This window comes from Peromyscus eremicus, chromosome 8b, assembly GCF_949786415.1.
Source record: "Peromyscus eremicus chromosome 8b, PerEre_H2_v1, whole genome shotgun sequence".
Classification (NCBI taxonomy): domain Eukaryota; kingdom Metazoa; phylum Chordata; class Mammalia; order Rodentia; family Cricetidae; genus Peromyscus; species Peromyscus eremicus.
In genome coordinates, this window is record NC_081424.1 from 63,144,475 (window position 1) to 63,216,563 (window position 72,089).

The 72,089-nt window shown below is 38.9% G+C and overlaps 1 protein-coding gene across 1 annotated transcript; it reads left to right on the forward strand.

Moving 5' to 3' along the window:
• Positions 1–3,583: 3,583 nt before the first annotated feature.
• Positions 3,584–51,369, forward strand: Lix1 (limb and CNS expressed 1). The gene is made up of 6 exons (XM_059272415.1): positions 3,584–3,665; positions 21,095–21,258; positions 37,587–37,727; positions 39,881–39,976; positions 48,670–48,747; positions 50,900–51,369. The coding sequence occupies exons 1-6, from the start codon at positions 3,584–3,586 to the stop codon at positions 51,185–51,187; spliced, it is 849 nt and encodes a 282-aa protein (XP_059128398.1). The 3' UTR covers positions 51,188–51,369.
• Positions 51,370–72,089: the final 20,720 nt, after the last annotated feature.

Here is a 72,089-nt window from a genome sequence, read left to right on the forward strand (position 1 = left end):
CCAACTATAAGCATGCTATTAGGACGAGGAAAATGAGCTTTCCTTAACAGCAAAGTTGTTCCTCATGTTCTCTGTGTCCAGTCCCCTACCCCACCCCCTTCATTGTCATCTCCCCTCCACCTCAGAAGCCTGGAATGTTCATTGTTTCACTGAAGCACCCTCTTTTATCACTGGGGGCTGAGTTTCCATCACTGAGCATGTCAATTAAATACTGTTTCTCATCCTTTAAGTTAGTGCTTTCATAGAGCTTGTTAGAGCATCATTTTTATCTCGTTTCCATATTTTAATTGTGCCTTTGGCATAACCTTCGGGTAGGCAATGCTCACAGTGAAGGCTGTGAGTCCCTGTTAAAATAGACCTGCCACTCAATGTTTCTCTGCCCCTCCCATCTTCATCAGTTGCTTTTTACATCAAAGTAAAGTAAGAAACCGCATAGTAGACTGCTAATAACAGCAGTTTGACCTAAGAAATGCTATGGGCATTGAAAGAGAGATGTGTAATCAGAGGCGATAGGAAACTTTTATTGAAAGGTTGGACTTAATGAAGAAATGATGCTGTGATGTGTAATCTGCCTTTATTGAAATTACTGTTTTCATTGAATAAAATGTGAATCACTAAAGACCATAATGTTTCTTTGAACATGGAATTTTTGTTTTGATGCTCATAGTTTTCTTACAAATTTCTGTGTGGCACTGGCAAGTGAGCATCTTTTAATTCATCATATTGATTTGTGTGTCTCCTACAGATGAATGGTTAGGTTGACTAAGACTAGAGTGACTTTCTGAATATCAATCTAGCATTTGTGAAATGAATGTATGATTTTCTAGACATCTAGAAAATCTATGCAGATATTTGTGTTTATTTATAACCATAGAATCCTAAGTGTTAAGAACATAATGGAACATTTAGAATAACTCCCTGATTTTATGAATGAGAAATGTAAGTGGCTTTTCACAGTTAGATGACAAAAATATAATCCTAGGCCTTATTGAGCCCACATTTATTGTTCCTTCTACCATACTATTTTTAAGATTAGAATTTGAGTCTCAAGAGATCACTGGCCACTCGTTCAGAGCACTGCCTGCTTCTCCAGAGTATCCAGGGTTAGGTCTCAGCATCCATAGACACCAGATACACATGTGGTACAAAGACATGTATGCAGTAAAACACCCATACACATAAAATAAACAAATAAAATGTTTTAAAGAATTATTGCATTCAATTTAGATCTACAGCAAAAGCTTATTTACTAATCAAAATCCAGACATGAGTCATTTCTAACTTTTCTGTTTCCTATTATCCCTGTCACTCCTTTGGGAAACCCATATTATTTGTCTTGGTTCTATAATGAGAACATTAATTGTCTTGGTTTCCAATACTATGTTACTTTCAAAACACTTGCATTCACTCATACCATGTGTGTAATCTCAGGGTAGCAGGGTTATTTTTCAACCACCAATCACCCAGTTTATTTCTGAAATTAAGAATTTCTTTCCTCCAAATAAAAAATAAATTTTGGACTCTTGGACTACAGTAACTAATATTTTCCTAGCCTAAAGTTGTTGCTCAATGATAGATTGCTTGTTTAGCCTGTACACATCTCTGGGTTTGATCTTCAGCAACACACACACACACACACACACACACACACACACACACACACACACGTACACTCACATGCATGCACTTGCTCACAATTTAGTGCAGGCCATATAAAGTATACTTTGTGACCCAAAGTAAGTCTCTTCATGTTAAGTTCAAGCATACATATGAAGTATATAGAAATCTATGTGTCATTTCATTTAATCTTTTTGTCCATGGGACAACCTTGAATTTCTTCTTTGGGTGGCCTATATTTCCTGTAGGAACTTGCCAGGAAATAGTCATTATATAATTATAATAACAATTAGTTACTGCTATACTTTTCTTTTTTTCTTTTATTAAGCCCGCCCTTCTATAACTAGCTGAAAATATTATCACATGAAAGGCACTTTATACACAGTCTTTAAAGGACTAGTTTCATAATATTGGAATGTGAAAATTGGAAGGTACATTAGAAAACAATCTGTAGTGAGTGCTATGTAAAAGACTTACACAGGCAGTCAGGGAAAAGAAGTCTTAAAGCAAAGAAGTCTTCCACAGCTCCTCAACAACTAATCACTTACAGACATTAAAATCAGTCCTTTTATTTCTGGTATTATTATTACAATGTGATCACATGACATGTTTGTCTCTTGTCAAAATATTATTTTACACATAGTTATGGATGCTGTAGAGATCATAGAAAAAATCTGACTTATTGAGTTCTTTTATTGACTTTTTATATTCTTTTAAAGGTATTACTTTTTGCTCTTGCTCTCCAGAAATTCTTGTCACTTGTTGCTGTTGTTTTTGTTGGTGGTGGTGGTGGTGATATTGTTGTTGGTGTTGGTGGTAGTGCTATTATTGTTGTTGTTGTTGGTGGTGGTGGTGGTGATATTGTTGTTGTTGTTGTTGGTGGTGGTGGTGGTGGTATCTGTGATATATGCTCAGATGTACATGCAGGTACATGCCAGAGGATGATGCTATATGTCTTCTTCTGTCACTCTCCATCTCATTTTATTGAAACAGTGTGTTTCTGTAAATAGGAAACTCCCTATTTCTGCCAAATTGACTGGTAGACAGGTCCTGGGTTCCACCTGTCTCAGCTTCCCTACACTAGTGTTACCTGTACATGTAGCCATGCCTGGATTTTACATAGGTGCTGAGGGGTTGTACTCAAGTCCTCTTGCACTTACAACAAGGGTCATTACACACTGAGCCATTTTTCCAGACCCTCACCCTGAGATTTTTAACAGAATGAATTATTATGAGTGAATGATATCACGATTAATTAAAGTCAATCTTAGGAATGATTCGTCTTGGGGGCCAATAGAAAAAGAAGTGTGGTCATGCGAGCTATAAAATAGCTCACCAGGTTTTGCTTGGTACTGCTCACCAGAAGTGACTATCATTGGGGAGAGGATTCTGAATGCATACATAAGGCATCATCTAATTCCAATCATAATATTTATAATACCCCTTTTTGCAAAGAGGAATTTAGATTATGTTGGTTATAGTGGTTATACAATGATGGCAGTCTCAAGGAGCCTCTCCTTTGTATTTAGTAAATTGCTTTGAAAAACATGCTTCTTGAGTCTATATTCCTGGGGCAGCACATTTGAAGATGGAAGGGCAAAAGAAATGCCCAAATGGGCAGGCAGCACAGGATCCAGGCAAAATCTGGTTGGAGAGGAAATCTGTTCCCGTGATTAGTGAGCTTCCCCAGCCAGCCTGTAGGTGGGTGTGTTTAACAGGAGGAAGCAATGGGAACCAGCCTGTCAGCCAGCCTTTCAGGCTAATTAGCTCAGAATACAACAAAGATAAGTAAGCCTGAGAGGAGGGCCCTGAGGGTCTTTAGATTCTGGGAAATGTCTGATTGGCAGATGTTAAAAGGGATTCTTTGGTAATCCAGTGCATCAATGAACTGCACAAATTCAGTCCAGAGCTGCAAGAATTCAGGCATGAGGACACTGTGCAGGAGGCTTGCACAGGCAGACTCGAGATGGACAGAACCTTGGAATCTCTAAGGCACATCATTGCCCAAACCTTGCCTCACAGAGACCCGGCTTTGGTCTTCAAAGACTGTAAGTACTGAAGGAGAAAACCATATTTTTTCTGACTTTTTAGAAAATAGTTCTGAGTGTCTAGTCACATCCTATTTAACTATGATTTCTGCTAGATCTTTGTAGTCGTGTGCTGTGGGGCTAAGCGATATTTAAATTGTTCCCGACTTCAACCAGGAGAATGATTTCATTTTACCTACATCCATGAGGCTCTGGGTTATTTTGCCAAGACACTACTGTGTAGAAGACTCCGTTTCTAAACTCTAAAACCTGCCAAGTCTTAATGAACTTTTCCAGATGCTTTTTAAATAACACAAAGCTGACTGGAACGTGATGAAAACTAAAAATAACTTGGAAATGATAATAAAAAAAAGCATCTCTAGTTGTTAATCTATTTTATCTTCTATAACGTAACTAGTCACATTGAATCAAGTACTGTTTTATCTAAAAATACTTGTAGCTAACAAAATTCAATGATAAATCACTACTGAGCTCCTAAATTTTAATAACAAATTATAAAGCCAATAAAATGAGATGCCTTTAACTTCACTTACATCCCCACCCCCACCCCACATGGCATGGCAAAGTTATTTTTAAATCTTTTTCTAAAATGATTATGAAAAATAATTCAGTCAAGCTTTCCAATTCCAGCAATACTATTAAACCATTTGTCATATAACTGCACTTCTGGAACCAATTTGATTTCTTGCTGCTGCAAAACAGACTATCTTCACAGTGTATCTTATCTACAGTGGGTGTCGGATTACAAAGGGCTTCTGAAATAGAATTGCGCTTTGGAACTGCCCAAAAGGTGAAAATGCATATGGAATGTTTTTTAGCCTGCAATATGTTACAGCTTGTGACTCTAGTGATGTTTGTCTCCATCAAAGTATCAGTGGTTTGGATTTTGCCTTCTGATTAGTGAATAATGGTCCTCTCCAGATGTCCCTGTAGCTTATATTTCTCATATGTGTGATGAAGAAAGAGAAACATTGGGCCACGTTATTCTATAAAATTTCCCTCTTGGAAATTAAATTGTTACCAATCTATCCTCTAAGGCATAAAATGAAAGCTATTTTCTTTCTTATTTTTTTTTAATATTGCCTTCAAGTATTTGTCAATAGCTCTGTTAGAAATAATAAAAATCACTCCGTCCTCAAGCCTAGCCTGGAGTCTATTCTGGCTTGTTATGTTTTCCTCAGTGAAAGGGAGGGAAAGAATGTCTCCTACAATGCATTCAATTCTTAGTGAAGGGTAAAAGGCTTTGGCATGTCCAAAGTTTTGGATAAATTGCAAGGACTTACATCTAGAATTTGGAGCTTAGAGGCAGTAAAAAGAAATGGGGGAAAAGTGAGGCTGCATGGTCCAGGTTTTAAGCTGAACTAATTTCTTCCAATTGCATACTGTCTGTCACCAAAATTTTTGCAAGAATGCTGTTTGGTTTGTTTGTTTTCTCTTTTTTCTTTTTTTTTTTTTTTTGAGACCATTATAATCCACACAGAAATTCTTTCATATGGAAAAAATGTGTCACATTTCATATATTTCATTCACTAACAGCAACAACAACAACAAAAATTCCTAAAGTTGGCATTTTTCATTGTCGACTTACCCTGAAATGAACTGCCACTCGCAGCTGTTTGTCTCACTTAGTGAGTATGAAGAAAACAAAACAAAACAAAAAAAACCCTGCCCCCAGCCTAACTAGCAAGTTCTGAAAAGTCTCCCGTTCTCCTAACTCACTCCAGGCTCTTCCTCTGCCATGATCCATCCAGTCTCTGCCAGGGGGGAGGGCTGTGCGCTTGAACACATCACTGCTAATTATTTAAGTAGAATTACTTCCTTGCTCTCTTGGAAGATGAAAGGGGTCTTCAAAAAAATTATAAAACCCAACCCAACTGAACAAATGAGTGTATATATATTAAAAACAACAACAACAACATCAGGTTGTTTCTAAACTCCTGTTCTATGAATGCAAAGTGCTATTTTCTTCACTCTTTGGACACACAGTATGGAGAGCAAAAAATGGCCCCCCGAGTTATTCACCACCCTTGGTTGGCTTTTGATTTGCTTACAAACAAGCAACAGTTGGTAAATTTTCTCTTCAAGTTGATTAGGAAAAGCACTCAGAGCATTTTCTAGTCTGAGGCAGCTCCATGTGGGAATAGTTACATTCACTTAAGGAAATAAATGTTGAATGCATTGCTTAGCCATGAGGGCCCTTCAGATGGCATTTTACAATATGTTAAGTCTATTGTAGTTTAGATGTTGTTCATCTACGATAGCTGTATATTTTTAAAAGTATTATTTTCTTTCTTAAAAGGAAAGGAATCACACAGCATTTTTCTTTACTTCCTAGTTGACATTCAAATGAAAGAGGTTTGGGATAAGGTGGGCTCCCAATCTGAAATTTGCTTCTGAAGGCTGACATAAGACTGTTCTCCACAACAGGAGCATCTCTGTAATAGGCAGCACTGGATAGCAGCACTCAACCAGACAGAATCTGTTTTCAGAGAAATTATGGCATGTGTCCATGCTGACTTTCATTCTGAGCTTTGTGTCATCCAGTTTCATTCCATGGGTCATGAGTCACATGCAAAGATGAGCTATCTTAAGAGCAGCCCCTGCCCTCTCTTGAGGAGCATGTACTTTGTTTGCTACTGTTTGACCAGTCCTTGGCTTTTTCTCAAAAGAAACTAATGCATGATCTCAAGATGGCTATGTAGCAGATACTAACCTAGGTACTAATTCTTCACATTACAAAAGGTAAGATACTTGCATACCATTTCTAGGGTGTTACTTCATCAATTTTATAGACGCTAGGATATTAAATCCTCATTGTATGACAGATAATATGCCAGGAACATTTTTTCATAGCAAGCCAGTAAATGCAAATACTGCTGTAGTACTGTCGTGTTGTTATTATAAGTTAAGGAATGGAGGCAAATTGACCAAGCCCCACCACGGTACGAGATAGAGGCTAGATACAAATGTCTTCCAACTCCTTACTTTTAGTCATTCACTATATAACGCTGCTTTTTAGTGGTGCCAGTTACCATATTATCAGGGCTGTAATGGCAAAGTCTGTGGGGAAAACAGAGAGGGAAGAGAAGTGAACTTTCTGGGAGGTGAGGGAGCCTAGTAAGTAATCATATTTGAACAGAGTATGACAGGGATGCAGACATGGAAGCGTTTTTAGAGGAGGAGAAGCTACTTGGCGAAAGGCCATACAAGAGGCATGGATTGAATGAGACTGAATAGGAGAAGTAGGTTGAGTCTTGCTGACACATAGGCCATTAGGAGGTACTGGAGTTAGGTATGATCTTAAATTATTTGTGGAAGTTTATGGCTTTGTGTGACTCTGTTGGAAGCGTATTACTGATACCTTAGCTGGGAAGAACTGCAGCTTTTATCAGTAGGAAACCATTTCCCAAACCAAGTAAGATGTAAAGTTAGTAAATGATAAATGAGCCTCTAGGAATATGTTACTTTCAGTAGCTGAAGACCAAATCAAAATAACTTTCTCCAAGAGATTGTTTAATAATATCTTGATTATCATTTCAGCCACAAGAATTAGTAGATTACTGGGTTAACCTTATGAAGTTATATGTTAGATTTCAGTAGTATTTTCTCCATATTCTATGATGAAAAAGTAAGATGGAGTCTTTGTTAAATGTTGCTCAGTTAGATGCAAATTTCTCACATATTTGAGGTACATTAACTTTTTTATTTGAAAAACATTTCTCTGCATGGAAGGTTTTATATATATCAGATAGGTGAATACTTAACTTCAAAGAGCACATTTCTACCCTTTGGAAAACTCATACCAGACTACAAGGCTATTAAAAACATCTTAGTAATCATGAATCTGGCAGTATATGGCCTGGGAGAACAAAAATCCTCAAGAGTCAAGTATTTTTTCCGTCCCATTCTCTTTAGTGCAGTTACTTGAAATCTATAAATTTGATGATACATTTATAGTTTTCACATTTCACAGAGAGGGATGGATGTAAGGGAATAAAATTCCTTTGCATACTGCAGTGCATTCCACCATATAAACTGCCCTTGAAAGAACACCATTTCATTACAGAGCAATGATTCCATCTTAATTGCAATAGAGTAAATCTTGATACTTTTAGTATTAAACTAGAAATACATGTTTTATGGAAACCCGTTCAAATGCCAGTCTTACTTTATTTGTAACAGGATACAATGACTTTTATTTGAATTCATACTGAGAAAAAAATGAGAACTTCAGCTCAGCTATCAGTGGTATAAAAGATGTTCTTTTTATCTTTTATCAAAAAATGTTCATTTGACAGCTAATATTGAAAGACAGCCTGAGGAGAAACTATTTCAAAGTCTTTTAACTGGGGGGAGGTGACTTCTCAGTCACTTAAAGGCCAAATCTGCCCTAATACCTTTTTTCTCATATGCAAATACATTTAACAAATCAAAATAAAATATGATAGACAATCATCCCATGAGATCAGTCTGTGGCCTCTTCATAGGTTGCTGCCCCATCTCACCAGAGGTTTTTATTATTTTTTTTATTTTATTTTTTAACAGTTGAGATTTGTTAGCTTGAACTCAATTCTAACAACTTCTGAAACTCATGTGCTAAGTTACAGCCCATAATAGGATACAGCTGCCCGAGGGTGAGGTTCTAAGTTATGATCTTTCTGTTTAAATGATACGGTTTTACTGATTATGTGCTACAGATTGATTTAAGAAATGTTAGACAACTTTAGAAGCCTTTCATAAAAGAACTTTTATTTAATATATTTTATATTCAAGTTTTAACCCCAAAGGCTTTTATTTCTTTTCCTCGATGTTCAAATGCCCATGTAAGTTTAGTCTGTAGAGGCATTTAAAACAATTCTATTTTAAAAGAAAAAGAATCCTATTGAAAGTTTAAAGCTAACAGAAGGGACAGTTACTCCACCCTGTGGTTCTCTCCATTGTCTCTCTGGAGTCAATGGAATGTTACAGTTTTGAATTTTTGTTGGCTTTATTTTTTCTCCCTGATGCGATGATAATCAGTTGATCCCTAGTGCGATCTCATCTTGTTGAGCAGCTGTGAGAACCTATCACTTACCCACCACTCTGTTGGCACTTATGGCCTATGCTTTTTCATCTGAGTTTCTCTCCTATGTTTCTGAACTACCTGTTATAATTTCTCTGGGGTGGTTTTGTCTATAGCTTAGTTTTAAGTCCCAGGTCAGAGTCAGACCTTGTACTTTTGTCACATGCCAGATGCCTTCTACAAGTCCAGGTACCTGGGAAGTATATGACAGATATATTTAAACTACTGATTAATTTTTCTCCCCCATGGAAGGGGAAGAGGGGAAGAGTTTTCACACTGTTAGGGTATTCTCCTTTGTGATGAAGTAAACTTCCCAGCACTCTTCCAAGTCATTCTTCAGTTGACAGAATTATCAGAGAATAACTACATTTAGGAAGAAGTTGACATCAAAATAAGCAGGAGCAACCATGAAAAAAGAGGCCCTGAAGACAGAAAGCCACCTCAGGCGATTCAGCCAGGGAGCTGCCTCGAGCTCTCCTTATGACTAGCTCAGAATCACCCCATGAGCCACTTTGGCACAATGTCGGAATCTACCACACCTACATGTATCCTCAGAATGTGCCTCCAGCTATAAGTCACCAGGGCATTCTTCTTATGCCCAATTCTATTTGTGCTTTATACACTGACCCTGTGGCAAATACTAAGAACCATTCTATAAATCATTGTTTCTAGGGAAATACATTATATACCTAAAACCATATTTGTATAGATGTGACCATTTTAATAAACCTGAATTGTGTGCCTGATCCTCAGTTGGTTATCTCACATCAGTGTCATAAATACAGTGCAATGTCAGTGCCCAATAGAACATGGAGGAAGATATATATCCCATAATTGGAAAATAGGTTGCATCAGGTTTCTATTCTATACAGCCTTTAAAATTGGATGATATCATCTCACTCATGCTGCACATGTAAACCACACATGTGAATTCTATCATGCTGCTGCTGCTATTTAAGTGTGACACATACAATGACTTTTCATTTAATTTGCCTTTGCATCTTCCTTTTGTTCTTTCATATTCCCTTTTCTCTCCCTGTCCTTGCAAATATACATAAAATAAATGTTATTTAACTTTTCTCATAAAAAAGATTTACAATTCAGCCTTTTAAATTCTAAAGGTGAAAAGTACCCCCCCCAAAAAAAGAATGATATTACTTTTAAATTTTTATAGATCCTCCTGCAAAGTTAACTATGTAAAACAACTCAAAGGATTCAGAGAAATGTTTGGATTAGGGGGTGGAAGTGAAGGAAGGAAAGAAAAACCAAACAAAAGCCAGCCAGTTTTCCAGCAGCTTAAGGAGCTGGGGCACAACCCTTGAAGAGTGCCACTGCTAGGAACAAAGAGAACTCCAGCTGCCTGTCCCACTGTGCCAGTGCGGCTACCTTAAAAGAACTTTCACACAGAAGGAAAGGGGGTCAGGGCCCGCCCACTGCTGCTGGACACAAGAGTTCATTGGCCTGGCCAAAGCCAAAGCTAGGGATCATTGCAAATGCCTAGACAGCTGCATGGCTGGTCAGTTCCTGGGGCTAGGACAGACAAAACACAAGACCCAGAGGCACCCTATTTTTCAACCTATTGCGCATGCATGATAAATTAATATACCACAAGTTTGTCCTTTACATTATTTGAGGGTCTTTTTTCTGTTTTCCTCAATTAAATTAGGAAATCACACTGATAAGAACAAGCTCTACATGATTGAGTTGCTGGAATAGTTAATACTATTTAACATTATGTAAAATGTCACCTGTTAACAGATATTTTAATTAAAGGTGGTGTTAAAGTATTATAAACATAAATCCATCTGTTCAAAAGCAGAGAATCAATTTCAATATATGTTAATTATCTTGAAAGCCATTTAACGATCTATTTGTAAATGGCAGTCTTTCCAATTTGTCTTAATTATTTTTGGCAAGGGATATTTTACTCAGCTAGAAATTTTCCCGATATACGATTAAAGAAATTGGCTCTTTTTTTGTGGTAGTCTTATAACAGACTTTTACAATCCTTTGTGTGTATGTGTGTGAACAAATGGCCTCTTCTAGGACTGGTATTTTAAGTGATTGAACTGGGCTGTGAAATATATTATTTTTACTTTCCTGGGGCATATGAGTCACTAAGTATTAAGTTAAAATAAAAGTTAATTCCTCAGTAGTTCTTGCTAACAACAGATCCATTGCTTTTATTATCCATCAAAAAGTGAAAATTTGGGATACTAATAACTTGAGATATTGAGACATGAAACATTTTATCCACTTTTTCTTTTTTTGGCTATTCTAAATCTTTGATTTAACCAGTGAATGTTCTCAAAAGAGCTTGTTCTTTTCAATCTCTGAAATTCTCATGTATTGGGCAATAAATATCACAATGTATTTAATGAGAGAAGTCTCAGCCATGCATACTATTTTTAGAGCATTTAATGATAAGGTTTCCAGAACTCTATGAGCAATTAGTTTCAAAGATGCAATATGCAAACATATAATCATGTCTTCCTTCAACATCTCTGATCACAATAGTTAAGAAACTAGTGCTTAGCATGTGTGGAGCCCTCCTCTGAGCATTTTCTTTTTTTAAGACACACACTGCTTTTCCCAGACAAGGAACTTCAGTTTGGATCAGGTAGGTATCTACTCATTGTGGTACAAACAGGATTCAAACCCAGGCTATCTGATTCTGGAGCACAGACTTGAATTACTCAGCAACTGCCCACCTCCTAATGATAAATGGAGAGACAAAACACAGTGCACATTTTAATGTATATCAGTTAGTGCCTATCATTCAGGGTGCAAATAAAGCACACTTTATAATCTGTGGAGCACATAAAATCTCACAATTCCTATGTGAAAACATAGAACATATATCCCTATTGATGTCTCCATTGAAAAGTTGAAAACACAACTCTTTTGCTCCTCTCTCTTCTTCCTTCCCTCTGTCTCTCCACATATATGTGTATGTTTTATTATATGTTATAAATTATATGTAATATAGATTATTTCCATGTGTGTGTTTGTGTGTGTGTAATAAGCTCTGATTTTTGGTTTAAAACTCTGTCCTCAGAAAAGGCCCAGGTTCCTTTCAATCTACAGGGAAAAAAACCTCTTTTGCTGTTTCATTTTCTACCCACCTCTCATGGACTTTATTTTCTGTCCAACCTCTCCTGACTTAGAGAAGCATTCAGCTTTGAGATTCCTACATGCCCATTCCTACATACGTACATAAATACTACATACACACACATATAAGTAATGGTATTCTTTCTAACAATCTGGCTTCTTCTTCAAAGTTCTATCTCTTTCTTTTTTAAAAATGTAATTTATTTTAGTATGCGTATATGTGTGTGCCTGCTTGTCTGTATGTATGTGATGTATATGTAGATATACACAGAAGTCAGATGAGGGCATTGGATCTCCTGGAACTGGAGTTACAGGCAGTTGTAAGACACCAGTATGGGTTCTAGGACCCAAACCTAGGTCCTCTGCAAGAGCAGTGAGTGCTCTTAACCACTGAGCTGACTCTCCAGCTCTTCTTGGATACAGTCTCCAACAGGCAGTTCAGTGTCTTTAGCAAGGGCAATGGGTAAAGAACCTCATGTTCACTCCAGCTTTGTCCCCCAACTTGATTCAAACGGGACACCAGGCTGGTGGGTCATTTTGAATTATTATAAGAAGTTGAGTTCCTTCACCTCAGTCCTCACCAAATCATGTACCCTCTTGACAGCACCTTTCCTTCATAGGAGAGGGGGAAGATTTACTTCCACTGCCCTTTCAGGTTACTTAGCTGGGCTACAAACTAAGTGTAAGCATATATAAAACAGGAAGCAAGAGGAAAATTATATTTAATGATAAATTTATACAAAGGGTTCATAGTAAATATTCCATATGAAGAAATGTCAGATAAGTGAAATTTATATAGCATTCTGAGTTTCTGAAGTGATGGAGGAGGTGTACTGGGGGAGGGTGGGGATGCAGTAATAAAAGGGTGAGGGAGGGTATGTACTAAGAATAAAGTTTGCTTTATGCAATAACATGTCTTCTCAGATCTGGAAGGACATGGGGGAAGGGAAGAATATATTAAAAATATGTTTACATTTAGAATTATTTTAAATAATAAAAATATAATAAAAATAAAGTTATAAATTTTTGAATAATGAAATAATGAAGTTGAGGAAAACACAAATAAATGGAAAACTAACTCATGCTTATGGATTGGGGGAAAAAAGTCTCCTCAGTCATAAAAGTCATCCCAGAGAAGCTCTCATAGAATGAGAATCATGGATGTGGTATCAGACTCCACTTCCTTTCCTGTGCTCTTCTTTGGTTGGTGCAGTTACAACAGCTGATTTTCTTTTAGATAATGAATTTATTACTTTTTTCATTGCTGTGATAAAGTACCTGAGAAAAGCAACTGAAGCAGAGGAAGGGTTTATTTGGGATCACATTTTTAGGGTAGAGTCTACATCAAAGAGAAAGCATGATGGCAGGAGAGTGTGGTAGCTGGTCACATTGCATCATCAGTAAGCAGAGAAGGACACACGCTGGTGCTCAGCTCACTTTCTCCTTTTATTCAGTCCAGGATCCCAGCCCATGGGATGGTGACACCTGCATTCAGGTTGTCTTTCCTTTCAGTTAAACCTTTCTGGAAACAGCTTCACAGATGCACACACAGAAGTATAGGTACATAATGATTATAGTCTAGTTGAGTTAACAATGAAAAATAACAATCACAGAGGGAGGATAAAAGCATGTGGGATGAAGGTATGAAAAATAATACTAAGAGAAAAACACAATAAAACCAACGCAGAGCCAAATGATTAAAAAAACACTGAAAAGAAAAATGCTGATGTTCCTCTTTGGCTGAGGAATTAGAAGATGGAATTATTTGCCTCTTGCCCCCCCCCCAAGCTTCCAGTTTTTTATAGTTTACCTTGCATGGAGAAAATAAAGATATTGAGTCATATTTGCTCTAAAGCCCATACAGGTTAGACCAGGATGGACTTTTTGCTAGCTAAGCCTTCTTGTAGTACGTACCCGCTGTTACATGGCAGTGAAACCAAAGGCTTCTGTGTTGGGGTGGTGAGGCCTAGATACTGTGTGATCCTGTGTGCCTGGCCATGAAGTATCTGTCCTAGCTTATATTCACATAAGCCTGATCTTACTCCTCTTCCTAGAGGTATGGCAGCAGTTTCCAAATGTAACCTTCCTCTGTGCATCAGAGCCCTCATTTCACACCATGTAAACCTAGCTCCCTGCACCTACATCCAAATCACAGCCAGTTTCCTGGGATCAAACCAATTATCCCAGTCATCTGTTTATCCATGATGAGTAGAGACCTTCAGATCTTGAGATATAAAAGTGAAAGTGCCGGACCTTTTCCTGCTAGAAGGATTTTACTGTAAACTCACTGGTTTTTTTTTTGTTTGTTTGTTTTGTTTTGTTGTTTTTCAAGACAGGGTTTTTCTGTGTAGCCCTGCTATCCTGGAACTTGCTCTGCAGTCCAGGCTGGCCTCAAACTCAGAGATCGACCTGCCTCTGCCTCAAGTGCTAGGACTAAAGGCATGTGCCACCATGCCCCAGCTTGTAAATTCATTCTTCAGGTGGCTCCCAACCATGGCCCTAGAGAGTAAACTAGGACGTGCAGGGCCCTTTCTCCAGCATCTACTCACTGTGTAGATCATATATCTCCTATCTTAAACTACATTTCTGCAGAGTATCAGATTGTCTGTCTGAGGCCTTCCTTTGTTCTTGCTTAAAGCCCTGCAGGAGAGCATCCTCCCCTTTCCCACTATTTTATCTACTGCCCAATGTTAAGATTCATTATTTATTTTACAAATCTAAGGTTAAACCTTTCTGTATTTCATGTGGTCTTTGTCTGATGTTCACAGTTCCACTCCTGTGTCTTCCTACACCACTCATGTTCCCCTATGGTCAAGCACTTGACGATCATTTTAGACTTGTAAAGAACCCAGAAGCTCCCAGATGTCTCTAATCTACTGTCTTATCACCTTCTTATGCAATTCTTTTAAAAATGCATAAATTTCTTTTCATTTTTTCATTTAATGCTGCTGTTATTTCTCAGAGAGTACAATTTCTCTTCTTTCCCCCAGTGTCTGTCTATCTCATTTTCCTAAGGAGAACTCAGCTTAGGTACTCCTCCTTCATAGATTTTCCTTACAACTCTCAGCCCACATCCATTTTCTTTTCACCTTGCAATTATTTAATTACTATGCCATGTTTTTTTATGCTTTAAATATTATCATTCACTCTATCCTACAATTTGATGCTCTAATAAATTATTCACTAATATATAATGAATATATTATTTCTTCAGGCAGACTGTAAATCTCTGTGGGTTGAGAGACCTGTTTTAAACATTTTTTGTACTTCAGGGTTAAGGGTCACACATATACTATGGATGCATAATTGCTTGTTAATGGGATGTTCTGTTCCACTGATCCCTGAAGATATTTTCAGTAGAGCACTCCATGCTGGTTACATAAATCAATTAAATTCAAGACAAATGTATCCACCATCCCATTCACAATTTCTTTAAGCCGGTTAGTAAAGATACAGCCCAAGTGAGGCCACAGGTATCAGTCAGGTGCTAGTTCTGACTGGGTTTCCCTTTCTGCACTCATTGCACCATCTCTAGCTGGAACAGGTTACTACCACGATGGCCATGCTGTTTTAGTAACACTAGAGTTCACATATAAAACAAATTACAGAACTCTCCTATTCCTCCAATTCCTGTTCCTGTTCCTATTCCTATCCTGAACTCTCCAGGAATTAGTGAAATTCACTTACTTCCTATACATTCAGTCAATCACACAACTGTTCAGACCATGCAAAGTGTTGTTTAGATTTCAAATGAACATGATGACTGTTTGTAAGAGGATAATTCTATCCTCTTGGTTGTAAACCAAGGAGGGCACAGAATAGAATGAACCAGAGTTTGTTCCTTCCAGGATCCCAGAGTCTACTGTAAGTTAAATCCCAGAAAACTATAGTTTATTAGATGAATTGTTACCACAAGACATTTCATTCTTCTAGCCAGAATAAAGTCAAGCCAAGTCTGACTTGATAAATGTTGCTGGAGAATTTCTCTCCAGCTCCCGCCACCAAGTCCCGCCAGTTTCAGAGCCCACTTATAAAATAAACATACAAACTCTTACATTATTTAAACTGCTTGGCCATTAGCTCAGGCCTGTCACTGTCTAGCTCTTACTCTTATATTTAGCCCATTTCTATTAATCTTTACTTTGCCACATGGCTCATGGCTTACTGGTACCTTACATCTTCCTTCTCCTGGCGGCGGCTCCAGGCAGTCTCTCTCTCAGCCTTCCACTTCCCAGAATTCTTCTCCTTGTCCCGCCTATACTTCCTGCCTAGCCAATGGCCAATCAGTGATTTATTTACTGACCAATCAGCAACACACTTGACATACAGACCATCCCACAGCACTTCCCCTTTTCTTTTCTTAAAAAGGAAGGTTTTAACTTTAACATAGTAAAATTACATATAACAAAACAATTATCAAGCAAGAATTACAGTTACAATATTAAAGAAGAGATCCTATCTATCTTATATTTGTAAGTTTAAGGTTTTATATCTAACTTATCTTTTATTATAACTAAGGAAAATTGTAAGTATCTAGTCTTTAACCACATCAAAGATCTCAGAAGGATATACTACTACCTGAGAAATGGAGAAGGATATAAGCAACTTTTAGGAGTCTTGTAGGGTAGACAGAGACAGCTGGCCCACAGTCAGGACAAATCTCTGTCACCTGCCAGTCCCACAGCCGCTCAGACCCAACCAAGTAAACACAGAGACTTATATTGCTTACAAACTGTATGGCCATGCCAGGCTTCTTGCTAACTGTTCTTATATTTTAAATTAATCCATTTCTATAAATCTATACCTTGCCACGTGGCTTGTGGCTTACCAGCATCTTCACATGCTGCTTGTCATGGCAGCTGCTGACAGTGTCTCCCTCCGCCTTCCTGTTCTCTCAATTCTCCTCTCTGTTAGTCCCGCCTATACTTCCTGTCTGGCTACTGGCCAATCAGTGTTTTAATTATTGACCAATCAGCAACACATTTGACATACAGACCATCCCACAGTTATCACATTCATTTGGAATCTAAACAACACTTTGCGTGGTCTGAACAGTTGTGTGATTGGACTCATACTTCTCTATGGCAGCTCTATCCCTTTGCATCAGTTAAGTGCCACATCAGCCAAGCTGTCCCCGTGTGCTTTCTCTCTCTCTCTCTCTCTCTCTCTCTCTCTCTCTCTCTCTCTCTCTCTCCCTTCCTTCTTTTCTTCCTTTCAAAATTTTTCTTTTTTCATTTTACATCCCAGCCACAGTTCTCCCTCTCTCCCCTTCTCCCGCTCCACCCCCACTCTACCTTCCATCCTTTCTTCAGAGAAGGTAAGGCCTCCCTTGGAGAGTCAACAAAGTCTGGCATACCAAGTTGAGGCAGGACTAAACCCCTCCCCCCTGCATCAAGGCTGAGCAAAGTATCCCACCACAGGGAATGGGCTCCAAAAGGCCAGTTCATGTACCAGGGATAAATCCTGGTCTCACTGCCAGGGGCCCCACAAATAGATCAAGCCACATAATTGTCACCCACATTCGGAGGGCCTAGTTTGTAGTCACCCCTCCTCCCACCCTCCCCCGCCATATGCTTTCTCCAGGTGTCCAGCCAAGGGTCACTAGCACCCTCCTGTTTAGTGTCCAGATTCAACAGGTGACTGATTAACTTGTCCTGGCTGTTGATAAAACCATTTTTGTTCTAGTGTCCAGTGAGAGAAAGTAGAGACTGGAAAAGGAACCTTACTAAACTTTGAGAGAAATAATGCAGACCCTTAAACAATATGTCATAGACCACAGCTTCTCAAACTGCTGTGGTGACCCCATGAGAAGTTAACTGAATGTGGGGGTGGCAAAAACCATTGGCAACAGCAAAGGGGTTTTGAATATGCAATGACCAAAAGTTAATTTAAAATCAAATGCATACTGAATCCGGGGTGCTCAGAGCACTGCTTGTTTGTGTTGTATCACATGACTTCACTGCAACCTAGGTTCTGAATACAACATGCATAGTTCACACTATGTGTACTGTCCACCACTAGCCACAAGAGGAGATACAGATAGAAATATGTACTATTAGCTAAGAAGTCAAATAAACGAGGCCTGAAAATCATGAACTGGCAATATTTGTCAAAGTATTTCACTGGGCTAGTATAGAAGGAAGACAGGTTATGGTGACAAAAAACCAAAAGGAACATTAGGGAAGCAGAGACAATCATAGGATATTCTTACTAGCAGCCTGACTGTAACACAAAAATTTCAATAACCAGTAACCACAAATAGTTCCAAGGTTGGGTGATGTATTTAATTGATTATCTTATTATTCATTCATTGTCTCAAGCACATTTATGGCTGCTGAGAAGCAATAAGCAAAAGAGTAAGCATTTAAAAAATAGGTCAAGAGTATGACTAAGGAAACAACACCCAGGAGAAAGAGCATGAATTATTTCTTAGAGAGCTAGGCACACACAGAGATGAGTCCCTAGATGTAGAGATGAGTATCACATACTTGGTAGCTCAAGTTTATTTTGTAACATGAGGAGGGCAGGATTTGGGGCTGAGACATCTAGAGACTAAACTATGTAAAGAGTCCTCATCCTCTTCTCATATTTTCTTTGAAACAGTCTATAAACCTTACTGATGTTACCTAAAAAAAAGAGTGTGTGTTTTATAAATAGAACACCCTCTTATATAACTGACCTTTAGAGTTGCAAACAGCAAAACTGGACTTCTTTGTCTTGTACTCCATTTATCCTGATTTCCAGTCACAAGAGGAGATACAGATAGAAATATGCATTGTCTATGCTCATGCACATATGTTGCACTTTTCAGGGTGATGACATGTGGAGTACCATCAAAGGAATCTTTCATGGTTGCATAATGAAAAATTCAAAAGCTGTTCTTTTTATTCATGCAGAAATCTGAATTCATACTTTCAAACTCTTTAACTCAAATAATTTATGTGGGCCAAAATTCTTGGGTGTATCCTACCTAGATAATTATGAGTTTTCAGTTTCCTACTCCAATCAGAACAATCTCATTCAAAGATGAACTTAGAACTCGAAGGTAATGATCTTTGTTGACTAGTGCAGCAAAAGGCCACTGGTTTCCATTTCAGGCTTCAGGATTCAGAATCTCTCTTGATGAATCCAGAGGGTCAATTGCATATAGAAACATAAACTGGATTCTTAATCTATGTCTTCTCAGAACTGGAAGGGAGAAAAGGATGTGGGCCAGAAACAGTTAAACACACAAAAATATCTAATCTCTACTTTGAGCTTTATTAACTGGTATAAAACACTATTTTAAATTTGTAAACAAGTTAATAGCTCTATATTCACCAATTCTCAACTTAATCCCTTCCACACATGTTAATCCATTTTTTTCTGTGTTAAGATTATCTTTTCTCAAATATTTCCCAGGACACTTGAATATTAAACTAGTTTTTTAAGCTACAAAGGTATCCAATTCCTTAGGAGACTTGGGAACTTTCCTGACACATCATGAGCTTATCAGAGACATAAGGAGAAGGTGTAAGAGCCTTATCGTCTTGGAAACAGTGCTTTTGCTGTTAGTTCAAATTCTGTGACACTGCAGGAAAAAGTCAATGTTCAGCATTTTGAAACACACAAAACTGTATTGCAGTGCTGGAGAAAACCCAGGGCCTCATCTTGCTAGGCAAGCTCTCTGTCTCTGAGTTAATCCACAGTCCCTGCATCGCTGCACTTTAAGATGCAAGCAGGACGGAGCAGTTCAAAGGCGCTCAAGAGAAAAGTGGGTGAATTGTTGCAGATAATTCACTGTAAAGCAAGGAGCTGGGTTGTGCAAAGCTGGACTCAACTGTTGCACAACCGATGTCAGCAGCATTTAGTCTTTTCTTCTCCATCTCCTTTGCTGCCCTTCTCTGTGTCCACTTTCTTCTCAAGCCATCTTTCTTTCTTGACTGGGCAGTGCTGTACTTACTTCTCTTCCTCCAACCCACACATGACAAAAGAGAATTTCCAACAAAAATCTTGGACTGTTGCCTCTAAATCCATAAGCTTTGGTCAAATCTCCAGCCCCAACCGTAAAGACTATATGATACTTCAAGGGAACCTTTTGTCCTAGTCACACATCAAAGTTGAGCAAATGTCCCATAAGCAAAACTGACAGATATCTATCTAATGCTGCCTTCAAATACACTGAGCTCTCTAGAAAGGCGGGTAGATTCCTTGCAAAAATCTTAAAGGAAAGCAGACTTCAGCTCACCTTTCCACAGAAACATCAGCGATTGAAACTGGCTGTGTCAAATGTGGCAAATACAGGTACAGGCAAGACTGACAGCTGTCTGGAAGCAGTGCTGGCCAGGAATTCCTGCGTCAGGCAGAGCTGAGCCGACATGACTCATAAGGTCACTTTTGACTCCACAATTCTATTATCCTCGTTAATTTCCCCAATTCAATTTGCAGTACAAGATAAACAAACCAGCCTAATTTGATCTGGAACCTCTGCAGGCTATCACAGGTCATTTAATCTAAAACACATGGCCCTCACCATCCCTGCATTTTCCAAAATCATCTAACAGACCTTGTCTTCACAAGACTCCATGTTATTAGTTTCACTCGTGGCGTTTTCCAGCCTCTTGCTTATTTGACAATTGCCTTTGATTCTCCTTTAGATTGGGGTAGAGGGAACATAAAAGAGTTTCCTCCTTTCTAAATTTCATATGAATAGTGAGTCCAGATTAATATTACATTGCTTACATCTTTACTTCACAGTGTGGCTTTCTCTTTTCAGGTTTGAATCTGAGAAATTGGATACAGGCTATAGATAATCACAGGTCTGGAAAAGTCTACTAAGGCAAAATTTCAGAGATGAATAGTCAGATTTTAAATTTTGATATTAATATAATTTATAAAATAAATTTGATATACTGCAACCTTGTTAGAATTGAGGTACTAAAACCACTTGAGTCCTATTCATAAAGAAATGTACCCATAGGCCAGTCAGATGGCTCAGCCACTTGGCCTGACAACCTGAATTTGATTCCTGGGAACCACATAATAAAAAGAGAGAGCCAATTCCCCAAAGCTGACCTTTATACAGGTGCCAACACATGTACATGCCCCCCCCTCACTCACACACATACACAAAATAAATTAAAATGTAATTTACAAAGGAAATACGTGTTAAAGTTATATATCTTAACATTCTTTACATATGCTTAACTAAAGTGTCTTCGCAGTTGAAAGCAACCCCACATTTATAACTGATGCTATTTCTTGTCTTTTGCAGTGAATGTTGTGTCAATATTACAGGAATTTTGGGAAAGTAAGCAGCAGCAGAGAGCCACATTTTCCAGTGAAGGCCTGGTGGTCTATGAGTCAATGCCCTCCTCCGGGCCTCCCTTTGTGAGCTACGTGACTCTCCCTGGAGGGAGCTGCTTTGGCAACTTTCAGGTAAGAACAGCCAGCCCCTTGTTAGCAAAAGATAACTGGGCTAGAGCAGTTACCTTCTCACAAAATAGCTGTGAGTTTTCTTGGATATAGTAAATAAAGCTGAATAATAGCCTATCAAATATACTGGAAAAATCAGTCAAATGCACCAATTTAAAAAAGAAAGAAGTGGTTTATAATGGAATGTGCCCTGATACTTCTACAGAAAACAATTTTTTATAGTGTAGCCTTTCATTTCCAAAATAGCTGTTGCCTTTCCCTTCAAAAAAATTTTGGAATAAAATTGTATAGAACTAGAAATCAGTGGCAATGCCTTCCATCAGGGCCTTTCTATCAGTTGAAAGGCTGCAGTACCATGATTTTGTTGTAATTAAGTATTAATCAATTTGGTCATCCTTGTAGCATATGCCTTTAATCCAGCACTGAGGAGGCAGTGACAAGTGGATCTCTACGAGTTCAAGGTCAGCCCAGTTTGCATAGAGTTCTAGGCCAGCTAGGGCTACATAATAACTGTCTCAAAACTAGCTAAATAAACAAATAAATATGTATATAAAATACATAAATCAATGCCATTAGTCTACTCCACACCAAAGAATAGAGCAACAGCAAAAAGTTGAGAGCAGAGACCAAGTACTTGTCTTTATCCCAGATTCAGCCTCTGTCTACTTGTAATCCCCTGAAAAACGTATTTAACCTTTCAACTTTTCCCACCTTTGAGATAGGAAATATCCACAGGATTGGCCAGAAGTCATAGAAAGTACTCTCTCCATGTGTTTAGCATGATATATCTGCTAGACTATAGGCTTTCCAAATATCATTATTATAATACTCATCCATTTTGTTACACTTTTTTCTCTTTGTGTGTAAATGTAGACATTTCTGATTGTATATTGAAGCAAAGCATTGGCCTATATTACAATCAACATCTGGTTATCCAGCGAGTCACTAGAGAATATCAAGCACACTGAGGATATGGTCTATACCCTTAGGAAATCATTGTAAAAAAAAAGCTGTAGTAATTATGGAGTTATATTCAAGGGTCACTGCAAGCACAAGCAAGGGAACTTCTAAAGTTACCAGTCCTTTTGTAAGTTCTCCTTCAGTGCAATAAACCACCCCTCATTCAGGACCTAACAGTGGTGCTTCATTTCTAACATATGGAAATGCAGACAAAGCCAAGTTTCCTTTTGAGCCTTGGTAGCTAGAAGCCCAGATGAAAACTTTCAGTGTATGCATTTATCATGTCTGTGTACAGGTGTACAGAACTCAATTTTTTAAAACTATCTTCATACTTGGTGTTATTTTCATTTCTACCTATATTCTCCCTTTGAATTAATTATTTCACTCCATTTTATCTTATTGCCTGGTATATCTGCTTTGTATAGTGAGGGAAGTTTATAATGTTTTTAAGCTTTTAAAACTTTTAAATCATTACAATATTTGTGTGTGTGTGTGTGTGTGCGCGCGCACACGCGCGTGTATGCGTGCGTGTGTGAATACATGTGCTTATGTGAAGGTGAGAGAACAGCTTGTGGGAGTCAGTTTTCTCCTTTCATCATGTGAGTCCTGGGTCTCAAATTCAGGTCATCAGATTTAGTGGCAAGCACCTTTACCAGCTGAGCCATCTCACTGGCCCAAGAAATGCATAATTTAATAAGCAGGCTAGAAAAGCCATGCAGTGTAGATGTTAGGGGTTATTGAGGAATGTAAACTGAAGCTGAGGTGTACAGTTGAAGGTATCTTATCCAGATGGGAAAGATAAAATGTTCTCATTATAAGGAATAGCATGTGCAAAGGCACACCAAAAGAGGAAACCACAAGCATTTTTAGGATTATCAAAGTGTAAGTGTGGGAAGAACTTGTGGAAGATAGCATTTAGACACTTGGCCATCACACCTTGCAAAGGGGTACAGGTTCTATTCTAGGTAAATCAGAACCCTGAACGTGAACAGCACATTCAGATGTGTTTCTGAAAGACTTTTCTGGAGGCGGCATGGAGATGCTTTAGAACTAAATGAAGCTAAGACCAAGAGCTTCAAAAAGTGAGTGAGTCATGGACATCTATGGTGGTAGAGCCGCATAGGCAATGTCATCAACAGAGAACATAAAAGGACTTAAATGTGGCTGGGAGTTGGGAAGTTGGGATAAAAATCTCAATTTTAGCTTTAGCTACTAGCCAAGGAAGAGAGGCAGCAGCAGAGACTCCAGAAAATGTGGACAGAATGAGTGAGTAGGACATTCTGTTTAAAAGGTAGGTTGAAGGTTTTTTGTTTTTGTTTTTGATACTACATTTAAACATTGGTTTTTGTTTTTGATTTTAATATATTGAATATATCGAGTGTACAAGTAGCTTTTGGGAAAACTTTAAGGCCAGTGACATTGAAATGGGTCAAAACCCAGCAAATTTGATTAACAAAACCCAAACCTATGTCTTTGAAAAAAATAAATCCGGGCAGTGATAGCTCACACCTTTAATCAGCAGAGGCAGGCTGATCTCTGTGAGTTTGAGGCCAGTCTGGTCTACAGAGTGAGTTCCAGGACAGCCAGGTCTACAGAGAAACCCTGTCTAGAAAAACTAGAAAGAAGGAAAGAAAGAAAGAAAGAAAGAAAGAAAGAAAGAAAGAAAGAAAGAAAGAAAAGAAAGGTAAACAAGAAAGATGTCTTTGGAATTTCTGATTAATAAAAAATAAAATAGAAATTTTGAAAAGGTATGTGCCTCAATACTTATAAGACAAGTCATACAGTCATAGGAGTATAATACAAACATACTACAAAAAAAATCACTACGTTAAAAAAAAAACCCACAAGGGGTCTGTAGAAAGGGCTAGGTGATTAAGAGCAGGAACTGCTATTGCAATGGATATAAATTCAATTCCCGGCACCCTCATCAAGTGGCTCACAACCACCTATAACTCCATCTCCAGTGGGATCTGATATCTCTGGCCTCTGAGAGCACCTACACTCACATACACATAGACACACACACACACACACACACACACACACACACACACACACACACACGCTCGATTAAAAAAATAAAACTAAAACATTTAAAAACCTGCAGAAATATGAATCACTCACTTTCTGGCTAGTAGGAAACTATATTATCTTTATAACTTTTTTCCAAAAATCTTTCCAAAGAAAAAATTTGACTAGAAAAGAAAACTAGTGGTTGCCATTATCTTATTGAAGTCTAAATCTCTCTGCAACAATAAACTATTTAGCAGTTCTCGTCCAGGCTTTATCTCCTGGAATCCCTTTCCTGCCACTGATGCTTTGGCCTAACTACCCCACACCCCATGTCTTGATCTCTTCTAGTCATCCCCATACTCACACTGTGACCTAACAGTCAGTCCTCCTGCCCTACTTTCTAGGCCTCCACACAAGAGTATTTTCCATGTATATGCTCTGAATATTCTGTTGGAAACAGACTACCTCTTCAGATTTCCCAAAGCAGTTAATTGCTCTCTATTAGCACCTTATGCTAAGGTAATGTATGCCTGTGTTTTCTCTCTGCAATAAAATATAGACGCTTCAGGGCTGGGACCCATATCCCTAAGAACCTCATAATCTCAAGCACTGCTGTTTTCACATAGTAATAGCCTAATAAATTTTATTAAATCAATACTCAAATGAATGAATAACAAACTCAAGAATAACTTAAGGTTTTTACTCTCCTATGTAATCAATAATCTGAAAAGATATCCACTTAACTTTTCATGTAGGGCTACAAAGGCTCAATAACCCTGAAATAAACTAACATTATCTTGTTCATATCTACGGCTAAAGTACTGGAAGTGAATCAATGAGAAATAATTGATCTAGGAGCCCCTCATTCTCTCTGGATTTCATTTGTGCATAACTTTCCTCTCACTCGACTCTCATGACCATGAATAACCAATGATGACTGTATTTGTACCCAGGCATGCATTAGGTTTACAGTCAATAAATGCACTCATTATAATCTATCTAAAATGGAATGCATTTGTCATATAAAAATACTTCTTGAGACCATGAATCTAAGAATTTTAGTGCTCTTGTTTTTGTTTAAGCTACCATGAGAATTATGAATTTTCCTATTGTCTCATAAATTTTGACTCAGATGATAGGACTTCCCTTAGGTGGTGGATCCAACATCCTCCTTGTGGTCTTAAAAAAAATGAAAATGAAAACTCCTCAGCAGGGAAGCCTCTGAATGACTTCTCTGATCATTTCAAAGTCTCCTTCTCCTTGTGTTTAAATCATCATAGTTTAAGGTTCTCAGGAGGATTGTTAACATCCTTGCTTTAAAAGATCCAGAACTTCCTGAATCAAATACATTTTGAAATGTGTTTGGGTGGTTGGCCACCCCTTAATGCATTTGTCCCTCCAAAACATGATTGAGGGAAGAAAAACCAGGAAAGAAAAAAAGAATAAAAATTTCTTTAGAGATGATATCTTACACGGTTTCTTTGTCAGTTCAAAACCCATCTTACATGTTCTTTTCACCATATAACATTTAACCATGTTTTTCCAGCATCTGTTCTATAAGAGCCTATGTGCTTCTCCTGCTATGCCTTTTCACATAACCCAATGCCACCCCTGTGCATTGCAAATCATCTCATGATGGATTATTATCGCCAAGGCCATGTGCTGAAGCATGGAGAAATCATTATGCCAGAGTAGGCTTCTTGGTGCGCCATGGACATCACTTCCAGTGGTGCCAAGTAATGCAAAATACTAAAGTGGAGTGTGGGCTGGGTTACAGAACTAATTACTCTGCTTTCAGCAGTCTCATGAAAGCTGTGAGAAATTATGCTCATTCATTCAAAACAGTAATATTCAGAATGATCTTTAGTTTTCTGACTAATAAAAGGAAAGCTGTCCAAGGCTTTGATGGTCACCAGCTAACACTGTTTTTTATACAAAGCACCTCTCATTGGAGTAAATGGGAAGCTTGTGTCCATGAAGACTAATTAAGAAATTTTCAGTTAATTTTGACACCAAGGTCCTCCCCCAACAAAATGCAAATAGATGGGAGAGAGATGGGAGTGGGAGGGAGCAGTCCTTCCTTTTGTAAGACCTTCATAAATTACTGTAGTATAAAAAAAGAGAAGTGAAAATATGATATTATTTTTAAATATCTAAACAATAAACAAAATAACCTACTGATATGAAAGTTTTCCCCAGAAGTTACACAAGATTTTGTGCATTCTGGGTGTATTTTCATTATGTCTTTTTTTTTTTTTTTTTTTTTTTTTGTCTAGGCAGTTAATCCTTCTCTTGATATACATCACAACCATGAAAACCAGAAGCATTTTCTACATTTTACCATAAAAACAACCACAGCCCCAACTCATCTTCCAGTCCCTCATTATGAATGCAGAAGGAAAGCCATTCATTGTTCCAGCAGCTGTTTTTTCTAAACCCAAAAGAAAACTTGAATATCTTATTTTATATTTTTATTTAAAAAGTTTGTGATCCAATTTTTTAAAAAATTTCATGGTTTGGTCTTCTGTATAGAATTGACTAGGATAATTTGGAATTAAGAATAATATTCTTATCTTTAGTAAAAGCAAATTTCCCTTAGGTATAGTACTATATTATGCAATTATTTACATACATGGATTATGATTAATGAAAAATGTAAAGCGTTGATGTGATATTTTGACATATTTGAAATATGTCTAATTTATTAGGATAATTATATTTTTCCTAACTATTTAGGGGCTGTTGTTAAACGTGTTTCATAGAAAATAAGCACCTATGTTCAACAATATAGTGTGATTCTAAGACTAGTTGTATAATTCCAGGTACATGAGGTTGAAACATTTGGTATCTCTACCAGCAGACTCTTGATTGACTCCTTCAAATCATTTTTAACTCATATCTGGTTGTACTGGGTGGTTTTGTGTGTCAACTTGACACAAGCTATAGAGTCATCAGAGGAAGGAGCTTCAGCTGAGGAAATGCCTTCTTGAGATCCAGCTGTAAGGCATTTTCTCATTTAGTGATCAATGGGGGAGGGCCCAGCCCATGGAGGATGATGCCAGCCCTGGGCTGCTGGTCCTGGGTTCTACAAGACCGGTAAGCTTATCAAGTCATGGGAAGCAAGCCAGTAAGTAGCTCCTTTCCATGGCTTCTGTATCAGATCCTGCCTCCAGGATCCTGCCCTGTGTGAGTTCTTGTCATGGCTTCCTTCAGTGATGAACAGCAATGCTAAAGTGTAAGTGAAGCCCTGTCTCTACACTTAATGTCCTTTAATTATTTTTGCCACTCTGCTTTTCAAAGTCATTGCTTATGAAAATACCTAGGGAAACTACTTTTACAAGCATTGTACTAAGTACAAGGAAAACAGAAGTGTGGAATGTTGTTTTCTTTTACTTACTTAAGGTGATAAGCACACTTTACCTAATCAGACACAAAAACATGTTTTATTCTTTCATAAATTGCATGAGTCTTCTCAAAAGCCAAGAAAGTAAAAGTATATTCAAATCACAATAAAATCAGTTAATGAAATTGAGGTTTTTCCCATGACTGAGAGAATATTTAATCAGATCACATAGTTGACTAAATGGAACTGCAATGTTTCTTTCTTTGCTAGTAGTCAAATAAGCCCTCACCTTAGCATTCCATTCTCTAGATAGAAGTGAAGTTCCTGGCACAAAATCAAGACTATTGTCAGCCACCAATGTTTTAATCCTAAATATTTCTGTTTGAAACAATCCTTAGATTTTTTTTTTTCCCTGACTTTGGAACTAAACTCAGATGCATCACACACTGTGCAGTATAATAACTCCTAAAGGAGACATTTCCTGGCAGAAATCTTCACAGAAAAACACCCTGTCATAACTAATGAGACCCAAAGATAGGAAGGTTAGTTATATATAACCCCATTCCACTGGAAAGGCATGGCAGCTAATCATCAGTCTTTAATGACCTGCATGTATCTTAGACATGTGTATTGTTTTGTTTTGTTTTTTGTTGTTTTTTTTTTTTTTGGTGTATTGTTTTAATAAGACCCTTTATTCCTTCTTCCTTAACTCTCATCTGCTTCTTTCCTTATTAAACAAAGTGAGTAGAGATGCATGACTTTCCAGAGAGAATGGTAGCATATAGAGAAAGGAAAGCTTAGAGAAGACCCATAATAAGCCGGGCGGTGATACTCACGCCTTTAATCCCAGGACTCAGGAGGCAGAGCCAGGCAGATCTCTGTGAATTCAAGGCCAGCCTGGTTTACAGAGCGAGATCCAGGACAGGTACCAAAACTACACAGAGAAACCGTTTCTCGAAAAAACAAAACAAAACAAAAAAAAAAAAACGAGAGAGAGAGAGAGAGAGAGAGAGAGAGAGAGAGAGAGAGAGAGAGAGAGAGAGAAGACCCATAGTAAAACAAGGATGTCAGGATATCTCCACAGGAGTCTTATAGCCCTTGTAATACACTGTGGGAAGATGTTCACCATCTTACTAAGTTGCTGAGCAGGTAAGATTGACTTTCTATCCGTCATCATCTCATCCCTCTCATGCAATCCATTTACACCAAAATTACTATAAAAAAATAAGCCAAAAGAAATATTTTTAAGAATTCTCTTTTTTTAAGTACATGTATGCATGTCTGTATGAGTGTATGCCATGTGTGTACAGGTGCCTTCTGAGGCTAGAAAAAAGGTGTTGGATGCCCTGGAACTGGAGTTACAGGTGGTTGTGAACCATCTGATGTGGGTGATGGGAACCAAACATTGGTTCTCTGGAAGAGCAGTGAGTGCTCTTAACTGCTGAGCCACTCATCTCTGTAGTCTCCAAATAAGCCAAAAATTTGAGCCTTGATTAATTCATCTTGTCTTCACGTAAACTTTAAAAAAAGAAAAAGATGAAGAGAGAGAGAAAAGAATAAAGAAGGAAGAAAGGCTGGAAGGGAGGGAGGGAACCTTGAAGACGCACGGTACAATTTGAGATCATAATGGTTACCAGGGACTTTGGTCTAGGTACATGTGTAGAATAGCATTTCAAGCAGAGGTAAACGAGGAGGGAAGCAGGTGGTTTATATTATGAAAAAACATTCTGACCCACCATATGCCTGAAATGTTCCTCTAAGTTGACAGGAACTGGTGAATTTTCCCTGAACACTGAATTCTCAAACCAGTCCCCTCCCCCATGCCTAGCAAAGACCCCTGTTCTCAGCACACACAGGGACTTGAATTGTCCCCACATACTTGCCTCCAGCCTGACCTGCAGAAAGGTATTAACCTGAGTGATGGAAACTCAGCAGTTGCCTTTTTCACATCACCATCTGGAAGGGGCAAATGCTAATACATCCACAACCAAATATATCGGAACACGTGCAAATGTTCATGCTCTGACCTGGGAGGTCAAAGCCTTAAAGAACTGAGAGCAGTAGGGCCTGGCTTGTGGAATTCTTTTTGTTGAAGTCTTGTTCGATGTCAGGATGAAACTGAGGTGTTGATGACACTGACCAGAGCCCACAGGCCATACACACAAACTCTGCAAGTCACTTGCAGAAACTCAGACCACAGCTTGCAAAGGAAAAATTTTCTCAACCACTTGAATGACAGACATTACAACATTTAAGATTAGGACAAGAATTTTCACCTCTCACAGCCAGTTTATTTGGTTTGCCACTTGCAAAAATCTTAGTGTGGGAGAGCTCCTTGGGTACAATAAACTGTTGAGTGAGTCCTAAATATCACTAAATATCACTGATCTGTCCTTGACCCCAGCGAAGATGAATCTTTAACCCGAGTTCTCATATCCTTACAGTCATCAGTAACACTATTACATTACTGTTATTCAAAACCTTGCCTTTTGGGCCCTTGCAGCTCTCCAGCTGCCATTCACGGGTACTAAGTAGAGTGTACTTAATTTGGCTCTATAGATTTCAGACTGGAAGAACCTTTTTCTTAATCTTTAAAGCACATGGATGAATAATTGCAGAAAATCTGTTAAGATGGAGTTAGGTCCTTTATCCTGATGTCTTTTCACATGCTTCCCAGCAGAACCTACCATATCTAGGATATATGTTCAATAAAATCTTGTGTGTAAAAATGATGACTCAACACATGCCTCCTGCTTATTTTTTAAAATAAGTTATGGATGAAAATTAATCCATTGACAGATGCTATGACAGTTACTCTTTATTCTGAATTGTGTCAGACTGACAAGAAGATGTCCTATAAGGAACACACCTATAAACAGTTTTTAAGTGTTTCATGAATTATTAAAAATGATACTAATTTCTTATTAGGCATTTCACTTAAAATTTGTCTGTGATTACCAAATTTTATTTAAGTTACTTTAAGAATGTCTTTGCATTCTAAAAAAAAAAAAAAACTAGCTACTATTTGATTTGTAGACAACCTACAAATTAATCTTGATTACATCTTGACATTGTACAGTTTACCATAGAAGAAATAAAAACTCCTGAGAAGAAAAGCAGAACATCAATGTAATTTAGAAAAGCCAGCAACTTTTAGAAGAGCTATCAAAGAACTTTTTAAACCTGAATATTGCTTTGCTCTATTCTTAGATAGAAACAGTTCTTCTATTGAGGAACTAGCACTGTTCTATACTCACAACACAGGATTTACCATGAAGATAAGGAAGCTTCTACATAGGCTGGCTGAAAGCATTATGTCACCATATTTTATTTGGACTTTTACATCGTCTTTCTTCTAAGAATGGGTCTAGGGGCTTCAGAATCACCTGGAAGTCTTATTTAAATGCCTAACTGGGAGATGGGGTGCTGGGTCAGTGGATAAAGTATTTGTTGTACAAACATAAGGTTATAAATTTGATCTCCAGTACCCACACAAAAAAAAGCTAGGCGTGGACACATGTGCCTATGATCCCAGTACTAGGTCCTTGAGCTTGCTGGCAAGCCAATCTAACTAATTGGTGATCTCCAAGTTAGTGAAAGATCCTGTCCCCCAAAAATAAGGTAGAAGGCCAGCCAGCAAGATGGCTCAGCAGGTAAAACTGCTTTAAAGATCTCTGGGATCCAAGGTAGAAGGAGAGAGCTAACTCCTAAAATTTTCCCCTTCCCTCTAAATGAATTCTCCAAAAGATTGTTCTCCAGGAACGTTCCATGGTATGCATGTGCTGAAATCAGTCCTCCCACACACACACATATACACATGACACATACATGCATACTGTTCTCGATGCTCTCCCATCTGAAGATACTTTGACTCAGTCAGTTTGGAGCTGGGAAATACACATATTTAACAAGTTACCAGGTGACAACAACATGAACATTAAAGGTTTTGAACTATTGGACTTGAGTTACTGGGTAGGTTCAGTGGGGGATCTTTATTGGGTCACCTGTGAGATCCTACTGACTAGCTGATGACCTAAACTCCAAAATAAAATACAAAGCCAAAAGAGTCTGGGCTTGGGGAAATTTTCTTATCCAGTAGAATTTGGAAAGTTTAATGGAAATGACTTTTATTCTTGAAGAGTTACCAAACCCTTCTTAAAATTGTTGATCAATACTTACATTATAACATTTAGCCCCATGGTATCTATGAGGGCATATCCAACCAGAGACAGACAAAATGATACTGTTCTTTGATCAAGCCATAGCCAACCTTTCTATCTCTGCCTTTCCCTGCAGTCCAGAAAAGCAGAGAATAGGAAAGAGAACATTAAGGTGACCATCAGCACGTTGCCCTTCCCAATGAGCTACATTTTCTTCACTTTTTCTTTTAAATGAAATCAAGTTTGGAATCTTCTGTCAAAGTGAGCCATGGAATATCAAAGTGAGAAATCTTTCTGGAGTACTATATGGGTTTAGGGAATGGTATGTGACTTTAGATAAATTTGAGTTAGCTATCTTAGGAAGTACACAATAAACTACTGGGTAGATACACTTGAGAAAGGATCTTTATTTGTTTACTTTTTAAGTCCCATGACCTTGGGATACATAACCTTTGTAAAGTCTGTGTTTCCACAATTACAAAATAAGGGTAGTAATAATATCAACCTCACAGGATTGTTGTAATAACTAGACATGATATTAACCATAAAATGCTTAGCACAGGACCAAAGCACTCAGGCTCAGCAATAAGATCTCTGCTATTGAGCTCTCCCCCAAGAGTGCGCTAAGAAAATTCTCAATTAGCTGAAGCAAGCAAAGCCTCTGTAATAGTTATCTTTTGTTGTATAACAAATTGCTTTAAAACTTACAAACATGTTCAAGACTCTGGAATCTGGGCACTTCTGGCTCACCACCTGCTGGAGGTGGCAGTCAGGCTGTCAGATTAGATGCTGTCATTGGGAGGTCGGATTGGGTATCCTTCAAGACTCATTGAGGTGGCTATTGACAACAAGCTTTTTTTCTTGGACATGTGTGCCTTTCCATACAGCTGCTCATATACATCAGCTAACTTTTATTCATGCAGGTAATCAGAGAAAAGGCAAACAGGACCACGATGGAAGCCACGGGGTTTTTATAAACCAATATTAGAGAAATATACTGTCACTTCTGCCACGTTCCATTGACTAAAACTGCTCCAGAGTGGAGAGGAGTGGGAGAAAGAATGGGCCAGTGAGGGCATTTTTTTTTTTGACCCACCATTGTTTTTAAATGGCTTTCCCAAGAAATACAACATTCTGTGTTTTGTTTGTTTGTTTGTTTTTTGTGGAGGGAGGGGTCATCAGGGAGGAGACTTTTGTTTTTGCTTTAGTATTAGAAGGCATTAATGATTATAATAGTTTACAATCTACTAGCAAATAAAAGACACCTGAGTAGTAAGACAAACGCCTGAGTGGGGTCTGCTGGCCACTCACAAAGCGTCTAGTTTCGCATACCTAAGAAGTCCACAGCTGACTTTGCTAAAGATTTTGACTGTTGAATATTCAAGCTCAGAACTTTCATAGAATGGAAAGGATGAAAGCTGTCTGTGTGTATTAACAAGTAAGAATGGTCAGCACATAAGGCACAGTTTACAGATCTGTATTTACGATGAGGTCTGGTGGAAAAATAGCAAGAATAAACCATACAGGGAAGTCTAATTCTAGCAGGAAGCTGCTTTGAAATAACATCATACTTCACTTACCCCCATCTGATGTCCTTGGTAACCAGTTTGGAAAACAATAAAATGCCCTGTAACTTGCCATGTTTTATTTTCGTACAGTGGTTCCCATTGTTTGGTGGTTGACACTGAACGTGCCTGTTCTTACAGGAGCATCTGGACTGTGTGGTTTTGACACTCCAAGCAGACTGCAAATGAGCTAAATTGCTTGCCCAAGTACATGTTCCTATGGGTGAAAGGTTCTCCTTAAACCTCTCAAAAGCAAAACAGGTGGCAGTTACTGGCTCGGAAGAAAGCAGCTGGCTGGCATTACAGACATTCTGAAGTGCGTGTCTTTCAGAAATATAAAGAACAATAGAAAGAAAAGTTCTTTGATGGCTCAGAACTTATTTTATTTTATGTACTTTTTAACAGGCACACTTTCTCCCCATTGGAAGAAGAAAAAAAAATCAAGTACTCTGAAACAATAAAATAAGTAAAGACAGGTGTCTGTTCTCACATCTTGAGATTAGCTGAGTTTCCCACCTTCCTTTTCCATGCTTCTCTGGTAAAGGCCCTGTCTGTTGCCTGCCTAGGTATCCTTTGATCTGTGAGGCAGTGCCATACGGCTGTAAATGTACATGCTGCCTTTGATCTAGTACTTAGCTGCTCTTATTTAAGTAGATAGCTTCTTTTGACTGTGCTGTGTTTACTCTGTCTCACTCTCCCCCTCTCCCTGAAAGTTGGCTTAAATTGCTGTTATTTAGACAGGCAGATTTTTTTTAAGAGTTTAAGACCGCTCTGACCTGAATCTTATTCCCTAAATTCTGAAATCCCAAAGCTCTGTTGTAGATTTTGTAAAGCCAAACTGCTATTAAGATGAGAGCTGCTGTTATAGATGTTGTGTAATATTGGCAAAAACCTTTCTTTATTTCTTTTTTTTTTTTAGAATTGTTTTGTTTGCTTTATTTCAAAGCCTTTCTTTCTAATGAGAGTTTATTCTTTTCAAAGAAAAACAAATATATTCTACACATTGGCAAAAATGCTCATATCAGAGTCTGAAGCCAGTTATCCTTATGAATAATTAGTTCAGGCTTAATATATTTTCATATTGCTGAATTAAAATACCATATAAAATATATAGGAATAGTACTTTTTAAGAAAAAGAAGTATATATACATTTATTCTTGAAAGAATTTCTTGCACATTTTTCAGGTGTTTTATTGATTTGCTACTGAGTTTCCTATGTTTCAGCCCATTAGTCATTCAGTAAATTGTAATAGGCAGAGATACAAAGAAAATTACATCAAAATTATGTAATAGGGTAGGAGCACAAAGAAAATTATGTAACAGGGCATGCAGGTAGGAGACAGCAGGCAAAGATCAGCAAACAATTACATTCAAGTATGGTCAGTGCCTTCATCCTGGCTTGAGAGTGGTAGGCAAAGCTTCCTGGAAGAGGCAGCATCTAAGCATTACTAAAGGTCAATTGACTCAGACTTCATGGCCCCGTGTATTTCTGGCCAAGTGTACCGCACAAAATAAAACTGTATGTAGAACTCTCTGACTTAACACAGATAGCCTAAACCTTAGAAGACGTCTAAAGTCTGAAAGGCTTCCTACCTAAAGCTATACCAAAAGCCCTTTTGCTTGTCATCCAACACTAAAGAGACCCAGCTACCCCACATCCACTGTTTTTCTATACACATTTTAGAACTTCAGCTCTATTCATTTAAAGGTGTGTTTGTCATTTACCCTCACTATACCAAATATCTGAGAGAATAAAAGTTCATTTTTCTTATGGTCTTAAAAAGTCCATAGTCAATTGGCTGTTCTACTTTGGGGCCTGTTGTGAATCAGAGCATTATGGCAGAGAGCATGCATGGTTGAGCAAAGCTGTTTTCCTCTTGCCAAACAGGAGACAAAGAGAGAGGGAAGAGGTGTTGAGGTCCCAGTGTTTTCTCCTGGGGCACGTCTCTAATGATTTAACTTTCTCTCCCAGAGGCCCCGTTTCCTAAAAGTTCCACCACCTTCCATAAGCTGGAGTCCAAGCATTAAACTTCTTCTGCCTCTCCCTCTCCCTGTCTCTCTGTTTCTGTCTCTGTCTCTGTCTTACACACACACACACACACACACACACACACACACACACACACACACCCCTTGCCCATTGTTTTAAAAGTCCTTGTAATTACTACTTTTTCCATGCCCTGATGGTACACAAGCACTGATCCTGGTTTGGACATTGTGAAGACTGTTAAAGCATACAAAAATTCCAAGCACAAAAGTTTGGGGGGGGGGGATGGTCAAAAGAAGTGATTACTTTACCTACATGATTATTACAGTAGAGCATTCCTGCTATTTGTAAAGTTTGGAGACATGGAACCTGATCTCAGGGATTCAAACTGGGTTTGTGGACCTGGGGAGGAGAAACTGGGCTCTAAATGATACAAGGTTGTACGTGCCTGGAGACAGGGCAGAAATGTCAGTGTAGGGTAAAGAGTGCTGCGGAAAGCACACAAGAAGGATTTTGAATGCAATCCTAATTAGTCTTATCAATAAATACCCAGAGTCAGATATTGAGGGTGAACGCTGAAAGATCAGAGAAGCAGAGCAGCAGCCACAGTCACTTCTCACCTCTACAAATGGGAGGGATCCTGTCTCTATGAATCCTCAAGCTGATTGGGGTGAGATTCTGTCTCTCTACTCCTTATATTCCTGTCTCCACCTCCCATGTGCTGAAATCAAAGGCTTGAGCTTCCCATGTGCTGGGATCAAAGGTTTGAGCCTCCATGTGCTGGGATTAAAGATGTACACCACCACTGCACAGCTCTGTTTCTCTTTTAGACTCAATCTCATGTAGTCCAGGATCTCCTTGAACTCCTGATCTTCCTGCTTCCTCCTCCCAAGTCCTGGGATTAAAGGTGTATGCCACCACAAGTGGCCTCTGTAGTTAACTAGTGGCTAGCTCTGCCCTCTGGTCTCCAGGCAAGCCTTATTTGTCAGAACATAAACAAAATATCATACAATAGGATTTGGGTTTTTCCTGTTGGGGGAAAAGAACCTTTGAGGCTGTGAAACTGAAAAATGAAGTGTGATCCTCGATACTTTCCCTATCCTTTCACACTATGCATCATTATGTTTCTCAAAGCCTCACATTTTAGGTAGTAGGAGCTGTGCATCAGAAAACAGCCCCCAAAGCTCAGGTGGACTAGATCTTACAAGCCTGGGCTGCCTGGCTACCTCCATTGACTTGCCTTGGGCCTGGACTTCTTTTCACAAGACTAGTTTCCCACTGGGAACCTTAGTGTCTATAGCTCCGTGTTCATAGGAGTCTCTTGGAGAGCAGTCATCATGTCTTAAATGCTCTAAAGGTATGATTTCATTCTAGCTCTTATAGGACTTCTACCTCTCTCTGGACCCCCAAACTCCACACCAAAGTAGAACTCAAAGAATGGGAACTTTTAAGTATTAGGAAAAGAGACAGAGTGAACAGAATGGAAGCCAGACACTCAGGCAAGCCCATGTGAACAATGAGGGAAGCAAGCTTGGAGGATGGAGACTAACATTACATTGGGAGCATTGGAAAAAATATTTTAAAGTATTGGGATTCAAGCCTAGGCCTTGTGCATACTAAGCAAGTACTCTACAACTGAGCTAAAGCCCCACAGTCCCTCTCTAGCCTAGGGTAGCCTCAAAATTATCAGAGCTTCAGTCTTTAAAGTACTGGGATTATAGGGTGTTGTCACCATGCCAAGCTTGAAAAAAAATGTATTTAATAAGTTATTGAGCATAGGCAGTCTGTGGCACCTAACTTTGGGAAAACCAAATGGGTTTGATTCCTATCCAAACTACATGAGCAAAGTATAAAGGGCAATCCTCAAGAAAATCAGGGAACTATTGCTAGAAGAAAGGTAGGGAACAAATGCTGGAAAGTTAAAAGCATTATATACTGACAGTAGTGTCCTTGCACTAACTTATATGTTCTAACAACTATCATAATGGTAAAATATATGTGACTGATATGCTTTCAATGGAGCATGATGATGTATCATGTACCATGACCATTCTTGGTGCTTTCTTCATATCAATTAATCAATTTCAACTTCAAGCCTACTATTATTTCACTAAAAAGGACATCGAGGCACAGAGAGAATAATTAACTTGTTCAAAGGCTTACATACTAAGAGATGAATACTGACAGTCTGAATCCAGAACCCATGTAAATGTATAAGTAGAAATGCATTGAGGTCCACTGCTGCAGTGTTGGAATGGAAGATGCGACTTCTTTAATAACTGTCTCTTTCCTTTCTTCTCAAGTGCTGCTTAAGTAGAGCAGAGGCCAGGCGGGATGCAGCTAAAGTGGCGCTCATCAACTCTCTCTTCAACGAGCTGCCCTCCCGAAGGATCACCAAAGAGTTCATCATGGAGAGTGTTCAGGAAGCAGTAGCCTCCACCAGTGTGAGTACCAAAGGGAGGCAAGAGGTGACCTCTGTGAGAACATGAGGACATTTGAATCTTGGGAAATATTAAAGTAAGCAAATGTCCCATTTCAACAATATTCAGGTTAAATTTTTACCCATCTACTCATTAACGTTTAGCAATATGGATCCTTAGGTTAGAAATCATAAAGGTGGGACTGGCTCCCCATTGTGTATCTTGCTAATACTCTTGATATACCAGGATCAAAATTGATTAGATTTCACACTGAGGAAGATCACATGATCACACTGATTTCAATGTTTGCTTTTTGAGGAGTACAGATATTTTTTTAGAGTCCAAGAATGTATGCAGTTGAAGAATGATTGATTATATAGTGATAAACTAGCTCTAATTTTCCACAAACTTAACTAATTATGCTAAATATTTGAAGTCCTTACTGTAAATAATAATTCCCCAGGCAGTGTGCAGCCTTGCGGTTCATAGTGTAAGAAGCTATGAGCTGCGTGGACAGCTCTCTGTGTTAGATAATCATGGCTCCTACCAGTTTACATCTGGTAAGCTTTGAAACTTTCTATGACAGATACAATGAAATGCTTTGAGATAAAAATGAAAATAACAAAATGTGTCTTAAAAAGGTAAATAGGGAAATTTCTCCACAATCCAGGACTAGATATTTACTTGTCCAATAAATGGTTGAGAATTCCTGTCCAGTATCTCCAACTGTAAGCTACAGAGGAAATCTGGACCTCACCTATAGCAGGTGTTTTCTGTGTGTGCTTAAGGGCAGGAGTTTGAATCACAGAAGGGCAAACTCTGCCATTTTCTTCTGTTTTCCCCCAAACCCCCTTTCTTAGACAGGCTCTTACTATGAAGACCTGGCTGTCCTGAAACTCACTATGTAGACCAGGCTGGCCTCAGACTCACAGAAATCTGCCCGCCTCTGCCTCCCAAGTGAGTTCTGGGATTAAAGGTCATTGTGCCAGCACCCCCTCTTTTTTTTCCCTCCTGAGCTAAAATGACAGGCTCTGTCTTTCCAGGGCAGTTGCTCATGAAGGAGATGATCAGACTGTTAGGGACCCTTTCTCCTTATAAATGCTCTTATCACTTAGACAAGAGATGGGGCAGCAGGATAGTAGAACCAGTAGCCTGGCTAGGAGAAAGTGGAGAGTTCTGCACTCTATCTGATCTGAAGATAAAAGGAAGTCTTTCTTTTCTGGTCCTGTAAATTACAAGTGCCTTTGAGGAAGAGAAGTCAGGAAAATGATGCCTGATTTATATATACGTGGAATTTACTTAGGGACAGGAAAGGGCCCTCAATGTAAATGTAATTTGTCATTTTTTGTGTGTGGAAATTTCTAAAGAGAGAGAATATATATGGCTTGCAGGCTTCTGGGTGGATTTCCCCTAGGATATTTAAAAGGCCAACATAAATATTTCAGGAGCAGTGTGTTAATGTTATTGCATTCAAAGCTATTCATTTCCTGCTGCCTGATGCTGACAGTTGTTTGTTCAGTCTCACAACGTTTCTATTGCCCACCATCGTGGGAATCCAAGGCCATGGGATACTGAAGGAAGCCTGAATGCTGTTCCAGAGCTTAGTGTCATTCCTCACCACCAAGCTGAAAAAGAATCTCATTTCTACCTTTTACCCACCTTGTTTCTTAAGTATTAAGTGGTGAGATTATATATATCAATACCCATGTTGTCAGCAGCAGCTTATTATGAAAACTTCCCTTTAAGAGTCAAACAGAAAAAAGGAATGAGCCACACGGCTGCGCAGTTCTTTCAATTTGCATTATACAGTTTTGCCTGAAATCAGCATAAGGTTAATGCTGTAAGATTTCAGTAAGCCACAGTGACGGCCATGGAAAGCAGCCGTCATAAGCATTAATGCATCACTGACAAGAAATCCTTTAAAAAAAAAAAAAGGAATTCTTGTTTTGAGATTATTACTCTATCAGCAGTTATACAATCTGCTAGCATTTTAAGCAAAAGCTACATTCAAGCTGATTATAAAACACCCTTTATTTGAGTCATGGTGAGGTTAAGTATCTTATCCAAGAGCAACTAGATATCAATACATTTAGACTAATAATAGGATTAGGTCCTATTCATTCAAAGTAGGGAAAGAATTACCAGTGACATTTTCTTTGTTTGCTTCTCTTCCCAAGGGCACTTTAGATGATGCGGATGATCCCAGCACAAGTGTCGGAGCCTATCACTACATGTTGGAATCAAACATGGGGAAGACTATGCTGGAGTTTCAGGTGCCTAACTCCCCGCCAGTTATTTATTTGATAATGTAATCCAGAAGCCTGGGAGATGTGCAACTTTTTATTTTATTTATTTTTAATAGTGTGAGTGAGTGTGTGTGTGTGTGTGTGTGTGTGTGTGTGTGTGTGTGTGTGTGTGTTTGCACATGAGCTCAGGTGCTGTGGAGGGCAGAGTATCAGATCTCCCTGGAGCTGGAATTAGACTTAGCTACTGAGGCATCTCTCCAGACCCAAGACATGTAACTCATCATTAGCACTAGTATCTTCTATTCCAACTATCTATTTTTTTTTTAAATTCACCCATTTAGAATTAAGCCTGGTACCTGCATTTTAGCCACACTCACTAACCCAAATCAAAGAGCAATCATGGCACATTCTGCTCTCATGAAGTTCCCTGCCCAAAAACTTCAGGGCCTCTGTCTTACAACAACAAAGGAGAACTATAAAGAGTCTATATTTTTTCCAAACAAAACTATCCTCAAACAGAAGAAAATAACAGGGGAAAGGGGATGGCACAAGACAGGAGACGTGTTCATTTAAAACCATACAGACTCCTGGGCGGTGGTGGTGCATGCCTTTAATCCCAGCAATCGGGAGGCAGAGCCAGGTGGTCTCTGTGAGTTCAAGGCCAGCCTGGTCTCCAAAGTGAGTTCCAGGAAAGGCGCAAAGCTACACAGAGAAACTCTGTCTTGAAAAAACCAAAAAACTAAAAAAATAAAAATAAAACCATACAGACTTACATATGGTGTCTGTCACTTTACATCTCTTAGAAACAGGTGAGTAATGTCCGTTTTACAACCCAGTAATACTTCAACAGATCTTTAGGACTAAGATTCCCTTTAAACAAAATCAAATGGTTAAACATTTTGCTGTGACTATCTCTTCCTTTATTACAGAAGTCAAATAAGGGTTTCCATGGGGGTACATTCAAAAGTATTACTTCAGATCTGATATTTCTATTAAACAAGATGTGCCTCTCCTTCCTATCAGGGAAACCAACATTAGCAACATGTCATCTACATCTGACAAGCAGTAACAGCTAAGGAACTCTGTTACTTATCACACACAATCCTCAGTTTATGATTTCCCACTTTTATGTAGGCATGAAAACAACACTGTTTCATCTCTTCAGTATATTGCTCAATAAATCACAGAAGATATTTAATACTATATTATAAACTTTTGCCTAACTGCAAGCCAACTGTAAGTGTTTTCGGCATGTTGAAGGCACACTCTGCTAAGCTGTGTGGTTCACTGGGCTAACTGCAATATATACATTTTTGGCTTACAGATGTTTCTAATTAAAATTGGCTTATTCTATCTGTATTTATAAAGTGTAAAAATAACATTAATAACAATGATATTAGTATCTGATTCTTGTTTGATAATTTCTTTGCCATAATATTGACAATTTGACAATTATTACTATAATTTAACCCCTATAACAGTCATATGAAGTAGTTGTTATTATCCACATGTTATCCAAGGAAGATTATCTTCACTTAGCAAATGGCTGAGCTCTTGGCTTCAGACCCATGCAAGACAATCTCTTTCCTTTTCTCATACATCTAATTCTTCTCATATATTGGCCCCGGTGGATGAAAATTCAGTAGTAATTTGGCAGGCAATGTGTGTCCCTCTAAACAGCTAAGCTTGAAGGAAGTAAAATATCCAATGACATAGAATACCAGCAAAAATTAATATGGAATTTACTCCTAGTACTTCTATTTTCTTATGTTTGATTTCAGAAAGCAATCAGACTTACAAAATTTTATGAACAAAAATGTTTGTCGTGGTAAAACTTAATCTTTGTGTTGCAGCTGGTGCCTAAAGCCTCCAACTTTTCTCTGTAGTGGATGAGGACGTACAGAGTAGACTAGCTGATTTTAGCCTTACTCTGTTCCTTAGTTCTAAATCTGTTTCTTCACTAGTGTATAAGACTGAGGAAATATCAGTACTGCCCCATAGCCCAGTGTGAAGGTGAAAAGGACAGGATGAGAAGAGTCTAGAACAGCTTGGCACATGGTAAACACTCCATGAAAGCATGACTCTGAAGGATTGTGTTACTTGGAACATCAGAGGCTGCTTGATGGACAGATTCCCCCTTGACACCTTTAGGTAATCATAAGCTTCACAAGAGGTTATGTAGCTCCCTGCCAAAATGCTTCACAGTCCCCTGCCTTATAATAAAAGGGGGAAACTATAAAGGGATCTATTACACCCCCCCCCCCGACACACACACAATCTAACCCCAAGCACTGGAGAAAATAACAGGGAAAAGAATGGCAGAAAAGACATGTATTTAAAACCATACCGACCTATGTGTGGGTGCCTATCACTTTACATCTGTGAGCTTGCCCATTCCGAAATTCATTTCTATTGTCTGCAAAATAAAAAGAACAGTGTCATTTTATAGAGCCAAAGACCTGGACATTTATAAATAATCCAGAACAGCTCTTCTCATAAGGGGGAAAGTCATTTAGCTTTCTTCTTTAAGGCATATTTTTTAACTTTCTTTTTTATTTATTCTTTGTGCCTTTCACATCATGCATCTCGATCCCACACATCTCCCGTATCCTCACATCTGCCCTCTGGCCCTGCACACACACCCCCAATAAAACAAAATAAATTTTAAGAAAAAAAGAGGGCAGAGGAAGAAAGGGAAAATCTTGTCATGGAAGCTGCAGTGTGACAGTGTGGGTCATGCGGTAAACCCCTTTATCCATACATCTTTATGTGCGTTCATAGCATAGAATCATTGATTTGGCTCGAGGCCCCTGGTCTCTGCTACACTATCCACACTGGGCCCTCCCTGGGACTCTTCCTGGACATCTCGTTGCTGCCCTGTGCTATGAAGGTCTTGTAGCCCTGGGCTCACAGGACACCCTTCTCCACCCCCATTTCCCCACCCCAGCTCTAGCCGACACAGATGGGGAGGGATGTTGGGGTGGGCCAACACTTAACCCTGGTTCTGGGCCTGGGTAGTTGCCCGCCAGCTCTCCCTTGTCTTCATCACAGGGTGAGCTCTCCAGCTTTGCCCTGGCTAGTTCATCCCTTGTAGCTATTAGCAAGGGATCCGGTAAGCATTCCCACCAGCTCTACTGTGCTGCCCAGTCTAAGTGTAGGGGCCACTCTCCCACTGCCACCCCTGGACCAAGAAGTTGTACGTGATTTAGTAGCTATTAAAAAAAATGATTTTGAACATGGTTGGCTTAATCTACCAAAGCTGGTGACATAAGAATTTAAAAAAACAAAAACCTCCTTCCAAGTACTACAAAAGGCTCTACTCAACCTCCCCTCAGTATCAACTTTAACTCTTGCCTTGTTGGTGTGCTTCCTGTGTGGTCTTTAGTAGGTATTTAAATGATGATCACTTAAATCACATTCTGGAAATGCTTCACAAAGAAGGCTGAGGGTAGGGTAGGAACAAAGGAAAAGATAGAAGGCAGGGAAAACCCTCGGGTCAGGAGGAAGGACCCAGGGAGTGAGTTTTTCCTTCTGCCTGCCTGCTGGGGCCCAGCAAGTTTCATGGTGTCTGAGCAGATGTATCAGCTTGTGTCTACACATAAAGGGAAGTGAATACAGACTTGGGCTATTTCTGCAGAGGCACAATTCAGTGCTTCTCCCCCTCCTGGGGGGTGTCACAGAAGAGCGTTTGGATCTAGGAATGGATGACTACAGTGTAAAAAACAAGACTAGTGTCTCCTGACTGTCCTTGGGTTTTCAGCGGTCTTAATAGGCTTCCGCTTACCTTCACTTCTTGGGAGAGCAGGGGCTGCCTGTTTTGAGGTAGGCTGACCAGAGAGAAACTGCTTGCTGTTAGGGGGAGGGACAAGAATGGCAACCCAGCGGGTGCTGGGTCTTGTCAAGGTCAGATTCTAGGCAGAATTTGACTGAAGCTGGTTAATATATTTATTCTGAAGACTAATGCAACCCAAGGAAGAGTTGTTTATTTACATCTGTGCTAAATTCCCCAGGTCCCCTTTTAAAGCCCCATCCCATAAACAAATTTCCTCTTAAACTCATTCTCTTGGGTGGGGAGATGGTGCCCACCTGTTTTCCAAGTTCTCCATTTACAGTGTTTGTTTTTCTTATTTCTGATGAATCACAGAGCCAAGCCAGTCCCCCAAAGTTCCAGAAAGAGGCAGTGAGCCTTTTCTCCTGCTCAAAGTAGCTGAGAAGCCATTGTCTCTAATAGGTGAAACCAGGCAGGCAGTTTCCAGGACAGAGCCCAGTTGTTGCAGGATTAAAGAAATTGAATGACAAAGTAAAAACAGGGAGCTGTGGACTGCGGATGGAGAGGAGCAACTGCAATTTTCCCCGCAGAGCAAAGAAAACACAGACTTTATTCACCATTCAGTTTACAATTTACTTTGATGATCAAGACCAGTTATATAATTTGTGGGGCCCAGTGCAAAATAAAAATGCAAAGGCCTTTGCTCAAAAACTATTAAGCTAAGTATCAAGCCAAGGGCAGCGCCTCCAGGGCTGCATAGACCTCACAAGTAAGAAGCTAGGCTTGATGCCAGTACAGGTCCAGAAGGTCCCAGACAAAGAGAGGGAAGTAATGCATCTGTCTTGGTACAAAAATGGAAGTTGCTTTTAAAAGCTCAGTGATTAAAATATATAATATTATGCTACAGTTTTTTAAAGCTCAAAATAAGTGCAAAAATCCCTCCTAATAATCAAAATTTAAAAAAAAAAGTTTTTTTAAAGTAGGTTTCAATAGGTAGTCCAGGCTTGCCTTGAAGCCACAGAGATCTACCTATTGCTGCCTCCCTCATACTGAAGTTGAACATGTGTGCTAACTGCCTGGTACAAAACACCAATTTTTTAAAGGTCCAGAATACTCAAGAATCAGTTTAAATCTTGCCTCAGATACCTCACCCTAACAAGCTAGCTTCTCACTTTCTTTTCATTCTCCCCAGACTTCAAGATTAGCCTTTGTAACAAACTCCACAACATCTGATGGCAGAACAGGCCATCACAGAGTGACTGCAAGTTTCTGTACAAGTCAGGGATTGATCAGGCACAAAGCCAGGATAAAAACCAGGCAACAGGAATCATGGTGAAACCAGAAAACAATTCCTTACAGACATCCTCTGCAGCATTGCATGGATTTCCCTTGAGTCTGACAGGGTACAGAGGCACCAACTCACAGAGACTCTCCTTTAATCCCAGCACTTGGAGGCAGAGGCAGGCAGGTCTCTGAGTTTTGAAGCCAGACTGGTCTACGTAGTGAGTTCCAGGACAGCCAGAGCTATATAGTGAGACCCTGTCTCAAAACAATCAAAACAACAACAACTAAAAGAATTTGGTCTCATGAAGGGGAATAAAGAAGTGGGACAGGAAGTATGTATAATTAGGTGTACCTTATACGATGATGACAAGTGTTTCTACACAAGGGCAAAGTCTAGCTCAGGGTAGAATGTGTAAGGATAAGACAGAAATGTAAGAACCAGAGTCACACTGAGGAGGAAGTACTTTCAGACAAACTAGAGCAGTCAGGAAGTAAACGACCTTCCTCCCAGAGGCAAGAACAGTTCAAGCCTTTTCAGGAAACCCCTGAGAGATGAAGGTCGCCAAGGGGCATGAGAAGGATTTCTGACTCTGTTCACAGCATAACTGTGGATTCTAAAGTTCTGGGTGATTTGCCAGGCAGAATGACAGCAGTGCATCTACAAGAGGCAGCCATAGGTCATAGATGAGAATGTGGTTCTGGAAGATCCCGAGGAAAGAAGAGTACACACAGAAGCTGTCAGGGATGCAGTCAAGAGCTGTATGAGCAACAAGTTGTTTCTCAGACAGAATCACTTCAGGACAATGCGAGGATGGCTACTAGAAGCTGCAACACAGGTCCAGCTTGTCTGTTTTGGTTGCCAAATTTACACAGGGACTGTGAGTATAAATCACTTGTAGGAGGCTTGCCAAGTATGTGCAAGGTCTTGAGTTTGATTTCTAGAATTGAAAGAAAATTAAATTTAAAACCAACTGCAGATTCGAGGTCGTGAGGGGTCAACTGAAGAAACAGGGTGATTTTTTTTCTTCATTAAAAAATAGTCTAGGGCTGGAGAGATAGCTCAGGCTAATATGCTTGCACACAGACAAGAGGACTTAAATTCTACCCTCAGCATCGACAGAAGAAACTAGGCATGGTAGCTCAAAGTTGTAATCGCAGCACCAGGAAGATAACTAGAGCTTGCTGGACAGTCTAGCCAAATCAGTAAGCTCCAAGTTCAGTGAGACCTTGTCTCAAAAAATGTGGTGGTGAGCAATTGAGGACACCCACTGTCAACCTCTGGCCCATACACTCACTCATTCATACTCATGTATATACACACACATGAACACATATATATGACACACAAACAATATAATATGCAATATTACATATATATAATAAGTGCAAAATTCAAGTAGTTTTTTAATATGAAATCAAAGAAACATCAAATATTGGCCTTTTATTACAACATGGATCTTGTTCTTTATCGTGGCATAGAGAATTCATATTTATTTTTGTGGCTACAAAGTATTGCATGAGTGGGTTCGAAGGGAGCATTGGGAAAGGTAGCAGAAATTTACCCTCCTGAGCAACTGGGAATACTTTGATGAATGGATTGACAGGCACAATGATGAGAGCCCTATTAGGTGAGATTTAGTCTGTTGAAATGCTCCCAGTTTTTCATATCAGTGTAGTGATAGGCTGGAGTGAAACTGCATAGGGCCAGAGAGAAGAGCAGCTATGACAGGGCAAGTCTCTGGGCATTTGATTTGGGATGCTGGACAGTGGGGTCTTTGTTTGGTGTGGAAAAAGCAACTTGTTTAATATTTGTGTTGATTTTAATTGATGGAAACAAATGGTTTTGCTTTTACTGCTCGCTCTCTGTCTCCTGGGGTACTCCTCTTATGGTGGAGTACAGACAATATGCCAGACTGGATCTTGGGATGAAAAGCAGCAGCACTAACTCATAATAGAAGCTTCAGAGCTGAGACTCATGCTGCTCAATCCTCTGATAACCCTACAGTTTTAAAACCCACCAGATAATTTTAACATGCCTGCAACCTAAGATTACATGTCTCACGACTTTCAGAAGAAAAACATGTTCTTGAGAAAACAGAAGTTAAAACAGTCAATAAAAGACTGTTGTTATAAATAGTCAATAGCACATCTGTCTAGATGCTAAGTTTTCATAACTATTTTCATACACAGAAAGTTCCTTAATTATATGGAGTTATTTTCCAATGATTATATGGTTGTGGTTTATGATATTGATTCATAATTGACATCTAGCTTTAAAAAAAAACAAGAACAAAAACAAAATCCCTGAATAGGTGAAACACAGATAATTTCAGTGGAAAACTGCTAGCTGTGACCACATCAGGAAAATGGAAACGTTCAGCTTGCTGGTCCTAGATCACACAGGAAAATGGGAATAGAGCTGACAAGTTGTGCTCACTCAGGGCTAAAGACACAGAATGTGGAACTCTTTGTTTATTTTAAGGTGAATACAACCACACTGTTCATATTTTAAGGCATTCTTAAAACAGAGAGACTTACCTCTCTTTTTATGCTAGTTAAAATATCCTCCCCCTCTCTCTGTCTATCTCTCTCTCTCTCTGTGTCTCTGTCTCTGTCTGTCTTTCTCTCTCTCCCCACCTTTCTCCCTTCCCCCTCTCTCTCCCTTCCTCCCTGCACGTGGTAAATAATCTATTTCAGCGTGGTGATATGGAACTTTAGCATGAGAGAGTCTATTTTGGTTTGGTCCATTTTGAGTCATGTATTGGAATGAGCTTGGTCCAAAGCAAATGGACTTTTGTAAATTTTACTCAGTAATATAGACATTTATTTTTCAGTTTAAATTCTTAAATTTTCAGTTGTTTTCTTTAATGTCACCTAGTCACATGATTTAAAACCCTAAACCTTTTCTCCAGAATTCTGGAAAGAATTCCTCCCACTCCTTTCTCTCAAGTCAGACATATTACCAGATCAATTTTGTTTTTTGCTTTTGGCGATGGAGATCCAAAGTTGGGTCCTGCATGCTAAGTACTTGCTCTACCATCAAGTGAGACCCTCAGACTCTATTACCAGGTTCTTTTGCATCTTGTAAGAACTCTTCTAGGCATTTACAAGCAAATGTGTATATAGGAATCTTCTATTCTTTTAAAATAAAACACAAAGGACACACCATTGTGTGCTTTTCTCTTATTTTAACAATACACTATAGATTTCTTTGTATTATAACTTAGAGGGTGTTAACACCCTCTAAGTATGCAGTGTTCAGTAATATGGATATATCATACTTTAATTGTTCTCTAAATATGAACATTTAAAATGTTTCCAGTCTCTGGTAATTAAAAATGATACAATGTATGTATAACATTGTTTGTAAGTTATTTCTCCTATGTTTCTAAAAGTAACTATTGGGTGTACAATTATTTTAACGGGTGTATTTTTAGTGTTGAAAGACACTTGTCATTTAGTAATTTCATATTTAAAGTAGGAAAAAGCAGGGGAATGGATGCACTTCTTCAGGGCCTTGGTGCTCTGTTCTTTGGAAAGTTCCAAAGTTTCTGACAATACCATATATCTTGTTTCCTTTATTTCTTTGGGGTCAGACATGTCTGCTCAGCTCTTACTGACATACACTTCTGCTTTAAGATCAATGACAGATGTTTGAATTTTGTAGGAACTGATGACCATTTTCCAACTATTGCATTGGAATGGAAGCCTGAAAGCCCTCCGTGAAACAAAGTGCTCTCGACAGGTGAGACTTTCTGGTTGAAACAGGTTAGTGTTCTGAGGACAAGTTCAGGAGCTTACCAAACGTTGAAGAGGCTTCCTTTATTCAGATGCTTCTGTTTGTGTGACCATATCGACTGAAACTTCCTTCATTTATACATTTATTTGTTTTAAATTTATATTTACCTATTAAGTAAGAGCAGGGACAAGTGAAGAAATATTGAGTCAGGGACTGCCACACACTAAGAATGTTGGCTCTACATAGGATTGATCAGAACACCCATAATACTGAATGCAGAATGAAGCAACCATAGACAGTGTTGGATTCTAAGTGAAGTGCTGAACTTACCTTTTGTATCCACCCTACCTACCTCAGCCCTGTCCCCTTTTGCACTCTCCAGTATAAAAAGAAAGAGAATCCACTGCTTCCAAAACCTCCTCACTAAAAGCAGGAGGAATTGTTACAACAAAAGTTCTTCAAAAGCAGCAAAAAGGATCATGAAGTTGGACACACTGGCATTTAGTCACCTTAATTTTTTTTTGTTGTTGTTGTTTAGAAATTTCTTCTTTGTTTTCCAGAGGCAAGGTCTCAGTATTCCTTCATTACTTACAACAGGAATCCCTCCTCCTTTTAATACCAAGCATAAACTCTGTCCTGTGTGTTTAATGCTTTTTTCCTGTTGCCCTCTGAGATTTATCCCTTCTTTACCCATCGTTAGAATTTGAAGGACAATAGTCTATTTTTGAGAATTTCCTACTAAGAATTTGTATGAAGAGCTAAGACTCTATAGTAGGCAAGATGAGGGTGGAGGAAGACACTGCAGACCCAGTAATTTCTAGTTGATCTTTGCTTAGAAAGTCTGGCTTTCAAAATGTCAAAAATGGAAAAGAAATGAGTAGCTGACAATGGCTTTGCTATTTTTTTCCTTTCCTTTGATTTTATGAAAGTCCTTTGAAATATGTTGGGTTAGTTATAAACACTTTTCCATGATTGTTTTTAATTTGTTAAGGTCATAAATAAATACCACATGTTCCTGAAAATAAAAATAAGCAATGCATCCATTCCCCATGATCAAACATATATATGACAGCATGATGGATTGATATTTTTTTTACAGAAGAAATAAAAGGAGAAGTTAATTTTTAATTGTTTGCAAAAGTAAAAAATAATGTTACACAAAGGTATCATTGTAGTACTAATAATGATAATGCCTCCATTCTACAATACATTTTTGAAGTTCTTTCTGTGCTTATTGTGAGCCGTTTGGACATTTGTCTTCCTTAAGCTAACAAAGTGTTTACTGCTCTAAAGGCAGTGGGACCAGAGAGAATGGAGCAAAAAATGAGGTATAATAAAGTCTCATGCAATAGTCCACTTTATTTGGAGCATCAGCCAATTTATACTCTGAGGGTTGAGGAGTCACATGAGTAAAGTGTACAATCACAAGGGCAAGGTGCATGTGGTGGGTAAGCTGCACGTGGCAAAAAATATTTTTTCCATAGAGGCAATAGCCAGTTGTAATGAATAATCTGAAGTAAACTCACTCCTAACCACTATACCTGGAGGAGCATGAAAACACATTCCAAGAACAATTTTGTATTTTTGAAGAAACTGAGGTCACAAGACTCTTGGTTTGTGTTCTTGAAGTTCTCTCACAAGCACTCAAAATTCTCCTCACATGACTCTACCCTTGGACTCTGTTCCAACAACAAAGCACACCAGCTAGGAAGTAGAGTTGTGGATTTCAAAGTCTTGTTCTAAAGGTTCCTTGACTGAATGCTTCCTCTTTCCTGTAATAGGCATGTCCAAACCTCATTCTACCTCAACTTGTCTGTGTGGCTCCTTTCCTCTTTCTGTCTTGTCAAAGGCAATGGTACTGGCCCAAGGGTCCAGTGAATAAATGAAGACATCTTTATACATTGTTACAGAAATAGATTTTCATGAACATTATTGTCATTCCTAGTGCTATGTTTTGATTTAGCCTGAAATGACGGGTTTTGCAGGACTAGATTAGTCCATCATTTACTTTTCAGAAGTATGTTAATTGGATTTGGTTTTAGATTTTGAAAGCTAGAGTTGTTTGAAGGCCACATGACTGGGAAAGTATGACAGGCCTTGCACACATGTGCCTTTGTTTCTGTTTATTGACACTCTGAACTCTGTTTCTTGATTCTAGGAAGTTATCTCCTATTATTCCCAATATTCTTTAGACGAAAAGATGCGCAGCCACATGGCCCTGGACTGGATCATGAAGGAGCGTGAGTCACCAGGAATTCTCTCTCAAGAGCTACGTGCAGCCCTGGGGCAGCTGGAGGAAGCAAGGAAGGCAGGACAAGAACTACGGTTTTACAAAGAAAAGAAAGAAATCCTGAGTTTGGCCTTGACTCAGATCTATAGTGACCCTGACCCTTCCTCACCCAGTGATGACCAGCTGAGCCTCACGGCTCTGTGTGGCTATCATTAGCAAGACCAGGTCTCAGGTTCCTGAGGACTTTCATATCAGGAATCTCATTGATAGAGGTTGTCAGATACTTTAGCATGATAGTCACTACCTGACGGATGTATTGCTCCCTACTCATTCTGTTCACAGAATGGGGAAGTAGGACTGGTCCAGACCCCAACTTCCTACTTCATGTTTGTTTTCAACCATGCCCTTAGTGGTTCTACTTCAGAATGAAAGAATGACAATAGAACTGCTTGGAAAGTATTATTCAGGGTTTGATCCAATCTAAAGCCTAGTTGACATGTGCCTTGTTTCACACAGAGGTCCAGTACAGAAGCCTCCAAGAAAACAGCATCAGGACTAGGGAAGGCAGCATGCTAACATGTATCCCTGGCTGTCCTGGAACTCACTCTGTAGACCAGGCTGGCCTTGGACTCAGAGATCTGCCTACCTCTTCCTCCTGAGTGCTTTAAAGACATGTGCCACCACCACCTAGCTGAAAACAACTTTTAAAATACATAAGAATAAATAAATAGTTCAGATTATTTGAAAAAATAATGTACAACAGTCAGCATATTCTTGAGCACTTCTGAAAATATTATGTTCTCATCATTGTAAAATTAATTTTAGTAACAAAATTATCACATATCACATTTCTCAGACAAGAAGAAATTATGCTACATAACTAATCTATTCCAATATCCTAAGAAGGTAATTGCGTGTAATGATAGATAAAAATGTTGTTTTAACAAAAATCACATCACTGCCCATAATGAGGCTAAATGTCATCTAGAAGAGAAGGAATTGGAATTTTTATTTGTTTGTTTGTTGAATAAATTTTTAAGTAAAAGAAAATTTCTATTTAATTTTTTTTCTTCACAAAATCTTTAGCATTCACATCCAGCACATTTCTACATGTTGACTGTAATCTTTATATGTGGTACATCTTTTTTGTATTTGCAGCCTTTGGCAATGTCCACCTCAAAAAGATGGCATCTGATTACATACAAGAACAGGGCTTGGGTGGGTCAACACCAAACTCACATTCTGTTTTATGATTATAACACTGTACAAATTCTGTGAACTGAAAATGATGGAAACTGATCTTTTTCTTGGAATAGTACCAGAAGCTTCAGCAAAAGTCACAAAGGTCATAGCCGTGGCTGGCCCCATCTAAGAGCAAATCCACTTCAGCTAAGACACTGTGCTGACAGAGCATCACAGACACATCTGTGACACTGGTACAGAGAGGCATAGGTGAGGGACAAAGCAGACACTGCCTGTCTTGTTCTCAGTACCGCACTGTGGAAAGGGACTAAAGGAGCCTCTGAGGAGGTGGAGCCCAGAAGCTGGTTGTTATTATGAACTCCTTGAAAATCAGATAAAAAGCCACAGACTAGCTCATAGCAAAATATAACAATTTCAGAAAATGTATGGACCCCACCCTGAAATTCATGGATTGTCCCAGAGGATCTCTGGCCTTTAGTTTGGAACTCACAATTTTAGAAGCACACATAGTCTTAAATTTCACATCAGAGACCCAGTGTATCTCAGATCTAGCCCATAGACCCTATTCTAAGATAACGAGCATCATTCTAAAATAAAGAATTGTATTGTTTGGGCAAAGATAATTTAATTTTTACAAAATCAAAATATACCATGTTATGAAAATACAAGACAAAGTAGTTACTAAATGTGGGCAACTGTATCAGGATATTACAGATTTAATAAAATCACTATCCCTCTAATATTCTGAATTTGGTTACCCACTTTTTCTAAAGCTACAGTTCATGTGTGGTTTTGTTCTTAATATCAACTATTTCTAGCAAAGGAAAAGAATCAAGCCCTTAGTTCTTCACAGTGAACTTGATCACCTCAGTCTGGACACAAACAAATGGTAAAAACCCAGAAGTTTATTACTCTCCTATTTCTTTAGGGAAAATGTTTTCAGCCAAAAGAATTGTTGTAGTTGACTATAGTTGAGATGTTTTAGAGTTCTGATTTTTATTGTGCAGTGCCTTTTTTCATAGCTAAAGCCCAAAAGAAGATAGACTATCAGTTTCCTTACTATGTTCATGGGTAAACACTAGCCCAAATATTGTCACCTACTGATTTTGTGGTATTGTAGAAACTCAAACCCAGCCTTCTATGCTGAAACTTAAAGCAAATGTTCTAAGAGTGTGCCGATACTGTTTTCATCTAGGGTTCCAGTGTAATAGAACTCATTCTCTCTTCCCCAGTGGTTTTGGTTAGGCATGTAAAATACCCAAAAAGCTTTTAAAACCTTAAATAGTCAGACTATTCCAAGGTTGATGGAATCAGACTTTTTGGGCACATGGTCCAGGTACCAGAATTGTATATATCTCTTCAGACAGTTTTAATTACAGCAAAGCTAACAGCTACTGCTTGCTTTCTCGAGCCATCACTGGCTCAAATCTGTTATCTAACCAGTAGAGTCATTGCCCCACTTGACCTTGGACCCAAACCCAAATTTGGAACTCTTCTGGGCTATGTAGGAGTAGATGTAGCTAGAGTTTTCCTGCCTGGCCCATGGTCAGGGCAAATCTCTCTCACCCGCCAGTCCCACAGCCATTCAGACCCGATCAAGTAAACACAGAGACTTACATTAGTTACAAACTGTATGGCCGTGGCAGGCTTCTTGCTAACTGTTCTTATATCTTAAATTAATCCATTTCCATTAATCTATATCTTGCCACATGGCTCGTGGCTTACCGGGATCTTCCCATGCGGCTTGTCATGGTGGCGGCTGGCAGTGTCTCTCTCTCAGCCTTCCACTTCCCAGAATTCTTTTCCTTGTCCCGCCTATACTTCCTGCCTAGCCAATGGCCAATCAGTGATTTATTTACTGACCAATCAGCAACACATTTGACATACAGACCATCCCACAGCAAGTAGATACTTTTCCTTGAACACATTTTTTTTTCTTCTGTAATCCAGAACTAAAATGGGAAAAGTGTACATACAGACACACACATGGGGAGGTGGGAGTGAGTTTACATTATGATAGCTAAGAAACAGAAAAGAGGAACACAGGAAGATGCCATGGCAAAACACAACCGTGAAAGACACACTTTCAGTGACCTACTCCAACCAGTGTCCAGGTCCTATGAACTTCCATCAATACCATCATATTATAAATCCACAAAGGCATCAATCCATTAATTAAGTCAGAGCTGTCATGACCTAATTATTCCTAGAAATGCCATTACAGACTAACCTAATCTCCTAGGTGTTTCTCAAACACCTCTGCAGATCCAGATTCTGTCCCAAGGTATATGTGGAATATATATATATATATATATATATATATATATATATATATAATATCATATATACATATATTTATATATATCATATAATATATGAACCATCTACACAAGAAGCACCTGAACCAACAAGCTCCTGGATTGTATTGCAGAACTATTGAGCAAATTCTAGGAGGTTCTGAGTTATTTACCACTTCCCTTATGCTTCTGACCGCATTTCAGTCTTTGATATCTAGCCTAAAATTACTTACTATATCCTTCACTAAGCAGTGTAGCCCTGGTCTCTCAGGTAAGAACACAGAAAGAAGGATTTTCTGGAAGCTAGAAAGTAGCAGAAGGGGCAAAGAGATAGTTTTTTCCTCTCAAAAGAGCAACTTGGCACCAATGTTCAGTATTACTTTCAACCACCCTATTAGCTTATGGTAAAATACTTTTCTTTCAATCCAAGTAAACCTTAGTCACATTTTTGTCTGGGAGCAAAGCAGGTGTTAGGAAAGTGAGCAGAACTTTACTCTGAAAACTGTTGATTTCTAATGAGTGCTGGTTTTGAGTGGGAAATGCCAGATTGCTATTTGCAGGCAGTTCCTAATTTTGGCATAAATTGTGTTCCATGAGTTCATTTGTAAACAAGGTAATTCCACTCTGAGTGGTGTGTGTGTGTGTGTGTGTGTGTGTGTGTGTGTGTGTGTGTGTTTAAGAGCAAGATAAAAATTGGTGATAAGTTTCTCAGGCAAGACTGCTTAACTACAGAGTACCTAAAATTTTGATCCATGAAACCTAACATAGGCCTGATAAACCAAGCAGTTGGGATTTAGCTCAGTGGTAGAGCACTTGCCTAGCATGTACAAGACCCTGATTTTGTTTCCAGATCCAGAAAGTAGAACAAGGAACAGCTGTGTGTATTTATAGGGCCCCACACTAAAACACTTTCCTGGGGTATACTTCTCACTTCCAGATTGGTTGTCTTTTTTTCCTTTCCTCAACTCCCACCCCCTATTTAATCATGGTTTCTTCCACCAACTTTCTGAAAACAAAGCAAACAAACAAAAAGGCTTTTTCTACCAGAAAAACAAATCAGGATTTGACATCTCTCCTTACGTGGTTTTTTCACAGGTATGCACACACATATATACATTATTGCTCATGTTTCAAGATCTACTTTCTTAAGTTCTGGGTCCATTTTCACAATGGTTCTTTCCTATTGCAGCAAGATGGTAGCCATTCGAGTGAGTTACCCCAATTAGTTCCAGTCAAAGAACCAAGTACCACTGTGGTCTAAGTTGATGGTTGTGTCAGACCTGTCTGTGTTAATTGTTTGTCTCTCTAGAACCAGTAGTCAAGTCAAGCCCATTAAACAGCTTAGACCTAATGGAAAAGAAGGAGGGCAAAAATATGGATTCAGTTACCAGAGGTAAAATGGCAACTTCCCAAGACATTTAAAAATTATTTCCTCCTCAAGGACCTTCAAAGACAGCAGAAACAATGGAAGAAATGCAGTCTCTCCAACCAGAAATTGGGAAAAAGACTTCTGGGTAGACAAAAACAACAGATGTATACTATGAATACATTATACCATTTTCAAATATCAATTCCTTCCTCAAAGGACAAACTGTCACTACTAAAGATGCTCAAAGGAATATTCTCCCCAGAGGGGAAATCCAAAAATGCTTCTAGACCAATCACATAGGAATACATAGATGCCCTGAGGACTCCTGAGGGGATGTTGCTCTTTATATGTAAGAGTTCTGTTACCATGGAAACCTAATCACTCTTAATACTCTGCAGTCACACTTCATATATCTTCAGAACTGATGAACTGGTGTTATGCAAGTGAGTTCAGAAAATTTCCTCTGGTCTGTTTCTGCTGGGCACTGGTTTTCATTATCAGTGGCTGCTAATGAGGCTTAGTAAAGGGGGAAATAGTTATCCCAACAAGTGCAAACAGTTGGAGCAAAAATGTACAGTTCAATAGCCCAGACCGTTTATTCATCCCTATTGGAGACTGAGTGATTTAAAAACCTTAAGCATGCCTCTCTAACCTGTGAGTTATGACTTAGTCATAACATTACATGGGAAACAAGTTATTCTGAGGTGATCTATTGTGTCTACCCAGACATTGTACTAGGTTCCATCAGTGATTTATTGATGACACCTGGATGTAAATAAGTAGTACCAAAGCTGGTTTCCATAGAGAAAATTTGAAAACGCAGATGATCTATTGAAATTCCAGATTAAAAAGAACAAAATGTTTTACCCCTTCAGTTAATCAGTCAAATGATATGGGTTATCATCTATCTATTTATCATCTATCTATCTATCTATATCTACATCTATATATTATTTATCTATCTGTCATTTACCATCTCTACCTATTTGTCTATTGGTTAAAAAAAACCTTGGATCACAAGACCACTAGTGCAAATGAATTAAAAAAATAAGATAGGAGACTTCAAGTATCATAAGTGTCAAAATATAGTTAGTTGCTTTTATTATAAATGATGACATTTGTTAAACACAGGGTTCAGTAAATTAAAGCAACTCTCCTTTAACTTTGCCTTTTATTTAGCAGATTGTTATTGGCAACATGTTTGGAATCTTTTTTCATTCCTCCATGTTAATCAGGAACAGTATCTCCTTGCCCAGTTTACCACCTGTCTGTGAAAAGCCAAGGGGGCATGGCTAGCACTCTGGAAAAAAGGCTTCAGTGGGCTGTCTTGCCAACATGTGCAACTTCACCCCAGACATTGCAAGTATCACACTTGTTGACAGTAGGATTTACAGGGCCTAGAACAAATGGCCCCGAATAAAGAATAAAAAATTAGAAACTATATACCCAGTTAGAAAAGAGCATGTCAGAGTTATGCCAACAGGCCCTAGTTGACAGTCTGCTCTGGGGTAGTTTTTATTTATCAGAGACCTTTCTTCTTCATAATCAGACAACCTTTATTCTCCACACATCCTCTTCCCTCTCTCTCCCAAAACTTGTACTATCCAACTTTCAACATCTTTCTTGTCCTTCTTCAAGCTTCATATTGTCAGCTATGCTCACAATGAAAATGATTGTTTTCCTGTGAATCTCTCCTCTTTGATTTATTTCATGAATTTAATTTTCAAAATTTCAGAACAGAATGTTTTCTCTTCCTCACAATACGTACAGCAAAACAGAAAGCTTTGATTCTAAGTCTCCAACCTTATTTTCCCTTCAAGCCTGAGAAGCCGATTCTTTGCTGGACTCAATCTTCAGTTTCTTTCTCATGTTGTCTAGTTACACATTCCATTTATTTGATTCAAATTACTTTGTAGTCACGTTTAGAATTAAAGTTCTGTAGGACTAATCAAAGTAAATTGACTTTGTAGTAATAAAGACATTCTCATTTACGTTTACTCCCAATAAAGCTAATCTCTTTCATTTTCTCCCTCCCTCCCTCCCCCTCCCTGTCCTGCCTTCCTTCCTCTTATTGTTCTTTGGCTTATCATTCATTATTCACAAGCAAAATTACATATGTGTGTCATTTTACAGTGACCTGATTTGCTAGAAAAGTGTGCAAAGCTTTTCTTTGCTCAATAGGTTTTTGCAACTTTGAAACTGGAAGTCTTTTATGTCCAATATATAATTTATGAACCCAAACACCTACTCCAGGGCCCTGCAACCCAGAGTATGTCCAGAAGACACCCAAGCACCTGCCCTGGGACCTCAGCACCAATATGATGAGCAAATATGTGATGGAGAGATAGGAAAGATGGAGTATACATATGTGGTGGAGAGACGGGGAGATAAAGCCAAGTAGAGCTGATCATGCACTGTGGAGAGAGGTGGAACTGGAGATGTGGCGAGGAGCAGGTGGATATGAGGAGCCTGTGCAATCCCCTGAGGTGATGTCAGGCAGGGCTACCCCCAAGGGCCATGTCTGGATCTGTGGCCCTACCACAGCCCAGGTCTGTGTTGATGTCCATGACCCATGTTGCCACCAAAAGCCATTCAGATGTCTGTGGTCTGGGCTGCTACCTGAGACCATGTTGATGTCCTGGGGTGATGCTGGTGCCTGGTGCCAGGGGCCATGCCAGAGGAGCAGCAGGTGGCACTTGCGCTTCAGAAATTTAATGCACCAGAATGCAAGGCACTGGTGGGTGAATCTTGGATAGGCAAGGCCCTGAGGGATTGGGCTCCAAAGTGTCTCTTGCTACTGTTGTCTTTTTGTGTTTGCCACTGTCATTTTTCTCTGCTGTGGAATATCTTTCTGTATGCTGTGAACATATGTTGCTCCCATTGGTTGATAAATAAAGCTGTTTGGCTAATGGCAAGACAGAATAAGGTTAGGTGGTACATTCAAACTGGAGATGGAGTGAGGAGAGATGCCAGCCCGCCGCCCAAGGAGCAACAAGATGCCAACAGACCAGTAACATCACAACCACATGGCAACATATAGATTAATAGAAATGGGTTAATTTAAGATGAAAGATATAGCTAGCAAGAAGCCTGAGCCATAGGCCATACAGTTTGTAATTAATAATAAGTCTCTGAGTAATTATTTTATAAGATGCTGCAGGATCGCACAGGGGTGGGAGAGATTCGTCTGGACCGAGGGGCTGGGCAGGATGGGAGAAACATCTGGCTACAGATTACTATAAAAATAATGTCCTCTTCAAGCTGTACTGTTTAACTGAAGTAATGATGTTATACAATAACAGTGTTAGTTTGAATAGAACTTTGATGAGTAAGGGTTTTAACACATGTAGTCAGGGATTATGATAGAGGTTAGTTTAGTGGAAAAATTAATATAGGTAAAGGTAGGATATAGTGTCCCCCTCCCTGCCCTTGATAAAGCAGGGTTTGCAAAAGATAGAAAATAGGACCAAGGAAGTGTCACACAGCTAGGACTTAGGAGTTTCTCTTGAGCCGTATAGACTATGGTTTGGGTTAATGATTAAGGAAAACAATTGAGTCCCAGGAGTTAGCTCAAGTTCTTTTTGACATTGGGAAATATGTTCATGGGTTTCAGTGTGCATCAGAGCTAAAACAAAGCTTAAAATAATGACTTCATGTAACCAAAAAACAAAGAATTGGATAGTTAGTTAAGATAATTGGACAGGACTCTAAATATAAAAAGTGAAACTAGTAGCCTGTTTTTTTGGCAATTACAAAACCTACTGCCCATGTAAATGATAATGGCTGAAAAGCTCCTGATCTATGAGAAGTCTAGAAGCTAAATCTTTAACTGTATGTGGATTCGTGGGGATATTTTGTTTCTCACCTGTAATATGTAAAATGTTTAATCATGTAAGGGAAATGGAAAATACATTTTTTTACTTGTATTCATTGTAATCGTTCACTTAAGAAACAGAATGTAACCACACTGTAATTTTTATATTGCTTGAAATATTTTGCTGGGGTATATAACTGTAAAAAAAAAAAAAAGAAAGAAGGAAGAAGGAAGTCATCAGGAAAGAAGAAGAGAAACATCAGGGTAGAAAAACAGAACAGAAAAAGAATAGAGTAGAAGAAGCAACAGAAGAATAAAATGAAGAACTAAGCTTTGCCTCTCAGAAAAGTCCTGGTGTGTCTGTTTGTCTGTCCAGTAGTTCACCTATTCTGCATCTCTTCAGTTTCTCTGACCTGATGAAGGCTTGCCCATTCATCAACACCCTAGGTGAGATTCTGACGTGTGTGTGTGTGTGTGTGTGTGTGTGTGTGTGTGTGTGTGTGTGTGTTTGCTAGCCCCATAGAATTAAGTTTTACTCCTTTAGAAAGAAAAGTCAATAGAGTGATCACTCTGCTCCATGGCTCCCCCTTCAATTCCTTAGCTGCTGAAGCCTGGTCCTTCCAGCAGCAGCCTGGGGCCAAACTAATTTGAGTGGTCTGTGCTGCCACCTGAGGCCATGGTGATGCCCTGGTCTGGGCTGCTGCTGAGGGACATGTCTAGGTCTGTGGTTCTGTTGCAGGCAGGGTTTGTATTGATGTCCGTGGCCCATGTTTCCACTAAAATCCATGGTGATGTCAGTGGTCTGGGCTGCCACCTGAGGCCATGTTAATGTCTGAGCACTGAGCTGGCCCCGCCCCTGGATGGCTGCCACACTTAGGAGAGCTGACCCAGCCCTTTGCCAGACAATGCTGTAGTGAAGGGAGTAAGAGAGAGCCGGCCTGCCCCTCGAAGTGTCAGCACCTGGAGTTGATCCTGCCCCTTGCTGGCTCTGGAAATACTAGCCCCTCCCTCAATGGTCACACGGTGGGAGTGGAGGCCCTTCGAAGACTGATCAACTTCCTTATCACCCAGGCCCAGATTCCAGGGCCTTGACTTGGCCCACCCCAACACCTACTCCATCTATAAGCTGCTGGAGCATGTGAAGGGGCTGGTCCTGTGGAAGCATAAGCACCAGATGTCGCTGACTCTGAGCAACAGCAGGATATCTGAAAGAAGTCTCGGTGGGGGTCCATGGTCGATGGTGTAGCAGAAGCCAGAGGCTCTGAACCAGACCAACTCATTACAATGAACACTTGCAAGTAAAGCTGTTTGGGCAAAAGGGTAGACTGCCGCGACATACCACAGCACTCAATGCCACTACAACAAATGAGTGTGACGGTGAGGTGGGACACGGGGTGGTAGGTGCGGTAGAAGTACGGCGACAGCTGTGACTGGTACGAGAGAAGGTTGTGATTGATAGAGAAGCAGGTCATCGCCCAGAGGGGTTGGCGAGATATATTATTTTTATCTTAATTTTTATTTATTTTTTTATTTTCTTTTTGGGGGGAGGTTACAAGGTTGGATACGGAAGGACTGGGAAATGAGTGGGACTGGAGTGCATGACTTGGTATTTCCAAAGAATCGATAAAAAATTATATTAAAGAAAAAATAATTTTTGTAGACCTTGCCAGTTTCTCTGTCTTGATAGCAAAAATACTTCTTACATTCCAACAGAAGAGAAGATGGCTACGTTGTGTTTTTCTATTTAACTTTTACAAAAACGAGGAACTTAGAACAATAATACATGTGCCAAACAATGTCACTTTCTGAAATTGAGCCGAACTCGTAAGAACTGCCCCCATTCCTGCACCAGGCTGAAAAGTCAGGGCTTTACAGGAGGCCAGTTCTCAAATGTAAACTCTGGGGTGCTCCAGTGTGTAAGAGGAAGAGGTCCCCAGAATCCAGACACAGAATGGAAAAATGAGAATCTGCTTTTATTAGCCCAGAAAGAAGGCAAGTACTCTGTTATGGAAAACATTCAAGCTCAACAGGAATTACAAAATAAGAAATTCAAGCTTTTGGCCTTATTACTTCCCCAATCAGATTGGCAGTGAATAATTATATCTGCTACTGGAGAGAGTGTGAACTCTGTTATGCTGTGGGATGGTCTGTATGTCAAGTGTGTTGCTGATTGGTCAGTAAATAAATCACTGATTGGCCATTGGCTAGGCAGGAAGTATAGGCGGGACAAGGAAAAGAATTCTGGGAAGTGGAAGGCTGAGAGAGGGACACTGCCGGCCGCCATGAGGACAAGGAAGATGTAAGGTACCAGTAAGCCATGAGCCATGTGGCAAAGTAAAGATTAATAGAAATGGGCTAAATATAAGAGTAAGAGCTAGACAATAACAGGCCTGAGCTAATGGCCAAGTAGTTTAAATAATGTAAGAGTCTGTGTGTTTATTTTATAAGTGGGCTCTGGGACTGGCGGGACTTGGTGGCGGGAGCTGGAGAGAAATTCTCCAGCCTGAGAGAGATTTGCCCTGACCGTGGGCCAGGCAGGAAAACTCTAGCAACACTGTTAAAATCACTGTTTTGTCCTTTGACTCTCTCTAAATACTACTCACTTTGACAGATTTATCCTTCAGAAAACCTCTACAAGTGCTTAAGAGACATTTTTTTATTTCATTGTTCATAATGAAAAACATTGAAATGTTCCTCAGCAGGGGGCTAAGTAGTTCATAGTCCATCTCTTCCTGTGCTGTCCACTGTGTAGAGACTAGGCACCATGTCTACTAGTCATTAATGTATAGCTTGCTTTTCTGAGTACATAATGGAGTTTAAAAAAATGAAATAAATGGCTTCAGTAATAATTTGTTTTGAATTTGTCTATATGTGTATGATTGTTTTCATGTGTGCGTGGTGCATGAGGTCAACATTGGGAACATGTGTGGAGACCTGAGGTTGGGCGTCTTCGCTGGTCACTGTCCACCACAAGGTCTCCCAGATGAACCCAGATCTCAGAATAGGACTAGTCTAGTTAGCAAGCTTGCTCTGGGGACTTTTGTCTCCACCTTTAGAGAATTAGAATGAGGCTGGTGCAGCACCTGTATTATACCCACCCAGTTTTTATGTGAGAGCTGAGACTCTAAACTCTTCCTCATGCTTGTAGAGCAAGCACTTTATCGCTGTAGTCATCTAATCCTATTAATAAAGTTTCTGTGGGTTCATGCAGAAATTACATCAGATGTATTGGATAAATATATTTTTAAAACTAATTATGTCTATTTCTTTTCACCTTTAAAAAGAGTCACTTTATTAGAATTGTGTGTGTGTGTGTGTGTGTGTGTGTGTGCGTGCACGCGCGTGCGTGTATGTGTGTGTACATGATGTGTGAGTGTGGACACACATGTGCCACAGAGCACATGTTGAAGTCAGAGGACAACTTTGTGGAATCAGTTCTCTCTACCCACCTTTATGTGGGTTTGTGTGATCTAACTCAAGTCACAAAACTTGCATGGCAACAACTTTCACACACTAAGCCATCTATCTCTTCTGCTCTCTCTTTTTATCTTTTTATATGTGGTAAAACAGATATGTAATTGCATATGTGATTCACATTTGAATCGCAAATTATATTTATCTTAGGAAGTATTTGTAACATGCAGTTTTTAAAATACATAAGCAAGATTTTCCTTTATAGATATATAAAAGTCCGATATAGATTGATGGAAAAAAATTTTCCAAGTAATATATAAAATCCAAATCCCTTAAACAAATTAAGCATGAATGAGCATAACAAGTTTGGTAGAACACGCAGCTAGCGTTACGAGATAGATATAGACTTGAGCAAAGGAAGGCAGTAAGTTGCAATTTCATATAAAAGGAAAAACTTCTAAATTAAAGCTGAAAGTTAAAAACAAAATAAAATAAAAAAGTGGCAGTTTTAGGATTTAATGTTGGTTACTATCCAAATATGTTTGTCATGCATTAGTCATAGAAATTTATTTTAATGACATTGTAAAATCAATCATTTCTCTTTAATGACATGGGAAAATGTCCTTACTACTATTAATTTATTTTTACCTTAAAAAAGATAATAGAAAAACAAATTTTTTAAAATTGTTCTCCTGGTAGACAGCAAACAGGATTCCTGTTGTTCAGTAACTGGTTCTTGTGATGTCTCCCTCGGCAATTGGGAACAACGAATAATGATTTAAATTCATTCTGCTTCAGCTATCTGATACTCCTGTTGGTAAGGTGAAACCATAGCTGAACATCCTGTAGGAAAGAGCATCTCATGTTTTATGAAAGTACATTTAGAAGAAGGAAAAGGCCTAATAAATTTTAAACTACTTTATCTCGCTTTTTATAGCATGTTTACATATATTTATATAGCTCTGGCTTGCATTCATATTATTTGATATTCTATCTTAGTCATTTAATGTTATTTCATGTACACCTTTTCATTTGTTACTGTGTTTACCAAACTTGTCCTGAATAGTACATCATCAGCAAGTTTATTTGCTCTTCAGTTTCTGCTATCTTTAGAGGTGCATCCTGCAAGCTGGATACTGTATAAATACTATCTCTTCCTGATTGATTTTTTTCAAGTAGTAATATCCGAACTCTAATATTAAATATATTTAGTGATCTTTTTATGCCATATGTTTCATGTAAATGGACTCGATCATTCTTTGAAGTTGTGATTAAGTAAACACTTAATTAAAATGAAACTAATAACAAATGGTTTGAATATTTTAAAATCCTTAACATGTAACAAATACTTGGCATAATACCAGATTACTTTTCAAAAAAGGAGCTAGTTACATATGTAACATATGTGCTGTAACTTCCACACAATGCCACCATTTTAAGTCTCAGAATTATTGTGATTGCTGTTCTAATAGGCAAGTTCCCTCCTGAAAAATTTACAAATACACTTTGCTATAAAAAGCAAAAAATGTTAAACCTCAAAGCCCATCCTATTATCTGACAAAGAATCTACTCAGGAACTCAATTTACTTTGTTCTTCTGGTTTTCTATTTGCACTAGTGAATTTTCATTAAACCAAAGGAAAAACAAAATATATGGACAATGTTCAGAGATACATAGAGCTGAGAGGCCATTATCAACTTTATATATAGGCAAAGACTTACTACTTATAGAAGTGGCCATATAAAATTATACTGTAATACATCCCTATCACTACTATTTCTGCAAAATGGAGAATTTATTCACATTTATTGTAGTTCTCTGTCTGTTTGAAGCTTTTCTGAAATATGCAAAGCATCAACTGTCTCCTTCACATCCTTTATCCATAAACCACGTTTTGCTGCAACCAAAGGGACAGGGAAGATATGTGTATTCTGTTGCTCTGCTTTATAGAGGAAAACTTGACCTCTATTGGAGCTGTGTGGAGCAGAAAAAAAACTCAAAGCACAAATATTAAACACCCCTTTCAAATGATACTAGCAGTTTTTCCTGTCTGTGCCTTCTTTCCTAGAACCAGTCAACTTGGCTTTGCCATTGTATATTTTTGCTTCTAGTCTTTGGGTCCCACCAAGCCATTATTCTGTGTTTTGGAATAATATCATGCAGATGTTATATAGTTTATAACAGCCTTTGTGTGTTCTTGTTCCTTACCCACAAAGGAAAGGGGTAGACCCTGAAAAGCCAAGCAGCAACATGGAAAGAGAAAGCTTCACATGGGTTCCATGTCCTGATTACATACTTAGTTTCCTTGGCAAGGTTGACAAATGGTGTCTTGAGCCGATGTCTTGAGCCAATGTGTCATTAAACAAATGAAGTCCTTCACCCTCACAATAGATTCCTTGACAAAATTCACTTAGAATGCACCAAGGAACAATGACAGCTGTGAGATTCCTGCCTTGTTCTCTCTTTTCCTCTGTTACTAATGAGCTCTGATAGTCTGGGGCTTTAACTAAACTTTGAGGGCATAAAACAAAGTTGCTTTCTGTACATAAAAGAGTTTGCCCAAGTAATTAAAAAGAAAACTTCAGCATTATGATGCCCTAGCCGAGCAAACTGAGCAAAAGCTGATATAAGAGAACCTTTCTGACGAGAAGAGTCTTTTCCACTCCTGGCAGATGAAGTTAGGTCTTTATTTTATTTTTGATAATTTCACATGAGTACTGTATTTATATAATTTCTACTCCTATCCCCTCTAACTCTACCTGTGTCCTCTTCTCAAGTTAATGATTTCTTTATTATTGTTGCACACATGTATGTACATATGTATATAAACTACTGAGCCCACTTTGTGTTGCTAGTATGTAGACGTGTATAGTGCTGATTGCTTGGGATAAGATAACCTATCAGGGAGCTTGTCCATGAAGAAAACTCTTCCCCCTGCCCTTCAGCTGCCATTGATTGTCTATAGCTCTTCATCTAAGGAGGGAAGCTGTTATATTTCCAAATCCATGTTGGCATGACAAATGGTATTGTCATTAAGCAGGGCCTTTTTCAGCCCACTATATCACTGAGATTTTATGGGTACAGCTTCTCTGTTATGTCTAGAAGAGGCTGCTTAGCAGTAGGTATTATTTTCCATCCTCTCTTCTGTGGTTTTTCCCTGAGCTTTATGTGTAACACATGAACTGTAGGTAGATCACTAGGATGGAGCCAAAGTCTCCCATGGTCACTTATTCTTTATATTTTGATCTTTGTAACAGTGTCCATCTGTTGAAAAAAAAAAAAGCTTTTTAGGCTTACTACCCAGGGCTGTAGAGGCCATAGACCCTAAAGGAGAACCTACTACTGTAATTGTCCTCAACCAACATAATTTCAGAGGAAATTTATTTCTCAGAAGTATATTGCATTATCTTAGGCAAATATCATCTAGCACAGAAGGCAAATAGTAGTATGGTGTCTGTTTAAGAATTACTTAATTCTTGGGGCTGAAAAGCTGGGTCACCAGTTAAGAAGAATTGCTGCTATTGCACGGGACCTGAGTTAAGTTCCCAGCATCCATAGTGGTTAGGTCATAACTGCCTGCAATGCCAGCTTCAGGAAATCTGACGCCCTCTTCTGGCCTCTAGGGTAGCTGCACTTAAATCTTCACACACACACACATGAATAAAAAAAAATAAATCTTAAGAGAGAATTTATGTAGCTCTCATTTTATCTAAATTGTGATCAGTTACACACCTGTATCTACATAAAGCTATGTATATGGATTTATAAAAGAGGTCCTCCACTTGGATATTTGAAGGAGTTATATGTATAAAGATGGAGATGATTTGAAAGGCATATTTACCTCAAATTGAAGACAATTTACCATAGATTAAGAAGAAAGAAAGCTATATTAAAAAGTGACTATGATTAAATAATCACCTATTGCTTAACATTTCAAGTTTTTGAAATATTGACTCAGTCATGCTCTAATTATGTGCTATACAAATGTTTAGTATCTTTTTAACTTAATCTTTTAAGTTAATCTTAAAAGTTTACTTAATATTTCCTAATTCTATTAAGAATCTATTTTACACATCTTTTTGTATTTCTGTCCTTTTGCCCAAAATAATAGTCAGGGTTAGGGTAACACTTGATAACTGTAGCAAATTTGGATTCTACAAATTGCATTTTACCAAGATGCAGTGGCATAAGCCATAATCCCAGCTTCTTAGGAGGCAGAAGCAGAGGGATCACTTAAGTACGGGAGATTAAGACCAGCCAGGACAACTTACTGAGACCCATTCTTACTAATAAATGCAAGATAATTTTTTAAGTTAGGGGTTGGGGATTTAGCTCAGTGGTAGAGCGCAAGGCCCTGGGTTTGGTCCTCAGCTCCAGGGGAGAAAAAAAAAGGAAAAAAAAATTAAAGTTAATTTTTCTATTACTTGTAAAACTACATTTTACATGGGCTAGAAGTATATTTTAATGATAGATTGTACACTTAGCATGTACAAGACTGAGTTCAATTCTCAGAAGATATATCACACATACACATGATGTACATTTTTAAGATGCCTTTCTCTGGATTCTTAATTTTTAGTATATCTATATGCTACTGTTATACTGGTTCAGTTGTTTAGGGTCAAATCAGAGATGTAACCATAGATTGTTATTAATGAGTTAGAGAGTAAAATCACATTTCTATGGTAAACCCTGGTGATATTGTAACTATCATTATAACAAGCATTCTAATCTCAGACTTATTAGGCATCAGTCACAAAAATTATTAAAAATAGACATCCCAATTTCAGCGAGGAGCACTCTGCTTTAATTAGTAAATAGATTTGAAAAGAAACTGAAGTTTATGATTATGAAAGATGGAAGAAATAACTGAAGTACATTTGGTGTGCAATTGGTATGTAGGAAGCTTGCTGACCTTTTCTAAGCTATCTGATAAGATGTCATAGCTGATCTACTCAAAGCCACTGAATTAACATTTCTCCTCCTAGCTCTTCACCTGTGGGAACTAAAGTTAAAGGCTTCTAGTTAACGGTTTGAGACTCATAATTTTCTGTTTCTATTCTGTGTTATATGAGTTTGTAAAACACAAACACCTATTTCCCTTACTTTACATCAAATGCTGTGCTAATGCTTTATAATTATCAGAGTTTTTGCTTTTCAATAGCTCTGTGACATTGGAAATACTGTATCTCCATTTATAGAGTGTGAATACAGTCAGAGAGAATAAGTGGCTTGTCCAAAAAGTTCTGGATGAAACACAAAATCTGCAAGTTTCCAAGTGACACTGACATTATTGATGTCATATTTAATGTCTGAAGACCATACTTAAGGCAAAACTATTCTCAACCACATCTGTCAATTCCATGGCTCTGGCCTGCCTGGAGACCAATGGGCCATGCTATGAGCTTTCTGACACATACGTTAAATGTGGAGGAAATCACATTGACATGCTGAGTCTTGCTCTGACAATTATCATTACCTTTTATTTGCACATTAAAATTCTTTGGAATAGTAGGACCTATTGGAGTTTCTGGTCTCCTGTCAAATCCATTCCCCATCACTAGTAGAGAAAACAGGGTTACATACCATTTTCAGTCTTTTTCAATTTATTTCATACAGCTGCACTGAAGAACTCTAAGGACTTAGAAGTTGGTGTAAAAACTCTGCTGCTTCTGTCCTGGGAGATTTCTCCAGGTTGAAAGCTACTGACAGAACCTCAAATCCTCAAGACAATTATGCAGCAGCTGCTCTTGGCTAGGAATTACAGTTTAAAGTATGCTTACAAGAGAAAGTAAGCAGTGAAAGAGCATGGTCACACCTAGGGAGACCATATCTTCATAATATTCATGAAGCTGTGAACTTTGTAATATATAATTTCAATTATAATTTTAATGATCACAGCTGTCATGTGATGTAACTTTTTCATTCCTGTTCTACAGATAAAAACTAAATCTAATGGTTTTATGTGAATTTATGTAAGGTCTTATGGATTGTCAGAACACAGACCAAAAATGGAGTCACATGAGGATAATTCTGAGTGTTTGCTTGTGAGAAAACAAGACAAAAGTCTTATGACCTCAGTTTCTTCAAAAACGCAAAATTGTTCTTGTATTATGCTTTCCTGCCCCTCCCAGGTGTAGTGGATAAGAGTGAATTTACTTTAGATTATCCAGATTATTAACAACTGGCCATTGTCATTAGTCTATGGAAAAGCATGTACTGTTCATGTGCAGCTTGTGCCCCATGTGCACCTTGCCCTTGTGTTGTACACCTTACTCATGTGACTCCTCTTAACACTCAGAGTATAAATTGGCTGTTGCTCTGAATAAAGTGGGCTATTGCATGAGACTTCAGTCCACCTCATTTATCAGCTCCATTCTCCCAGGTCCCACCTGTTGCACGAATCTTAAATGGTCCTTAAAAAAAACCCAGAGCCAGATATTGGGGTAAATGCTGAGAGATCAGAGAGACAAAGGAACAAGCCACTAGAGAAACTTCTCACCCTGACAACTCCATGAATCCTCTGACTGAAAGCCTCTGAGTCTTGAGCCGAAAGGTCTCAGCCAAAAGGGCGCTCCAGCCAAAAAAGCTTCTAGTTCCTGTCTCCTCATGCCTTATATACCTTTCTCCACCCAGCTATTTCACTTCTTTCCTAGTGCTGGCATTAAAGGCATGTGACTCCCAAGTACTGGAATTAAAGGTTTGTGCCACTAACTACTGCCTAGCTCTGTTTCTCTCCTAGACTGAATCAATCTCATGTAATCCGGGGTGGCTTGGAACTCACAGAGTTAAAGGTGTGTGCCACCACCGCTTGGCTCCTCCGTTTAATCTAGTGGCTGGCTCTGTCCTTTGGTCCTCAGGTAAGCTTTATTTGATAAACAATGTATCACCATACCCACCTCCAAGTAGAGCAGATAAAAATTATAATGAACAATAGCTCTGGGATTTCCTTGTCGGCCCAGTGTGTACCCTGTCCTATGTAACTGACGTTATGTCCATCTACACAAGAGCCAAGAATGAAGCAAGACTGCCCTGGCTGTGCATGCCTAGCTTGTGAACACAGTACGTGTTTCTTAATTCTTTTAAAGCTCCTATGCTGAATATTCAAAATGAAGCTACTACTGTCCTTTCAGAGTCTTTTTCATGTGAAATGTAGCAATTTTAGGGCAATGAGAATAATGTATAATATATAATAGGTGACAGGTAAATCCAGTATTAAACTCCCCTCCATTAATAGGAAGAGTGGGGTCAGAATATTACCACAAATTTGAGGTCAGCCTGGGCTATACAATGAGTTCCAGCCAGCTTGGAGATTAGCTCTTATCTCAAAAAAAAAATCACTTTCTCTAAGTTTAGCAAGATTATCAGGGCCAAAAGTATGTAATAAAACCCAAGACTAAAAGTGCATACTCTCTTTCTTTTACTCAACCTATATTGGTACTCCCCATGGTTCTCTCTCAAGGTTGACATTATATGAAAGTTATCTGCTTATGCATTTTTATCCTTTTTAGAGTATAAACGCCTCTATGCCTTATTCAGATTTGAATTCACAGTTCATAAAACTCATTAGGCATGTAACACATGTATATATTGGCAATCAAGGCTTGAGCAGTACTGTCCAGGAATGTTGATGAGTAAAGGCACTAACTCAAGAAAGCTGCTATGTTCTATTGCAATCTGGCTTTAGAAGGTAAGACCTTCATTTACATTCATTTACTCCCTTAATTTAATAAATATTCACTGAGTAATACAGTGGTAGGCACAATGATAAACCTTATGTGCAAGGAGCTGAAAATACAGTGGGCGTCCAGGTTACTATATGAGAGAAGATTATGCTGTAACCGTGGCATAGGGGTCTGGGGTTCTATAGAGGGGTGGAAGAGACACATCTGGAAAGCATTAAGGAAGAAAGGCTGATCTGAGCTGAGGATTTATATTTTTATTTTTGGTCTTTCTCAGTAACCTGGGCTGAACTGGAAGTTACTATATAGCCAGGGGGGCCTTAATCTCATGGCAATTCTCCTCCTCACTATTGCCCCACCCTACCCCTACTCCAGGATTATAGACAGGAGCTCTGAGTTGTCTTAATAAGTGAGGAGGAGTTTTCAAGGATGATTGAAATACAGGTTTTCAAAAAGTCCACCTGTAAAAACTTTAGGAAATAAAGCATTCAGAATTGCTGGCTTGTGATCTCTTTTTTTCTACCAAATGTGAGCCCCAACAGTTCAGTTTCCTGACTCAAGACATAATCTTGAGTAACTTTTTTTTTTTTTTTGGTTTTTCGAGACAGGGTTTCTCCGTGTAGTTTTGGTGCCTGTCCTGGATCTCGCTTTGTAGACCAGGCTGGCCTCAAACACATAGAGATCCGCCTGGCTCTGCCTCCCAGGTGCTGGGATTAAAGGAGTGTGCCACTGCTGTCTGGCTTTGAATAACTTCTTTTTTTTTTTTTTTTTTTTCAAATTGTAAAACCAAGCATTTTATTTATTTATTTATTTTTTAATTTAATTTTATAATTTAATTTAATTTTACATATCAGCCACGGATTCCCTTGTTCTCCCCCCTTCCGCGCCGCCCCCCCACTTTCCTCCCAACACCACCCCCATTCCCATCTCCTTCATGGCAAAGACTCCCCTGAGGATTGAGTTCAGCTTGGTAGATTCAGTCCAGGCAGGTCCAGTCCCCTCTTCCCAGGCTGAGCCAAGTGTCCCTGTATAAGCCCCAGGTTCCAAACAGCCAGCTCATGCACTGAGGACAGGTCCCGGTCCCACTGCCTGGATGCCTCCCAAACAGATCAAGCTAATCAAGTGTCTCACTTATCCAGAGGGCCTTGATCCAGTTGGGGGCTCCTCAGCCATTGGTTCATAGTTCATGTGTTTCCATTTGTTTGGCTATTTGTCCCTGTGCTTTTTCCAACCTTGGTCTCAACAATTCTTGCTCATACAAATCCTCCTCTTTCTCGCCAATTGGACTCCCGGAGCTCCACCTGGGGCCTGGCCGTGGATCTCTGCATCCGGTTCCCTC

Bases quoted from the DNA above. Each gene is read 5' to 3' on its own strand.
- Lix1 (XM_059272415.1), top strand. From the start codon at position 3,584: ATGGACAGAACCTTGGAATCTCTAAGGCACATCATTGCCCAAACCTTG. The intron at 21,259-37,586 runs GTAAGAACAGCC...TTTCTTCTCAAG, and splicing joins GCTGCTTTGGCAACTTTCAG to TGCTGCTTAAGTAGAGCAGA. The intron at 48,748-50,899 runs GTGAGACTTTCT...TCTTGATTCTAG, and splicing joins AAACAAAGTGCTCTCGACAG to GAAGTTATCTCCTATTATTC.